The sequence below is a fragment of the Suncus etruscus genome, chromosome X, assembly GCF_024139225.1.
Source record: "Suncus etruscus isolate mSunEtr1 chromosome X, mSunEtr1.pri.cur, whole genome shotgun sequence".
NCBI lineage: Eukaryota > Metazoa > Chordata > Mammalia > Eulipotyphla > Soricidae > Suncus > Suncus etruscus.
This window is the reverse complement of record NC_064868.1, coordinates 94,491,655-94,562,804: the sequence shown is the minus strand read 5'-3', so window position 1 is coordinate 94,562,804 and position 71,150 is coordinate 94,491,655. Positions and strand designations below refer to the sequence as shown.

At 48.9% G+C, this 71,150-nt stretch overlaps 1 protein-coding gene and 1 pseudogene across 1 annotated transcript; one reads left to right on the top strand and one right to left on the bottom strand.

The window, feature by feature from the left end:
* Positions 1-20,828: 20,828 nt before the first annotated feature.
* Positions 20,829-70,627, top strand: MECP2 (methyl-CpG binding protein 2). Its single transcript, XM_049767051.1, has 3 exons — positions 20,829-20,957; positions 68,897-69,223; positions 69,443-70,627. Exons 1-3 carry the CDS (start codon positions 20,893-20,895, stop codon positions 70,503-70,505), a joined length of 1,455 nt encoding a protein of 484 aa, XP_049623008.1. The 5' UTR covers positions 20,829-20,892; the 3' UTR covers positions 70,506-70,627.
* LOC126000375 (uncharacterized) lies at positions 65,335-65,431 on the bottom strand (annotated as a pseudogene).
* Positions 70,628-71,150: the final 523 nt, after the last annotated feature.

The window sequence follows — 71,150 nt, the reverse complement described above, 5'->3', positions numbered from 1 at the left end:
CCAATGGTCTGCGGGACAGTGAACTGGCCCCCTGTTTAAAAAGTTTGAGGATCCCTAGTTTAGTTCATCGAGTAGAGGACAACGTGCCCCAGCGGGCTTGAGTGGGGTCCAAAAGCATTCATCAAGGAATTGGGGGCTAATGTCATTTGAAAAAGGACCAAGGCTGGGGGGGTCTGGGGGGAAGTACCTTCCAGCAGGTGGACCCTGTCTGCTGAGATGCACTATGCCCCAAAGCTCCAGGGCCAGGCATCATGGGCTGTTCCTTAGCTAAGCCCTGGAAATACTCATAAGAGCATCAAGTGCAGAAAAGGCTCCTGGAGCTCCGTAACTGTTGACATTTGGCCTGAGAGCAATGTGCCTTTCCATGTCCTTTCTCCTGTAACTTAGCAACCAGGACATCATGGCAATTAAAGAAAAACAAACCCACTTTCCCATCTTCTCCCTCCATCAACTTTGTTTGGAGAGGAAGGTTAGTAAGGAATCGGGCTGGTCAGCCTCACCTCATTATTTATACACATTTTATTCTTTCTTATTGGAGTATAATAACACCCATTATAGATTTGGCTGCTTACCTTTTCTCTCGCCTTTTTTTTTTGGTTTTTACAAATAACCTTTGTACACAGGGAAACCATGATATAATATTGTCCAAACTAGGTGAATCTGGGGGAGGGTGGATTGGTTTGTTTGCTTTGGGGTGCACACCCCATGGTTTGAGGGCTGCTTCCAGCTTGGTGTTCCTGAGTTGCTGCTGGCAGTGTTGCAGGGAGGCAGTGTGATGCTGGGAGTGTACATAGGCCTATAATTTGCAAAACATGTGCAATGGATTGAGTCCTCTCTGCAGCCCTCCCAGTCCACTTCATTTTGTTTGTTTGTTTTTTTGTTTGTTTTGGGACCACACCCAGGGGCACTCAGGGGTTACTCCTGACTCTGCGCTCAGAAATCGATCCTGGCAGACTAGGGAGACCATATGGGATGCCGGAATCAAACTGGGGTTCATCCTGGGTTGGCTGTGTGCAAGGCAAGTGCCCTACCACTGTGCTATTGCTCTGGCCCCTGGCCCCTTCATTTGTGTTGATTTCCAAATAAGTCCACCCAGAGACAGACCCACATGGAATATGGTACAGAGACTTCTTCGAGAAAAACAATCCCACCCTATCATAAAATGTCTAGTTATTTAGGCAAGGAAAAGAAATCACCCAGAGTGGACAAAAACAACACAAGCCAGCAAAAGGTTCTTCTTACTGTGATTATTGTGATGATCACATTTTCTCCTTGTTATTTGGGGCTGAGTTTGAGGATGGAATCCAGGGCTGGCTTTGAAGCCTTTTTCTCTCTCCGCATGCTCAGTTTACACTGCACAGCCTCTGTCCCTCTCCTCTTCCTCCAGAGCGGCCCACAGTCCTCCTGTGACCTGGCCAGGTCCTCAATGTTCCCATGACCATCTTGGAAATCAGCACCAAGGGTGGCTACTGGGATTCTCAGGGCCATGGGAGGCATGAGAGCTGGTCCTTGGCTCTGTTCATTTCCTCCAGAAGCAGAATAGAAGAAAGCAGGGGCATAGTTGAATTCTCATTCTCAGCAAGCAGACAACAATCAGAGGGATATGGTCATAGTCATAAAGACTTTCTGGGATGCTGCTGGCTCACTCAGCAGCCAGGAACTCAAAAAGAGGTGGGGCTCCACACTGCCCTACTCGCCCTATAAGATTCAGCCCCTGTGCCCAGGCTCGAGGGGCCCCTGCCCCATTTCCAGCTTAGTCCTAGTAGGTGGGGGCTTTAGAGCTAAGGGACAAATACAATTGGAAACAGGAGCCAGAGAGAGCACAGCAGGGAGGGCATTTTCCTGACATTTCCCTGACCAGGATTCCATACCCTGACTCTCATAAGGTCCCCCGAATACTGCTAGTAGGAATTCCTAAGGGCAGAGCCAGGAATAACCCTGAGCATTGCTGGGTGTGGCTAAAAAACCAAAAATGGAAAAAGATTCCATAAAACAGGAGGAACCAGTTCTGCCAGCTCAGTATAGTGTAAAGAGAGAGGCCCACACAGAGCAAGTGGGCACATTCTGCTGCCCACAGTTTGGAGGAGCGGGCCCAACTGCTTCACAGCAAAACCAAGTGCAGTTTCTCACCTGAAAGGTCAGCAGAAATGATTAGTGTGACCAGGACCCCCTGTGCAAGAGAGACCCATGACCATTTGCAGGAGGCAGGAGGGGCATGCACGCTGGGGAGACCTCCTGAAGTGTGCTCACAGCTGTGTCAGCAGCGAAGCAGCGAGCAAGGCAGCGGGTGCTAAGGAACAAGGTGTCTTGGCTTTGTGTAATGGGTTAAAGCAAGCTGGTCCCCCAGAGCAACATTTGCTATGTCTTTCCAAACTGTGTGAGTTAAGCCTGGGTCATGTTAACCAGACACATGTCCAGGAAATGCCACATCATGAAGAATCTTGGTGAGAGATAATGAGTGTGAGCTCTGAGCGTCACTCAGAAATGCAGAGCCGCAAAGTCCAGGTTTTGTCTCCCAGAAAGGGCCTGCTGACAACGGGAGAAATGTTGCTCTCTTAAGTTAGGAGGCAAGTGCTCCTGGTGCTGAGTGGAGATCGGCATCCTTCCCACCTTGGACACAGATCTAAAGCATTTCCAGTGATGCTAGGGTAGTGACTGTGGTGCTAGAGGGCTTGGAAAGCAGAGGACAAAGCAGAGCATACAGCAGGGCAGGTCTCTCATTCTGACAAAGCCCAGGATGGAGACAGGAGCTGCCAGGCTCTCCGCACCACCTCCTATGTGGAAAAAGAGCATTGTCAGGGCATAGAGACGTTTCCCAGGCTCTTCTCATGAAGCCCGGCAGGCCCAAAGTTGAAATAAAAATTCCTAGAAAAAGAAATGTCCCCATGGGCCAGAGCAATAGCACAGCAGTAGGGCGTTTGCCTTGGACGTGGGTAATCTGGCATAGACCTGGGCTTGATTCCCGGCATCGCATATGGTCCCCAAGCCTGCCAGGAGCAATTTCTGTGCACAGAGCCAAGAGTAACCCCTTAGTGCTGCCAGGTGTGGCCCAAAAACCAAAAACGAAAAAAAAGGAAAAAGGTCCCTATTATTGACTCAAGAAAAAGCAGAAACAGTAAATAGTCATGTGCCCATAAAATATTCTGCAATGGGGGCTGAAGCAACAGTACTGTAGGGAAGGTGCTTGTGTTGCATGAAATTGACCTAAGTCTGATCCCTGGAACCCCATGTGGTCCCCCCAAACCTGCTGATAATGATCCCTAAGCTCAGAGGTAGGAGTCACCCCTGAGTACTACTGGATATGGCTCGAAAACCAAAATGGAAGGGAGGAAGGGAGGAAGGAAGGAAGGAAGGAAGGAAGGAAGGAAGGAAGGAAGGAAGGAAGGAAGGAAGGAAGGAAGGAAGGAAGGGAGGGAGGGAGGGAGGGAGGGAGGGAGGGAGGGAGGGAGGGAGGGAGGGAGGAAGGAAGGAAGGAAGGGAGGAAGGGAGGGAGGGAGGGAGGGAGGGAGGGAGGGAGGGAGGGAGGGAGGAAGGAAGGAAGGACAGGAGGGAGGAAGGAAGGACAGGAGGGAGGGATGGAGGAAGGGATGGAAGGAGGGAGAAAGGAAGGAAGGAAGGAGCCAGAGAGGTAGTACAGGCGTTAACATACATGTCTTGCATTCCAGTGGCCCAGGCCCAGGCCCTGGCACCACATACATACATATATATATACACATACACAGGCCTCACTGAGTTAACTTCTGAGCACAAGGCCAAGAATATACCCTGAGCACTAAATGAACCAAAACATTAAATAGAGAAAAAGAGAGGCTAGAGAGATAGCACATTTGTAGGGCGTTTGCCTTGCATGTGGCTGACGCAGAACAAACCTGGGTTCAATCTCCAGTGTCTCATATGGTCCTCCAAGCCAGGAGTGATTTCTGAGTGCATAGCCAGGAGTAACCCCTGAGTGTCACCGGGTGTGGCGCAAAAACTAAAAAGAGAGAGAGAGAGAAAGAGCAGATGAAAAGATGAACACGGGCCCAGAGAGATAGCACAGCAGCGTTTGCCTTGCAAACAGCCGATCCAGGACCAAAGGTGGTTGGTTCGAATCCCGGTGTCCCATATGGTCCTCCGTGCCTTCCAGGAGCTATTTCTGAGCAGACAGCCAGGAGTAACCCCTGAGCATCACCGGGTGTGGCCCAAAAACCAAAAGAAAAAAGAAAAAAAAGAAAAGATGAACACAGCACTGCCATTCCTCATCAGCATTGTCCTCATGGTCAGTGCCTAAGAAAAGAAAAAGAAAGAAGAGATAAAGGCAAGGAAAGAAGGTGTATGCCATTCATGGTGTTTTAATGTGAGTTATAAAATGCCAAAGAATCTGGAATAAAATTATTAGTTACTAAGAGTGTTTGACAAGATTCCTGGATACAAAATCTGCACTAAAATTGTTTGTATTCCTACAACATCCAACAGTTCAGAAACTAATCTACCATTTGCAATAGCATTTTTAAAAACACAAAGAACTAAAAATACATTTGCAAAGGACTTACAGAGCTTTCTGGGGGGATTGGCATCACTTGGTTTTTTTGGCCACACCCAGTGACGCTCAGAGGTTACTCCTGGCTATGTGCTTAGAAATCGCTCCTGGCTTGGGGGACCATATGAGATGCTGGAGATTGAATGGGATGCTGGGGGATTGAATCCCGGTTCATCCTAGATTAGCTCTGGCCCCAGCATCACTTTTCTTAAAATTAGGGATACCTGCTACAGGAAAGACCTCTATTTGCCTTTAACTCAGGGCTTGGTATCTAATGCTGGCCACAGTCTCCATGCTACTGCCCAGACCACCACCTCACAGCTTCTCTCATTTGTGCCAATACAGAAAGCAAAAGCATTCTGGAAAGGTGAAGGATAAAGCTCTCTCTCTCTCTCTCTCTCTCTCTCTCTCTCACACACACACACACACACACACACACACACACACACACACACTCATAGAAGCTGCATCATTCCAGGGCTCTGGAAGATAGCCCAGTGTACTTTGGAGACAGAATGGACTAGATATCACTGAAAGAGCCCCGTTGATATTTCAGCCCATGCCAGCATCCACAGCCGTCAGAAATGAAGGAACCTTTCAGTGCATGTGTCCAGACAACTGTCACGAAAGACAAGAACAAAGACACCACTGTGCCTTCAACGGAGATCACAGCTTCCCAGGTCAGGATTTTGTTCTGTCCCCAGCACCCAGAAAGCCTAACTGTGGCTCTAGCTTATACTATATGCAAGAAGCAGAGTCCTGGAGCTTAGAAGCCTGAATATCAGGAACAAAACTACCTTGTCCTTGGGCTCCATATATGAGAATGACTTCATGATGGAAGGAAGGGAAGGAGGGAGGGAGCGGGGCAGGAAAGAAGGAAGGAGGAAAGGAAGGAAGGAAAGAAGGAAGGAAAGAAGGAAGGAAGGAATCTCTGAGCACAAGGAAAAATCAAAACAGGTAAACATGGCAACCAAGTCTTCGAAATAACCAGAAACCCTATATAGGCCCTGGGCTGCATAAAAGCAAAAGTTCAATCTTGTGAACCAGCCATGATCTTATGAACTCTGCTGAGCACTTGGGCACACGCTGGAGCCTGTCCCTGCAGTACTGACAAACATCAGCATCAGAGGAACAGAACCTCACAGGGAGCATCAGGGAAGGCGTGAGCCTTGCATATGGCTGGCCCAGGTTCAATACAGGCATCTCATATGTTCCCATGAATCCCACCAGGAGTGATCCTTGAGTGCAGAGCTGGAGTAGCCCCTGAGTACCAGCCAGCTGTGCCTAAATGCCCCTCCCTCAAAACACCACTGTATATGGTCCCTGAGGCACATTCAAAGGACACCTGGGCACAGATCCAGGAATAGCCTCTGAGCATCACCTGGTGTGTTCCCTAAAGCCCAAAACAAAACAACAAGAAACAACAAAAGTAGGAGGGAAAACAAATCAGCGTGTCCTAAAGAGAACGAACAAGAAGCCATGAAGAGAGGAATTATCTCTCCCCAGTCACATGGGTCTTGGAGAGCACGGAAGAACTCGCTGTCTACTAGTAAGAGATGTGATCCAGTGTGCCCAGAAACCTGAGGAAGCAGTCTCTAAATTCAGGTCACTCACAAGGACCTGGAGAGTAGAAACTATCCCATGATAAAACTTGGGAACTGAAACAGTGAAGAAATTGTACAAGCTGCTTTTCCCTCCTGATTCTGGGGGGAAAGACCCAGAAGAGCAAGTGTATTTCGGCAATGTGTCTACTTAGTTAACTGGCACTAAGGATGACAATAACCAGGAATCTGGGCAGCATAGCCCTTGTGGTGCTCACCTTTCACAGAAGACAAAAGCTAACAACCTTCTAGAATTTGTAACATTGAGGAGACTTGGGTCCCCAGAAGAGAGGTAGAACCAAGACAGTATGGGGGGCAACTGCTCTTTGAGGGCTAGTGTTAGGAGAGCCGCTGGAAGCCCGCGACATTGGCATAATCGATTCCAATTTCCTTGGCAGCATACGCCAAGATCATTTTCTCCAAATTTTTCACTGGAACCAGAAAACATTCATTCTCTGTGGTGTACACAGCTTGATGCATATTTAGGAAAGCAACATCACGGATTAGCATTTCAGCCAATTTTATTGTAAATACTTCCAGCCTTTTCTGGATGCAATGACATTTTCCCATTCTCAGAAACCCACTTCTGTAGAGGAAGAGATTATTAGCCTTCCAGGTGCAGCCAATCCTTGGAGGTGGGTGGCTCTGATATGCAAACGAGCCCATTTTTCTCTGGTCCCTTCGACCCAGGAGTACCTGGGTTACCACCACTACCCCACCCCACCCCCACCAGGCTCCAGGCTTAGTGACCCCCAAGGGGCCTGAAGCCCACTGGGCTCATTCCAGCTTACCCGTCCTAGGCTGTTGACCATGCTTACCATGTCTCTTCTTATGGACCCCAAAGAAGGCAGGACCCAAACCCCAAACGCTGGTACTCTCCCCTCACCCCAGCCTCCTGCCTTCCTTGGTACTTCCTCCTGTGGCCCTGCCTATGGGTGTGCGTCTCCCTCAGCCCCTCCCACCGTATCTTCCTGTGACCACAGCTAATGAGAAGCTGAGTGAAGAACATGAAACCCCAATTGCACTCCTTCTCTTGGGGCCCAGTTAATAATCTTCAGATAGTATCAGTGCTGTTCCTGTTCAATGATACATGCAAACTCCAGCCACTGCCCTGAACCATTCACCTGAACTTGCACGTCCATGGGACAAGCCAGCAAGCCTGGGCTGGCTGTGGCAGGCCCAGAGGGACTCAGCCAAGGACTGCATCGGTCACTGAGCCTGCTGAAATCACTGCATTCTGGAAGCGAGTGATAATATGAAAGACAGTGCTAGAAGCCGAAGTACAGCCCACACAGAGCATGATGCATTGCAGTGGAGGCATCTTCTCACAAAGAGCCAGGCAATGATGAGCTGGGCTTCATGTGACATGGCCAGGAATGTCCAAAAATAGAGACATTAAGAGTCGATCCATCGAGGAAGGAGGGAGAAAAGGTGGGAGAAAGGTTAAGTTGCCTACTTTCCTGATCTTTCCACAAAAAAAGTGCCCTGATCACTATATATCATCAGGTGTTGTCAATATGTAGGCAAGGTTTGAAGCTAATGCTTAAAGGTACAAACAAAACCCCAGAACACAGCCAAGTGACAATGTAAAGAGAGGATTAAGGAACAGCTATGGGGAAGGAGGGCAGTGACTAGGAGGCTGGGATTTAATCAGCTTCTGGCACTCTTCATGGCGACTACAGGACACTGCTCTGTTCCATAACTTTCCTGGGTCCTGAGTGGCACTGGGGGAACACTGCTATGGGAGGCAGAGGAACCATCTTATGTGGCTGAACCGAGGCCCCGTTGGTTGCTGTGAACATGTCAGTGAACGCACCAACTCCCATCATTTACTGACCTGTGAGCAGAGGACAGAATTCTAATTAATCTCCAGTTTACTTTTCCCTCCATTTAGCCCAAAACACATTAACTCACATGACCCCTTGCTGCATAATGAGATGCTAATGACAATGCAACAAACAGATAATTTTCATGCTACCCATCCCCGTAGGTTCTTTCCCCTTACTGAACTCACTTCTTCCAAACCATTACCCAAAAGCCTGCTTGCATGATCCTCCATGGAAAATACCAACACCCATGGTGCAAGTGTATACTGTTGATTTATTGGGTCCTTTTGCTTTGGCAACTCAGCTTTGGATTTGAATTGGACATCAAGGTAAGCACCTGTGCTCCACTGAGGCAATCTAACTGACCGTTCTTCCTTCCCTCCTTCCTTCCTTCCCTCCCTCCCTTCCTCCCTTTCTTCCTTCATTTTCTTCATTTTCTTCCTTCCCTCCCTTCCTTCCTTCTCTCCTTCCTTCCTTCCCTCCTTCCTTCTCTCCTTCCTTCTCTCCTTCCTTCCCTCCTTCCTTCTCTCCTTCCTTCCTTCCCTCCTTCCTTTCCTTCCTTCCTTCCTTCCTTCCTTCCTCCCTCCCTCCCTCCCTCCCTCCCTCCCTCCCTCCCTCCCTCCCTTCCTCTTCCTTCCTTCCTTCCTTCCTTCCTTCCTTCCTTCCTTCCTTCCTTCCTTCCTTCCTTCCTTCCTTCCTTCCTTCCTTCCTTCCTTCCTTCTTTCCTGATGCTTAGGATCTGCCCTTGGTTTGGTACTTGATTACTATGTGTTGTGCCAGGAATCAAGCCCAGGGCAGACGCTTGCAGAGCTTGGGCTCCAGCCCATGGCGCCATCTTCTGGGCCTTTGAAATCCCCTCCCTCTTCTCTGCTTCTAAATTCTCTAGGAGTTTCCCTGGCATATCACTCTGGGTTCAGGTCTCTCTGACATCTCTTTGGGAACCTGAAAGAATCAACTCTCTCTCATCCTATTACGGGTTTGACTTTGGGAACAGGGCTCCCTTCCCAGACTGGAAAAAGCAAATAGGCCCTGGTATGGCCATTCTGTAGGGGCTTGTTGGGGGACTGCCCTCACCAAGTACTGACTCTCGGGGGCACACCCTTTGTCTGATCCTCCTTCTTTCCTTCCTAGAGGAAGGAAAGCATGGTGGCCTTCTAGGTCCTCTTGAATCCCATATCCCATGTCTCTTCTGCATAGAGTGACAGTGGTTTTCTGCCCACACTCACCCCTAAGTGGCCACACAGCTTCCCTTATCTTGCCAGCAGTCTTACTGAATTATTTCCTATGGTTGAGTGGAAGTGATTTCTGTGGTCTTTCAAGGACCCAAAAGAACCAGCTGTCCCTTAGTGATCCCAGAGAGGGCTGGTACATGCTAGGCAGAAAGGATCATTGAGAAATTTGAAAGATCGGAAAAGAAAACCCAACTCTACCTTTAGAATAGTGAATCCCTTTCAAAATCTTCAATCAGTAAAAAAAAGGAAACACAAAAATTGCAGACTATTTAGAAAACAGGAGTGATGAGAAATGAGAACAAAAAGTACTGAGTTAGGCCAGATGCTGAGTAGCTTCACAACTGCCACCTCCATGGGTGTTGAGGGGACAGTCACCAAAATGGCTCCGTGTGTTCCTTTTGACTCACATCCCATGTCCAGGGGAGCCCAAATGTCAGCAGAAGTGGCCATAGACCCAGGGCCTTCTTCTTCTCCTGTCCATGATCGCCATCTTAGTAATATTCCTTCAGTCAGCACTGACCTGGGCCACTGGCCCTCTCTGATGAGCACTCAGGGTCCCCCATACCCACTCCAAGCTTCTCTTTTTAGAATGGGGGTGAGCGGGGCATGTCCCAATGTCATGTTCAAAACACATTGTCCTTGGGAGATAGTACAGTGGGGAGAGCACTTGCCTTGCACACAGCTGCCCTGGCTTGATCTCTAGTACCCTGTACGGTCCCCAAAGCATCACCAGGAGTGATCTGCAACATAGAATCAGGAGGAAACCACGAGCACAGTCTGGTGTGTCCCCAAATACCACAGAAGAATATTGTTCTTAGGGACACAGGAAAACACAGCCCTGTCCTAGTTAAACTTAAAGAGCTTCACAGTTTGGAGTGTGGCTCTCCAGGAAAAGGATGTGCAACGTGTGTAAGAGGTTTGGTGTGCAAGCCCTGGCACCCCCTTCCAAAGTAGCCTCTCAGTATGTTTATCCAATCTGAGAACATTGTGAGATCCCAGGTCTGCTGAGTTCACTTTCAGCCCAGAAATGCACATGAAGTGCAAGAAAATCTCACCTAGTTCCTTGTCAACTCTAAATGTCGAAAAGGAAAATGTCACTGTATGTTATTTAGGTAAGATTTTCCTCAGGCCAAAATGATAGTACAGCAGAGAGGGTACATACAGCTGATCTACATTCAATGCCTGTCACCCAAGATGACCCCTGAGAACTTTCAGAAGTAAAGACCTAAGCACTGCCATCACAGAATGTTGTCCAAAAACAAAAAAAGGGGGGCCGGAGAGATAGCATGGAGGTAAGGCGTTTGCCTTTCATGCAGGAGGTCATCAGTTCGAATCCTGGCACCCCATATGATCCCCCGTGCCTGCCAGGAGCAATTTCTGAGCCTGGAGCCAGGAATAACCCCTGAGCACTGCCGGGTGTGACCCAAAAACCACAAAAAAAAAAAAAGAATTTTTGTTTGGTTTTGGTTTGGGGGCCACACCTAACAGTAGTGAAGGCTTACTCTTGGCTCTGTGTGCAGGAGTCACTCCTGGCTGTGCTGGGGGGCCATAGATGGTATCAGGGATGGAATCCAATTTGGCTGTATGCAAGGCCAGCCCATTGTACTGTCTCCCCAGCAAATGGTATTAATATATTATCAAGGAAGGCCAGATAAATCTGACACATACAGGATCACAATTCCTTCTTCTTCTTCTTTTTTTTTTTTTTTTTGGTTTTTGGGTCACAGCCGGCAGTGCTCAGGGGTTACTCCTGGCTCCATGCTCAGAAATCGCTCCTGGCAGGCATGGGGGACCATATGGGATGCTGGGATTTGAATCACTGTCCTTCTGCATGAAAGGCAAACACCTTCCCTCCATGCTATCTCTCCTGCCCCCACAATTCCTTCTTACTAGTTTAATTCAAAGACCCCTGGGTCATTTGGCAAGAGAATTTTCCAACCCCCAAGGTCCAAGGAATTTTACTTCTTTCCACCAACCATTAGTGACATAATACCTTGTATTTGCTTGTTATGTTGATCACCAACTTCTGGTCACATTCTTTTACTATCTTTTTCCTAGTTTCTTCTTTATTCCCCTATATTCTGTTTTGTTTTTGAGCCATACCTGGTGTTGCTCCTGGTTTTGCATCCACGATTCACTCCTGGCAGTGCTTGGGGGATTGTATGGGATTCTGGGGATCGAACCAGATTCGTGGAGTGCAAAGCAAGTGCTCTGGCCCCATTTTCTTATATTCTTATATAAATCATTCATCATTCTGCCCAAATTTCTTCAGCTTTCCTAACATATTTACTTTAGGTACTCACACTTCTGGGGCTGCAGCTATAGGACAGTGGGTAAAACATTTGACTTGTACATTGCCGTCCTGGGGTACAATCCCTGGCACCCCATCTGGTACTCCAAGCCCACTTGGAGTGAGTCTGAACCTAGAGTCAGGACTAAACCCTGAGCACTGCCTGTGTGCCTCATAAAACTAAAAACTAAAAACAAATGAACAAAAAAATCTTCATGTTTAGGGACAATTCTTCGAGTCCTCTGCCCCAGAACCTGCCGATGCCAGAGTGATTGACTGCTATGAGGACATCTGCCCAATTGGCGGCCTTGCAACTTCCCGTTACTGCTCTCCTGGATTCCATTCACTGCTTTGGAGATCCCACATCTTCATTTTTCTTGGCTTACTAACTTCTTTTGCTGGAGAACATCCTCAAGCAGCTTCCTAAGCAAATATAGTTGAAAGGTAATTTTTCTGAGCTCTCACACTTCCCTCCTATTGTCATACTTGATAGGAATTTTGGCTGGTGTTGAATTTTTAAATACCAATTATTTTATTTGGGCATTATGAATTCATTGCTTCATTATCCTTTTTAATACTGATTCATAATGAACAGACCCTTCTTAGCAGAAGATAAGAGGATAGTAGTAGGCACATGAAAAAGTGCCTACTTTTTCAGCATCTCTTATGTGGGAAATACAAAATAAGACAACAATGAGAGATCATCTCACACCAGAAAGGATGGCACCGATCAAAAATAGTAGGAACAATCTGGGCCAGTAGGGAGGTGACCAACGAAAAAGAAACTCTCATCCACTACTGGTGGGAATGCTGTCTGGTGCAACTCCCATGGAAAATGGTATGGAGAGTTCTCAGAAAACTTAGGATGGAACTGCATGTGACCCAGAAATTCCATTTTTGGTATCAACCCCTGGGCTTTAAAACATTCACTCTGAAGGATAGATGCACACCATTATCCATTGCCTCAATGAGTACAATAGCCAAGATATGGAATCAACTTAGGTGACCAAGTACAGACCCATGAATTATGGAGATGTGGTCCATATACACAATGAAATGCTAGGCAGCTGCGAGGCACGAGGACATCGTACAATTTTCTGCAACCTGTTTGGAATTAGAAGATATGTTGAGTGAAGGAAGTGGGAAGAAAGACAAGCACAGGATGACCTCACTTAGCTGTGGTACATGGAAGAACTGGATAATGGGGCGGCAGCTGGGCCCCACGGGACCCTGTGAGCCTTTCAGCATCGGGCCCTGGCAGCCTTGGGGATCTGTAGCCTACAGCCCAAGAAACCTTGGGCCTCTTGGGCTTTGGCACTGGATGAGGAAATGTCATATAGTAAAGGGGGAAGCCTAAATCACCTTTGGCCCTTGAGCTTAGGGAGGAGAAGGCAGAGAAAGGAAGAAATAGAGGCAGGAAAGAAATAGATGAGAAAGGGAAGTAATGAGGAACAGGGGTCAGGGTTTCCATTATACTGGTGATGAAGGAGAGCTACCCCCCAAGCAGAGTCAACAACACTGAAAACAGGAGATTGCTAAACTTTGTAACGTGCCTGTCAAGGTGGCAGGCAGGAGGGGGTGGGGGGTAAGGGGACATGATGAGGATGTCGCAGTGTGGGAACACTGGTCAAGGGAGTTGACACTGGTGGTAGGATTGGTGTTGAAATATTATATGCCTAAAACTCAACTATCGGGGCCGGGAAGGTGGCGCTAGAGGTAAGGTGTCTGCCTTGCAAGCGCTAGCGTAGGACGGACCGCAGTTCGATCCCCCGTTGTCCCATATGGTTCCCCCAAGCCAGGGGCGATTTCTGAGTACATAGCCAGGAGTAACCCCTGAGCATCAAACGGGTGTGGCCCAAAAACCAAAAAAAAAAAAAAAACAAAAAACAAACAAACAAAAAAACTCAACTATCAATAACTTTGTAAATTATGGTTCTTTAAGTAAATAAAGCAATTTCACTACTGGTTCCCAGTATTTTCTTTTTTTTTAATTTTTTTATTTTGAATTATGAGAACAAAAGATGCAAAGAAAGAGGACAAGGTAAAGTTACAGTGGAAGGACAATCACCCATAACCTAATTCTCAGAAGTCCCCTTGCTGATATCTTAACTTTGAACTTTCAGCCAAAGAACGTTAAGATAAATAAAACAGAATCCATGTACAATTACTTTCCCAGTATTTTCTATTGTCCATTATTTATATTTATTCTTATTGCCAGTCCTTTTTCTTGTCTTTTCCTTTCATGCATTGTTGTTTAGGGTCTGGGGAGACAGCTCAAAGGATGGATTTCATGCCTAGCACATGCTTGGTACCCCATGCCCTTCAAGCACTGTCAGGTGTACCACAATTGACACCCACTATCACTGGGCAGATCCTGGAAAAAAATAACATTTGTCTCAGTGTTTTGTTCACTTTCTGAGAAATTTGTTTTCCAGTACAATATTTCTTTTTTTTCTTTTTTTTTTTGTTTTTGTTTTTGGGTCACACCCAGCATCGCTCAGGGGTTACTCTTGGCTCTATGTTCAGAAATCACTCCTGGTAGGCACGGGGGACCATGTGGGATGCCAGGATTCGAACCACCGTCCTTCTGCATGAAAGGCAAGCACCTTACCTCCATACTATCTCTCCGGTCCCTCCAGTACAATATTTCTATTGAAAACACATTTTTTTAATTTTGGGGTCACATCCCTCAGTGCTTAGGTCTGTGCTGAAGAAATATCTCTGTAGTGCCAGGAATGGAGCCCATGGCTCCTACATGCCAAGTAGCACTCCAGTCCTTCATGCCATATCTATGTCCTTCCAAGGGGAATTTTAGCTTTAATAATATCCTTTGCATTGATAAGAAACTTCCCTTGTTTGCTATTCATTTTATTGTCCATTTAGCACTTGTTTGGTGGAAATACTATTTCTCTTCAGATTTCTCTTTGGAGGAGGAGGGTGTTGGATCACACCCAGAGGTGCTCAGGGCTTACTCCTGACTCTTTGATCAGTTACCAGCCTTGGTGGTGCTTGGGGGACCATATTTGGTGTCAGTGACCTGCAAGAAAAGAGCCTTAATCCACACAGTAGCTCTCTGGCCCTCCTTCCTGTTTAGGAATATGCTAAGGAAACCATCTTTTTCAGATGTTTCCTCTGTTTTTGAAGATTCTCTGAGTTCACTTTACCCTACAGGTTATATATACTCGACTGTATAGAGTTCTTTGTTTTATGGATCACTTTTTTATTTGTTTATTTATTTTTGGTTTTGAGGGCCATATCTGGAGGCACTCAGCAATTACTCCTGGCTCTGCACTCAGAAATCGCTCCAGGAAGGCTCAGGGGACCATATGGAATACTGGGAACTGAACCCAGGTCCATCCTGGGTCGGCCGAACACAAGGAAATCACCCTGCTGCTGTGCTATAGCTCCAGCCCCTATGGCTCATTCTTGGCTGTGCATGGGGCTTACTCCTGGCTCCGTGTTCAAGGATGACTCCTAGCGGGGCTCAGGGGATCCTATAATGTGACACTATAGGGTGCCAGGGATCAAACTTGGGTCAGTGGTGTGCAAGGCAAGAGCCTTCCTCCCATGCTATACCTGAGTCCTTCCCATAACTAACTGTATAACTATAGCCTTCTTCACATCTCTCTGCTCCTGACTGCTTGCTTCAGATTTCATTTCCAGGGCTGGCTAACTAGTATGGGTTTCATCTGTTTTAGGGCAAAACAGTCTGTTTCCCTGCTAGAACTTCTTGGTGTGGGGCAGGAATAGAACTCACACCTAGCAAATGCTAGAAGGAGGAGACAACGTTTTGGAGTGCCAGCCTCCCTGCTGAAAGCCCTAGTTCTTTACAGATATTTCCTACCATTTCTTTTGGGAACTGCCAGGTGTTTTCCCTGCAGGCCTGTGCCAGCTGTCAACTCAGTCACCTGTTGGTGCAATGGAGGTTCCAACTTGGTCCTAGGGTCCTCACTTAATCCATAGGCTCCCCATTCCATTCCTTTCATTGCCTTCCATGACATGCCTACTGATTCTCGGCCTGCTGGTGCCCTGCCAGGCTCACTCAGCCCAGCCTTGCCATCTGCCTATCACATTCACCACCACTAATTCCATCTGTTACCCACAAATTTCAATGACCTGAGCATTGAGGAAAAGCTCCACCCAGTCTGCACTGCCATAGGTTCCTTACTTTTGCTCCTTACCCTTTTTCCAGCCCTTGTTTTTGTGTGATCCATGTGAATTTTGGGGGGGTTTTGGGCCACACCCGGCAGTGCTCATGGGTTACTCCTGGCTATCTGCTCAGAAGTAGCTCCTGGTAGGCATGGGGGACCATATGGGACACCGTTATTTGAACCAACCACCTTAGGTCCTGGATCCGCTGCTTGCAAGGCAAACTTGGCTGTGCTATCTTTCTGGCCCGATCCATGTGAATTTGATGGGGTGCAGTCATCACTTCTCTGGGTTTCTATTATCTCATCCATATGACTAAAGCGACCAATTTCTCCAGATGACCACTTTCCACGGACTCATAAATAACTCTATGTTGATCATTTCTGAAATGTTAGTTTCTGTCTCCTCATTAACCAGTGAGTTATGAAGTTGGCTTTAAAACTTCCAGGAGAGAATTATTGCTGGTTTACTTATCCTTTTGTTCCGAAGTTTCATTTTGCTGTGTTGTTGTCAATGGCTGTGAACTCCACTAGTTCGACATTTTGGAATTTACTGAGTGTTTTTTGATGGATGCAATTCATAAACAGCTTTAGGAAGCATTCTACAAGTGTTTGAAGAAAATTTGTCTTTTTAACCTTTTGTGATTGCATCTGGGCTGTTAGCTCAGAATGTTTGGATGCTTTGACCCTTCTTGTTTTACATTGCTGTTTTCAATTTGCTTTTCCAATCCCATTTTCCCTATCACTTGAAGGGATTTTTAAATGCAATAGAATCCTGCACTCTGTCATTATGACAAAACCCTCCGCATTGCTGCTTTTCTGACAGTTACTAAATTATATTTTCTTTTTAAAGCTCTTCCACAAGCCCATTTCCACTTTCATTTTATTTTATTTGGGGAGCCCAGGTAGCACTACCAGCTGCTCAGATCCAGCAGTGCTACGAGGACCACACACAGAAATTCCTGGGCAGGTCCACTGTTGCCTGAAACCATCCCTAAAGTATCCCAGATCCATTCTAAAGTGTTCCAACTGTAAGTCTATAAGGAAATACCTTAATCTCTAATAGGTATTTTTCTACTTTTCAATGTCAAGAGGGAATTTTTTAAGAGGGAATTTTTTTTGTTTGCTTTTGGGTTACACCCGAGAGTGGTCAGGGGTTACTCCAGGCTCTACGCTCAGAAATCACTTCTGGCCGGCTCAGGGGACCATATGGGATGCCGGGATTCGAACCACCGTCCTTCTGCATGCAAGGCAAACATCCTATCTCCATGCTATCTCTCCAACCCCTCAATAGGGAAATTTTATCTAGTTAATCTCAGCAGGTCCAATCAGGTATTTAGCAAGACCCTTTTCGCTGGTTTCTCTTCAAAAATATCTTCTGGAGTTGGAGTGGTGGTGCAGCGGCAGGGTGTTTACCTGGCTTGCACGCGGCTGACTTAGGACGGACGTCAGTTCGATCCCCCGGCATCCCATAAGGTCCCCCAAGCCAGGATCGATTTCTGAGCGCACAGCCAGGAGTAACCCCTGAGCGTCACCGGGTGTGGCCCCCACCAAAAAAAAATCTTCTAATCTTTGGACATTTACTTTTTCTTTGGGGGGCGCCAATTTGGATCACAGTTGTTGGTGCTCAGAGCTTACTCTTGGCTCTTCACTAAAGGATCATTCCTGGTGGATTTGGAGAATCATATGGAGTGCTGGAAAAGGAATTTGGGTCAGTTGTGTGCACAATAAGCATCCTCCTTGCTGTGCTATGGCTCCAGCAGCTGACATTCTTCCAGATCTAGTGTAAACCTGGAAAAGTCCACTGACACTACTGGGTTTCAACATAATAAATAATATTTAGATGAATTTATGTGAAATTGGCACCATGAACTTCATGGACTCTTTTCTTCTGGGGTTATGGTACTATTTAAAAGGGAGTTTGGGCAATGCTCGAGGTTACTCCTGGCTCTGAGCTCAGAAATCACACCTGGAGAGATTGGGATGAGATGCTGAGGATCAAAAATCAGGTAGGCCTTGTGCAAGGCCAGTACCCTCTCCTCTGTTCTATTGCTCCTATTTCAAAATTGGATGCTTTTTGTTTGTTTGTTTGTTTGTTTTGGGGTGACACCCCACAGCACTCAGGGGTCACTCCTGGTTCTATGCTCAGAAATTGCCCCTGGCAGGCTCAGGGGACCACATGGGATGCTGAGAATCCAACCAAGGTCATCCTGGGTTGGCCACACAAGGCAAATGCTGTACCACTGTGCTATGTCTTCGGCACAAGATTGGATTTTTTTTTGTTTGTTTTTTGGGTCACACCTGGCAGCGCTCAGGGGTTACTCCTAGCTCTATGCTCAGAAATTGCTCCTGGCAGGCTCGAGGGACCATATGGGATGCTGGGATTCGGACCACCGTCCTTTTGCATGCAAGGCAAATGCCCTACCTCCATGCTATCTCTCCGGCCCAAGATCGGATATTCTTTTAGGTGTCCTCCCCACTGGTGTTGAGGGAGGGACCATTCCTGGTCATGCTCTATCTGGTGGTGTTAGCTTGGGGACTACCAGGGTCATCCCTCTGGTGCTCAGGGCATGAGGGCTTGTATATCCAGTGGTGCTCAGGAGACGTTGACAAGTGTCAAGGAAGGAACTCAGAGCCTCAGATCTGCCAGATACTGCTCTAGCACTTGTACTCTACTTGGCCCCTAGAGGGCTGGCATTTCCTGGCTTTTCAGAGGGTGGCTTTTCATGCTTGAGGGCTACACCAGTTATGCGCTCAGTGTTCATACCTAGCAGTTACCAGGGGTCCACATATTGATGGGGATCAAGCCCAGGCCTCATGCTTGCAAAGCCTGGCTTGGTCCACCGAACCCTTTAGTTTAGTCAGTTTCTCCTCACCTTACTGTTCTCATATGGTTTCTAAGCTTTACTGCGGCTTCTTTGGCTGCTGTTCTAGCAGCAGAAATGGGTCTCCAACTCATTTCAACTTGTTCATGTAATCAGCAAGTTTAATGGGGCCAAACTGAGATTGTGTTGTGTTAAGTATATGGAGGCTTTCATAATATTCTCTTCAATATTTGTTTCCCTGCCTACTTTCCCACCTACGACCCCCAGGTGGGGGCACTGTTCAGATCTGAATAAAAGGTGATGAGCTGGGAAGTCAGGGTCCTTTTGGGCAGTCGGCTGTTGGGCTCTTGGTTTGTGGAGCTGCTGGTAGGCTGACAAAAGATTCTGCTTCCAACCTTCTCGCCTTTTTACCTTCCTGTCTCTGTGGATTATTTGCTATGGATAGATATTACCAGGATCACTTCCCCCGCCCTGGGGGATAGGGGAATAAAAATCACCTTCCCCTTTTGGTACCTCTTTGGGGATCAAGCCCCAACCAATCTAGGAGAAAATGTCATGCTTCAGTGTTGGTTTTGTTTGTTTGTTTGTTTGTTTTGTATGGGGGCCACACCTGGATGCCCAGGTGCTCCAAGTGAGAAGGCCCTCCAGATAGTTCTCAAGGAATCCAAACATGCCATGTCAGGCTCAAACCCAGATCTGCGTGCAAGATCTGCTGCAGTCTACTGAGTGCTTTCTCTGACCCTACATGTGGCGTTTCACACATGTGCCTACAAAAATGCACCTTTCCTATACTTTTCTCCATCACTGACTTTCCGTCCTTGAGAGCTACACCTGGTTGTTCAGTCCAAAGACTCAGGAACCATCTTTATTCCTTCTCTTTCCCTCTACCTTATGGCCAATCCATACTGTTCCTTTATGTTGAAATGAGAAAAGTTCGTGTGAATGACACAACTTCCCAGAATCTGTACTACACCGTTGATCCCCACTCTCCGTCCTCTGCGAGGACCTCCTCCTTGGCATCTTGCCCCCTTTGTGCCCCACACTGCACCTACTATGTTCAGATCATAGTGCCACCCCCAGTGCCAAACCCTCTGAGGTCTTCTCATTTCAGAAAGAGCTCAGGTTCCACGAGTGACCCCAGCTGCCTCTTCCCCTATGGGGCCCCCAGTCCCCAGCTGCACATGCTTCCATGTCGTCCCCACCCCCGCCAAATGCCAGGTATGGCTTTTCCTCATCGCCCCTGAATTCACCTGGAATATTCTTTGACAAGACAGTCAGATACGGTGATGGATGGAAAGTGAAAACTGGCGACTGTCTACATGGCACATGAGTGAGTTGGCTGTCTCTCTCCCCAGTCGTGCACACCCGAAACCTGGAAGAGTGCCTGGAACATAGCAGCACTTCAGAAGGGACTCGGAGGGGTTGTGAGCCAAACCTGAGCTGGGTTTCTGGTGAAATCGAGCTAGCCCAGAAGCACTGACTATGACTGGAATCAGCAAGGTTGACTTTATACTAAACTATTCCGCCCTAAATATGCCGTTGGCTAAAACTTTCCCCTTACATTGAAGTATTTTTCCAAAACGGTATTTCTGGATACCAGCTCCCCTAACAGCTCTTCATGGAAATTTTCCATCTTACTTCCAGGTGGAGCCAAGTGTTTGGTTCTGTGCCACAGGTCCCATTCATCCATCCCTACACCAAACCATCCCGAGTAGAGATGACAGGGCTCTCTCCTCTCCTGGGCACTCACCGCAACAAAGTTTCCCGAAGGTCAGGCTGTGATTTATTGTGAGTTTAGTCCCTGCCCCTCTGAGTCGGTTTCATTGATATAAATTTACCCCGCAGATCTCTTAAACTAGGTCCCTGACCTGGGACCTAGGACTGGAAACTTGGTGGCTTCGACCACCAAGTAGTGGCTGACAACTTTGTTGCTTCGAGCGAGGGTGGTGAGAGGGCCCCGAAGCAGATGCAGGTGCAAGGCTTCTATTGCAGTGGTGGACAGAACCTGAGACTCGGGAAAGTGTCACACCCTGGAGCCCCGAGCCCAGGCCTTCTCTGGCCCCAGCCTTGCTAGGGCCCATTAATCCTGAACATTCAAATGTCGCCCACTATCCCTACCCCTCGAGCCCAGCCACCTCTTTTCTCCAAATGACAGCTGACAGCAGCCAATTGGCGGCCCTGGGGAGGGATCCGCCCCCTTTTCCCGGGCTGGAATGGACACACACTGCTGCCAATTGGCGGCGTCGCCGCCGAGGTACCGCCTCACCGCCACGGTTCGAGCCAATGGGGGGCAGATGAGAGGGTGCCGGGGTGGGGCGCGGGCGCGCAGGTGCAGCAGCGCACAAGCCGGCAGGGAGGGCGGGGTGCGACGTCGGCCGTGCGGGGTCTCGGCGTCGGCGTCGCGCGCGCTCCCTCCTCTCTGAGAGGGCTGTGGTAAAAGCCGTCCGGAAAATGGCCGCCGCCGCCGCCGCTGCCGCGCCGAGCGGAGGAGGAGGAGGAGGCGAGGAGGAGAGACTGTGAGTGGGACCCCGGCGGGGGGCGGGGGCCAGGGGCGGGACGTGGCGCGCCGACCCGGCAGGCGGATGGCGTCCCTCCTCTTTACCCGGCCTGGCTCGCAGTCCTCGCATCGGGGGACCGGCCCCAGCCCGGCCTGCCCCCCGGCCGCCCCCCGCCTGGCTGGCCAGCGCCTCTCAGCCGCCTCGGCGCGGGCTCGGCGACGGCGGCTCGAGCTTCGGCCGGCGGGAGCCACTCGCGTCGTGCCCTTCCCGGGGCTCGGGGCCCGCGGCCCGGCCTCTCCCGGGCTCGCGCGCCCCCCGCGCCCGGCCGGCGCCCCCCCGCGGCGCGTGCGCAGTCAGCCGCCCGGCGGAGAGTGCGCCACAAGGGCTCGTGCGCGCTCCCCGCTCCGCCGTGCTCCCCTCCTCCCCGTCCCGGACTTTCGCCCCCCCACCCAGGTCACTGCCGGCCGCTCCGCCGTCCCTCGGGCAGGAAGCCGGACGGACGGGGGCACTGGAGCCGCCCACGTCCCCTGCGGGCCGGGGACCGGTGTTCGCCACTCCTCCAGAACTGGCGCTTTGAGCACCCGTCACCTGCCCGGGGGGCCCGATCCCTGTGTGTCCAGCAGCACCTGAGGCTGGGCGCGGGGGCAGGTGCCCCTTGGGTCCAGCAGGCTGGGTCGCGGGGCCAGGAGCGCCCTCCCATCTCCCCCCCCCTTTCGCCGGCGAGCCTCCAGTTACATAAGTGCAGCGGGACCTCATTGGTAACGGGCTCCCCCATGGCCCTGATCGAGCCCTGCTCCAGAGGACCAGTATTGGTCGGCGTCCCCCCACCCCCACCCCACCCCCGTCTTCCTCTCTTGTACTGGGCCTGGCCAGTTCTCGCTCCAAGTTGGTTCGCTGGGGAGTTTGGCGATGACTGATTGATTGATCCAAGCAGAAACTCAGGTGACTTTGGTACTGTGGCAATGTTGCTGGGGCGGGTGTGAAAGGCATCAAGTCACCATGAACAGTCTTAGTCTTCTTCAAACACTGCCCTCTCAGAGGGCACCGTGTGTGACATTGCCCCTGGGCTGAGGGCACCAGTGGGAGCAGGAGCAGGGGCAGAGGGGCTGGCCAAGGTAGGGACTGTCTTCATCACTAGATAGATTCCTGACTCATGCTCAAGCAGATGTGCCACTGCTCCTGCTCCCAGGAACAGGAAGGGGCTCCGCAGAGCCAGTCACCCGAGTATCTCCGCCATGTGGGAACAGTACCCCAAATTGTGAGATAGTAGGATGCCAATCGGGTAGCTGGTGACCATGGAGCCGAGCCCTCGTGTGTGCCGTGTGATGTTGAGTGCCTTCCACTTGGGAGGACTCTCACAAGTTTGAGGTGTTGCATTAAGCCGAGAAAAATGAAGCTGACTGAGGCTTTGCTAGGAAAATTCCCAGGTAGCAGACCATTATCACTCAAGAGGGGAAATTTGGGTTTCATGGCTGGAATTTTCATCCAAATTGCAACTAACAGACAAGACTGAGCCAACCAATTGGATCTTTTGAAATAGTGATGAATTGGTCTTCAAAACAAACGGGCCCAACCTTTTTTTAAATACTAAGTCTTTGGGAATTTGCATAGAAGGGAGCAAGTTGATTTGTGGACTTTTTTAGTACTTCTTTCTCAAATCCAAGCTAGGAAGCCTAGGAAATACTCTTTTATTTCCTTACCCTGATGTGTCAGAACATTCACTGGCAGTCTGCTTTATAAAATAAGTCGCCACTAGCACCCTTTCAGGGTTTGTCTGTCCAGAGGCTGATGATCACTTGGGGTACGTTCCCATCCGCGCAAACACACACAAACCTTCCTTGATGAAGATTCTAAGGTTTGTACGTCATAGCCTGACGATTAACAGACCCGGTTCGCTTTGTCTTGCGTGGTGAGCAGGGTGTTTGCCTTGGGGGGGCCTCCAGTTAGCAGATTCTTCTATCCCTGGGCCATTACGCCCTCGTTCCTTTCTCTGGGCCCCTGTGGCATCTGTTGTCAGTGGATGCTAACAGCTTGAAAGTCCCTTGTATGAGTTTCTTGCTATAACATGCCTATTCCGCCATCCAGTTGTGCTGTTCATGTTCCTGTATTGGAGAGCTAGCATACAATTTTCTGTTCAGTTTGCATTTACCAGACAGAGTCATAATTTCTCTAGCCAGACCGAGGTGGGTGGGAAGCAGTTCATATGGTGTGAAAGGAAAACAGCCTCTCACAGTCCAGTGTGAAGTTGTTCAGTCACCCCATTCCACCCTACCCTTTATCCTTTCTCTTCTTCCAATGGAGAGTGGCCCCCCAACCTGGCAAGATTGCCTCTTTAACCTAGAGTACAGACGGAGGTCAACTCTTTAAGGATTAGAACTGCTTTTGGACACTGAAGGATTTGCATGATAAACTTGTCCTGCCACCCACTGTCTTCAAAGAGAAACAGGTGATTGTACTCCCAGCTTCCTGGGGCCCTGTCTGAAGAGGGGCAAGTGACCTAGCCTGCCTTCAACCAGGCTCCTTTGTGTGTTGGTACCTGGGTCCAGTGGCACTCCTGCTGGGCAGGATCTTGGTCAGTTGCTCCAGTCCTAGCCCTTCCTAGTTGGGCTTTGCTGCCATTATCTGTTCTAACCCACTATGTGTCTCCTCTCTTTCAGCTTTTCCTCCGAAATTGCACACCATTGCTTAAACACTTTCTTCCTTTACTTGGGTGATAGGTATGGAATGGAGGATGAGTGGGGTGATTATGCCCACACTAAGCAAAGCCTGGGGCGTGTGGCTATGATGCTTTGTCTGCCCTGCAGCTCTCTCTGCTTTACCAGGCTCCTATTTCACACTTGGTTGTTTTGGTTTTTGGATCATACCAGGTGGGGCTTGGGGGACAATGTGGCACGGAATGGATCCTGGGCCTCCTGCATACCAACAGAGTCTACCCTCCAGCCCATTGAGCTCTCTCTTTTTCTCCTTCTCTGTCTCTGTTTTGTTAAAGAACTTTACAGGTTATAGACCTGGAAGGTCCAAGTTTCGTATTTCAAGTAAGGAAAAAAGTTGCTATGAGAAGTTATAACTTTCCTAGGGCCTGGAGCTATAGCACAGCAGTAGGATGTTTGCCTTGCATGTGGCTGACCCAGGACGGACCTTGGTTCAATCGCCCAAGCCAGGAGCAATTTCTGAGCTCATAGCCCAGAGTAACCCCTGAGTGTCACTGGGTGTAGCCCAAAAACCAAAAAAAAAAGAAGTTATAACTTTCCTAGCTGGAATAATCCTCTGGGGGATTCTACCAGAAGGAACTCAGGGCTCCCTGGCTGTTCCCAGTTATATTCATCCAAGTACTGGGCCCAGCAGTGCTCACTACCCCCCATGTGCTTGATATTTTGCTAAGTGAGTAATGTTATCTGACTTCTTGGATCAGGAAGCATCAGTGCTGGATTTGGGAAGGAGTTACCAGCTTTTATTCCATAGATAAAGCCCTGGCTGCTGTCCTGGTGGTTCTGGACTAACTGGGAAAAGCTTGCTGTGTATCCTTCCTGGAATCCACAGCCCAAAGGTGTGGGGCTGGTCTCTGTACACTCCAAGTTTTGTGTCTTTGCTAGAGTAAAGGACAAGGCAGTTAACAATATAATGATGGTTATCTTAGTGCTGCAAAAATGGATTGGCCAAAGTCAGGTCAGGGGAGCATTTGGAGCCCACAGAGGCCATCAGAGCAGATATGTGTTTGACGCAGGGTCTTGAAAAGAGGAAACTGCCTGGTGTGCTGTGGAAGATGCCCATGCTACCTTTCATGGCACCTGCTTTCCACGGGGGCTGCTGTTGCTTCTCAAGTTTGAGCTTGTTTGCGTGGTGGCACAGCTGCTGGATGCCGTGGTGATTCTGCAGGTTCTCTCCCGCACTGCTTCTGGATGGTTAGGTACACAAAGTCCTCAGCAGGGAGCACCACTCATGGAGTTCTGCGGAGTGATAGCGTGTCACTTTGAGGTGACCAGACTGATGATGGCATGGATCTGAACATTCAGGGCTTCCCATCACTGGCACCAGCCCGTGTGGGTTTTTTTTTGTTTCTAGCTCAGTGGCCAGGATACAGCATCACCTGGTCTATATGTTTATCTGCAGCGTGTCCTGAATCACCCTGGGAAAGAGGTTGTGCTGCACTATGGGCACTTTCAACTTACGATTTTCTTTGTTTTAGGCTCCATAAAAATACAGACTCAGCAGTTCCTGCTTTGATGTGACATGTGACTCCCCAGAATACATCTTGCTTCTGTAGACCAGCCCCAACCAGGATTCCATGGTAGCTGGGATGTTAGGGCTCAGGTAAGTAACCTTCCTTTTTTTTTTTTTAGTATATGTCCTGGTTTGGCCATCTGTTTTTAAAAAAAAAAAAGAAAAAGAAAAAGGAGAAAAACACATACTACTCTTGGACAGTCCAAAAGTACCCCAAAGACTAAAGATATAACTGTGCCAAACTGTGCCATATAATAAAAAAAAGTCACTTCCCTGAGCCCTGAAAGGTCAGTCTGGGTAGGGTTACTTGGTAGCTGCAGTAAGGCCCATGGCGGGCATCAGATTCGAGCCAGAACTGGTGACCTGCAACTTCAATTGGCCTGGAAGCAGCTCCACTGCCTCCTCGTGGTCATGGCTGGGGCCTAGTGGTTTTCGGTGCAGTGCTTGATTGGTTTTGGTGTGGGGCAGAGCACTTACTGGGCAGCATCTAGGAACTGGGATAGTGAGTGCACCTGCAGCATGGGAACTGGTGTGTGGGCCTCCGGTGCAGGTACAGGGACCCCAGCTGCTCCTGGAGGGTCCAGGAATGGAGAATGCTTTTGTAAATCCTGGGGGACCAAGCCATATCAGGCATCCTGGACCCCATATTTAGTGCCTTGAGCCCCCTAGAGTGGACTTGAACATGGCAAAAATGAGTGGTTTCTTAATCGTCAGCTGCTATGTCTCAGTATTTCAAGTTCTCTTAAAAATCAGAGCCCCGCCATACTTGATGTTTTGACTCCTGGATTTCACATTCTGTGTGTGATACGGCAGATGTTCTCATCAAACTTTTTCATTTCTGTTCCTCAGGGAGAAAGTGGACTTATCCTTTGTTGGCCTTGTGATGCCACTTGACACCCCCACTCCTAAAGAGCACTTGGTTGTGTCTCTCTAGAGGTCCCTGGCCCCTAAATCGAAGGCTTTCTGAGTTTCCCAGACAGAAAGCTGCTTCGTGGATGCTGGTAGCAGCAAGGTTTGGGTGGAGGAGGAGAGGAGGTACAGCAGGAAGTAGGGAGCATCGTACTGCCCCCACATCCCCAATTTGGTTCCAATCAGGATCCTGTGACTCGAGCTGTCATTCCTCCTGATTGGGCCCTGCCGACAGGACATTCTTTGTGTGCCACGTGTTGGTGCTGGTGGGAGTTGTGTGGCTGGCGCTTTGTGTATTGTCTCAGGAACAGTGCAGGCTCCACGTAATATGGGCAGGAATAGGTTTCTTCCGGTAGATGTCAGGCTGGGGCGGGGGTGTTTTTTAAGAGTCTTTTCTCAGCTTACTCATGAACCTTATAAAGCAGCCAGTGCTGACTCTGTGCATATTTTCCTGAGAAATGGAGAAAGGAAGAGATATCTTTTTTAAAAATCTCTGTGTTATGAATGGAAAGACCCGTCCGTTTGAGCTCCAAGGAACTTTCAAGGGAATACTCACAGGACAGAACTCTTCGGTAGATAAGAACTTGATATCTTATTTTTCTTCTTTATGAGAAATTATACCAAGAACACCTGCTTTGTATTAAAATTCAAGCCATTTAAAATTATACAAGTGGAAAAAAAAGCTGCTTGCTCTCTGTGCTCCCACTCCCCCAAATACCCACTGTTAATAGCATAGATCATTCAGAAGCATCAGCTGCCCGCAGGGTAAGTGTCTCTCTGCCTTCCGTCTCTTCAGTAGTGTGTGGCCTGCTGCACCCTGTTTGCCCAGCGTGTCACTAGTAAAACTACACTGGGCTTGAGCTGCCTCACATGCAGCCGAGGGAAGACTGGTGCTCCCGAGGCGCTTGGCTGGCTTCTGCCCCACCGCCTTTCTCTAGAGAAACCCTTCCCAAATTTATACTTGTCCGTCCATCTGTCCTTTTCTTCCTTCCTTCCTGCCTGCCTTCCTTTTCACTTTTTACTTTATTTCATTTTCACTTTTCTTTCTTTCTCTATTTCTCACTTTCCTTTCTCTTTATGTTCTTTTTTGCCTTCCTCCTTTCTTCCTTCCTTTCTTTCCATCCCTCCCTCCCCACACCCAGTGATGCTCAGAGCTAGCCCTGTTACTCCTGTCAGTGCCTGCAGGAAACATAGGGGATGCCAGGGATCCAACAGAGCGGGTCGGGGGGCACATGCAAGACAAGCTCTCTACTCACGGTACTGCTGCCACAGACTCATACTTGTCTATTCAGTCTGCATCTGGGTGTTTTTTTTACTGCCATTTGCATTTGGTCTTGAAGATGCTGGTTGGAACTGTACCTTTACTCTCCCATCAAAATATTCTGCACTCTCTTCTCTTCTGTTGTGGTGGGAATTGAACCCAGATCACGTAACTATAAGGCTTGCTCTTTACTGTTGAGCCATGACCCAGCACCAGTTGTCCCCTTACACATCTTTTTATTTTAATTTTGTTTTGTTTTTGTTTTTGTTTTTGAGTCACACCCAGCAACACTCGGGGGTCACTCCTGGCTCTGCGCTCAGAAATCGCCCCTGGCAGGCTCAGGGGACCATTTGGGATGCCAGGTATCGAACCACCTTGGTCCTGGGTTGGCCTCGTGCAAGGCAAATGCCCTACCCATGTGTTCTCACTGACCCCCTTACACATCTTTTTAAGCTGAGTTGGAAGAACTCAGGATCTGTTCAGGCATTTTTGTAATACAAAGATTTTCCCACTTGGTCATTTTTCTTTTGATTCTGCTTGCCATTTTGATTCATAAAGTTTCCATTCGGATTTTGGAATTTGCTCTTAGAAAGTCTTAGTCTAAGAATACCTAGATATTTATTCACCTATATTTCCTTTCTTCCTTTAAACCTTGAGGGGGTGCTGTATTCATAAATATGTACTCGACATACACTAAAGCTCTCCTAGGCAGCTCTCTCCCTAGAATATCTAGTTTGTGTGGAACTATGCTTTGGGGTGAGCTCTGGAGCCCACTTAGCCCGTTGTGTGCTGGCCTTTTGGGGAAGCACTCATCTACTCTTGACCTTTAGCTTACTCCAACTTTAAGTGAACAAAGTACCTCTTCTTTTTTCTTTCGGAATTTTTCCTTTGCCAGGCTCGATGGCAGGCCTGTCAGCAACTAATCATTTATTTATTCACCCAACAAATATTTCAGTCTTTGCTTGGAGTAGGGCAGGCAGCGGTCTGGTGGTACAGCAGCAGTGCTTGTCCTGAGGACTCAGGAAAGAGTGAGTTTGCACCAAACTGTCTTTCAGATCAGCTCCGGGTGGCTCTGGAGCATTGCGCATATGCACGCATGCTTGTGTGTTTTCATGCCTACATGTAAGGCAGAGCTCTCGTGTAGACTGCAACATAAGCCTCATTTGTTTTCTCTCTCATGTAATTGCAGGCTGATTTTTGTCTTGAATTATGATGAGGGTTTTTTTTTTTTTTTTGCTGTTAAAACAGTTCTGTATTCAGCTAGCTTTGCTGATAAAATTAAAGGTTGTATATTGGGGGCCGGAGAGATAGCATGGAGGTAGTGAGTTTGCCTCTCATGTAGAAGGATAGTAGTTTGAATTCCGGCATCCCATATGGTCCCCCATGCCTGCCAGGGGTGATTCCTGAGCATAGAGCCAGGAGTAACCCCTGAGTGCTGGTGGGTGTGACCCAAAAACCAAAAAAAAAAAAAGTTATATTTTGATAAAAATGGTAATTTTCTTCTATGATGATTTTGAAGCTTTTCTGTAAGAGCTGATCAAAATAAAGACAGGAAGCCAGAGCAGTGCCACAGCAGTAGGGCATTTGCCTTGCACTTGGCTGACCTAAGATATACCAAGGTTCAATCCCCCAGCGTCCCATATGGTCCCCCAAGCCAAGAGCGATTTCTGAGCTCATAGCCAGTAGTAATCCCTGATCATCTCTGGGCGTGGCCCCAAAACAATAACAAACAAAATAAATAAAGACAAGCTTTTGGTGAATATGTTTTAGGGAAACAAGTATAATTTTTGCAGCATGCATCATTTAAATCAAATAACCTCAAAAGTGGAGTGGAATTCGCATTTGGATAGAAAATATCTTTTATTTAAAGAAGGGATAGATAGAAATGACACATGACTCAGGAAGACTCTTATTGTTGGTATTTCACTGTTCTGGCCTCTGTTTTTAATCATCATCTGTGAATAACTTGGTGGCTGGTCCAGAATGATGGAGGCACTGTCAGAAGTTACTCCCCAGCACCCTCTTCCAGGAAGGCAGCATCTTTACTACTTTTTTGTGCTTTATTATATGTGCACTATGTATTGAGATTATTTTACTTAGGGTGAAATCTGGGATGTTGGGTCATCATGCAGTCCCGCGGCATTAAGTCTGCATTCTGACCGCCTCTCTCTAGGCAAAGCTGAAGCCAACTCCCATTAGCCAGCCACTAATTCCCTTGCCTGCCGCTGCTCCTTGCCTGTCCCCCTGCAGTGGTCTATTCTCCAGGTCTCTGGAGTCTGTGTCTTTCTGAGTGTCAATGTACTTTATTCTGTGCCTGTACACAAACAAGGTTGCATGTGTTGACACATGCAGCCTGACACTGTGCTCATTTTGAAGCTTGTTTTTATTTTTTATTTTTAGTTTTTACTTAACTGTGTCTTAAAGAGTATTTTGTGTTATTAGTCTTGCCAATGGGTTCACCCTCCACTGGCACAAGTAATATAATTTGTGGGGCCAGAACGATAGTATAGTGGGTAGGGTGTTTGCTTTGCAGGCAACTGACCTGGGTTTGATTTTTGGCACTACCAGGTAATTCCTGAGTGTAGAGCCACGAGTAACCTCTCAGTATCACTGGATGTATTCCAAAAAAAGTATATGTACTTTATTAAGTAAATAAATTCTTTTATTTATTTTTAAAATTTTTTTTACTTTTAATTATGAGAACAAAGATGCAAAGAAAGAGGACAAGGTAAAGTTACAGTGGAAGGACAATCACCCATAACATAATTATCAGAATTATTAAGGGAATTTATAATTCCCTTGCTGATATCTTAACTTTGAACTTTCAGCCAAAGAACATTAAGATAAATAAAACAGCCTATGATACAATAGGCTGTGCCCTACCTGCTGTACTGTCATTCTTTCCCCCAGCAAATAAATTTTTTTGAAAAGAGTTACTATAAATTTTTTAAGCAATTCTGCTGTTGAGTCTTTTTAGAGAATTGTTTTAGGGCTATATGCTTACTCTGTGGTGCCAGGGATCCAACTCAGGTTGGCTGCATGCAAAGCAAGTACCCTACCCACAATACTCTCTCTCAGCACTGTTAATGAGCATTGATGTTTCCTATGCATTTTACTTCATCAATGATGTTGCAATTGCTCTTACATAGACTGTTTCACTGTTTCTACTCATGGCCAGGTTTATGAGAAATTCTTAGAGCTGGGATTTGCTTGGGTCAGAGACAAATAATGCAGAATCAAAGGTGACCTTTAACTGCAGTGGTAAAGTAATTAATTGAGCACTATTTGTAGAGACCAGAGAACTATTTGTTAGGCTAGAAGGCCCTAGTTTTCAGCAGTTAGTACTCAAAAGCAAAACTTTTCAGAACCTCAGTTTACTCCAATGTGACTTTGTATGAGCAGAGCCTGACAGACCAACTATAGCCCCTTGTCACTTTTCAGTTTGAAGATGACCAGGCACCTTTGCTCAAGTGCCGCTCTGTGGTGCTCAGGGGCTCCAGGGATGCTTCAGACCCCAGAACCACATGGGGTGCTCCATGTTCTTGCTGACATCCCCTGCTACAGCTGCAGGTCCAAATGGGGTCCTGGACCTGGTCCACAGGGACACTGAGCCACAGTGCTAGTTACCTTTGGAAGAGGTGTCACCATTCTGGGGGACTTCCCTCTGGGCAGATGCTCCAGGAAGTTCCGGGACAGCAAGGCCTGCTTGGAGAGGATATAGCTCAAAAACTTCACCACTGGCTTCAGCTACCCTGGTCCACACAGCACCAGGTGCTGACCCTGCTTGGCTCTTTGAGGACGGAAGCCCCACAGGGAGCAGCATGGTATGGGAATATGCCCCAGATTGGACCTAGAGGTGTGGGCTTGGGGAGGACACTTGTTTACCAGTCACTCTGGTCCCTCACCCTATAGGAGGAGAGCAGTGGGGTGGGCCCCTGAAAGCTGAATTGGGCCACAGAAGGCACATGTCTTTGGCCCCCAGGCCTCTGTTCTAGGGGCCATGTGTTCCCACTGACTTTTTGCGTTCATTAGCTGCTGCCCTCCAACTCCCAGTCTGTTCAGTTTTTTGGGTTTGGGGGCAGGTTTTGGACTTTTGAAGTTGGTGACCAAAGCCTACTTGGGGTTGTTTCTGCCAAGACTTTCCAGGCACAGTGACTGTGTGCTCCCCTCAAGCTGACCACCGAGGACCTCCCTGCCAGACCACTGCTGGCTCCAGCTTGGTCAGCGGCCACCTGGCCTTCTTTTCCCCACTGTCTCTGCTTGAGAGCCACCAACTCCTCGTCCCTTGCATTTCGCAGTTTGCCCTGGTCATGTCAACCGTGACCAGGAACTTGGATGTGACAGCTCTGGCAAAGTTGCCATGGTTCACATTTGTTGCTGGCCTTCCCTTTGAAGCCAGTCCCCCCCAAACATGAACATGACCATCTCTGCCAGCTGGATGCTCTGCTGCACTTCCTGAGGGACTGGGTGTGACTGAAGCTGGACTTGGGGTCCCTCTCTGATGTGCTCCCTACACCTTCACTCCATCTGGTCTCTTTTGTGTCGAAACATCTTGATGGCAGAAACCTCCCCAGTGCCCTGGAGAGGATGGAATTCCCAGAAATGCTGATTGGCATCTGCTTGATGCTGATCTCGTTTGGTCCCATTAATACAAGGCAAAGATTTTGACTTCTGGTACCGGAGCAATAGCACAGTGGTAGGGAGTTTGCCTTGCATGCGGCTGACCCAGGACGGACCTGGGTTTGATCCCCGGTGTCCCATATGGTCCCCCAAGCCAAGAGCGACTTCTGAGCACATAGCCAGGAGAAAACTTTGGGCATCACTGGGTATGGCCAAAGATCAAAACAAAACAGGGGCTGGAGAGATAGCATGGAGGTAAGCCGTTTGCCTTGCAATCAGAAGGATGGTGGTTCAAATCCCGGCATCCCATATGGTTCCCTGAGCCTGCCAACAGCAATTTCTGAGCTTCGAGCCAGGAGTAACTCCTGAGCGCTGCCAAGTGTGACCCAAAAACCAAAACCAAAACAAAACAAAAATACGGATTTTGACTTCGGTTTGTGAAAGCTTTCACCCAAAAAACGCATCCATTCTCTCAACTTATTATAGGGCAGTCCTGAGGTGTTATCTTTAGATTTGAAAGGCACCAAAGCAGTCTTTTGAAATATGCACACATCCCTTGTCCATATCCCCTTTGCCAACTCCACAAAACAAACACACGGAGAACACTTTGAAACACAAGCTTTTGTTGTGTGGGAATGGTTTGGAGGAGATGGAAGCACTTGGGTTTCTCTGGGGTGTCTAGTGGTGTTTAAGTTTTGACATTACCTTTGGTTAAATTGTATTTTAAATGTCTATGCATTTGTAAGATATACATTTCTGTGTGTTTCTGGGTTTTGTGTTTTTGTAAACAACAGAAGGTATTAGTCCATGTTAAGTACTAATTTGCTCTAATATTTTCAGCTGTTTGGGGAATTACACTTGGCAAAAAAAAATAGACAAACGTCTACAGTTGTGACAGTTTGTGTCTTTGTTCCTTTATCTCCAGAATAAATTCTAGTAAAATTTCCCTTAGTCTTATAGTCTTCATAATACTTAAGCAATTAGGAAGGTTGAAAGATTTGTTTAAGCCATATCACCCTATAAAAATACTAATGTCTCGAGCTTGAGCCATTGTATCATGACTAGGCCATTTTCCTTGCATACAGCCCACCTGGTTTTGGTGCCCATTAGCACCCCATATGGTTCCCCAAGACTGCCAGGAGTTACCAGAATAGAGAGCCTGAGCAGAGAACCAGGAGTAAGCCCTGAGCACTGATGGGTGTGGCCCAAAAACAAACCCCCAAAAGTATAATCACCTGTTATAAATTCTTGTGCAGAATTTCTCAGAAATTTTTTGTTTCTTTTTTTTTTTTGGCTTTTGGGCCACACCCAGCGGTGCTCAGGGGTTACTCCTGGCTGTCTGCTCAGAAATAGCTCCTAGCAGGCACGGGGGACCATATGGGACACCGGGATTCGAACCAACCACCTTTTGGTCCTGGATCGGCTGCTTGCAAGGCAAACACCGCTGTGCTATCTCTCTGGGCCCTTTCTGACTGTTTCAATCAGACAAAACCCTTGCATTTAGTGAGCTCTTTATTTTTTTATTCATACAAGTAAACTTTACTCAAACTTTTTACTTTATTTATTTATTTATTTATTTTTGGTTTTTGGGTCACACCCAGCAGCGCTCAGGGGCCACTTCCTGGCTCCATGCTCAGAAATCACTCCTAGCAGGCTGGGGGGACCATATGGGTGCCAGGATTCAAACCAATGACCTTCTGCATGAAAGGCAAATGCCTTACCTCCATGCTATCTCTCCGGCCCCTACTCAAACTTTTTTAATGGAAGGACAGTTCACTGTCCCTCAGACCATTGGAGGGCCGGACTATTAGTAAAAACAAAAACTATGAACAAATTCCTATGCACACTGCATATATCTTATTTTGAAGTGAAGAAAAAGAACGAGAACAAATACAATATGTGGCCTGCGGGCCATAGTTTGAGGACCACTGATAGTAAAGCATGTCTAGTCAGGTTCGGATATGGGTACAGAGATCATCTAGAGGAGGGGAGCACTGTTTAAAGGTGGGAATTTTGGCAGGAAAACCCGATACTCCGCTCAGTATGCACTCTGCTCCTGGTAGTTCAGATTCCCTCTAGTGGGGACATGGAATGGCTAGGGGTGCTCGGAGCACTTGGGACACTGCCCCTGGAAACAGAAGCTGCTTTCCTCTGGGGGTTGCAGAGACTTGGAAATACCGTTTGCATTCATGACTGCTGCAAGCTCTGGGTAGTTAGTAGAGCTATCCCTAAATCATCCCTAGATTCAGTGCTTACTAAGGGGCACATAGGACTCAAGTTTCTGCTCTTGATGTATGTTGTTAAGCAGTTTCATGCAGCTGATGTGTAGAACACATTCCTGTGCAGCATTCTCAACTGTTTTCTGAGGGAGGGATCCAGATGGCCCAAAGGGTCCTCAACAGAAGAAATCTGAGAACCCCTGTTCCATTCATGAGGCCATGGTAGGAGGGAAAGAACAGGCAGTACTTGACAGTGGCTGGTCAGCTTGCGGGGAGGGGTTGCCCTAGGGCCCAGAGGCAGCAGAGGGGGACTAGGGACAGGATAGCTGAGTTCCAGCTGCTACCCACGCGCTGAGTGTGTTACAGAGAACTAGGCTATGGCGACTACAGCTGAGGCTGTTGAAGAGATTTAATTTCATGGAAGTGACTTGATCAATGATTGCCTGAGTTTTCCCTTTACTGTTAGAGGTTTTTATTTTATTTTGGGGGGACTTCATCTGGTGGTATGCAGGAACCATGCCCAGTGATGCTTGGTAGGACCATGTGTTCCCAGGGATCAAACCTGGGATGCAAAGCCTATGTTCTAGCCCTCCCCAACCTTGTAGCATTTTGTTTTGTTTTCCAGTGCAGGGTGTATGGCCTTTAGTGGAGTGAATGCTTAGTCCCGTATTTCCCAGATGGTGCCATTTGGGGTTGGTGGCATCAGCTAGTCTCCTTATCGGTGCTGTCAGAGTCCCAGGATTCCTTTTCTTTACTTAATATGAAAAGGACTTGATTGTACTTGTGATGATAACAATAAGGTCAGTTCTATGAAAGACAATTTTGAGGAAAAAAGAAGAATAAGGACTGCCCCGTGAATCTCTGCCCACTAGGTAGTGACCATATGGCACTTTATGGATAGCTGTGCTTGATTTAATGAGGGCCATTTCCATCTGCATCCAGTTCCCCCATTAGTGTTTCTGCTTGAACTTTCCAAATTTCCCCCAGAACTGGCTGTCACCTGTCGGGTCAGCATCTTGTCCCATGATTCTCTTGTCAGCAGATATCTGTTCAGTTCCCCATGCACCTTGGTCTTGCCAGCCTCCAATCTAATCTTTTTTTTTATCATAACCAAGATCCCATGGATATTCTAAAGAGTACCTGGGTGAAAGCGCTCACAGTATGAGACCAAGAGGTAGGACTATGAAGGAAAGGGAAGGGTCCAAGGAAGGAAGCAAGGTGGGAAAGGGACCGTAGGAATAAAGAACAAGGTTACAAAACAATCTGAGCCCCCCAAAAGTGCTGGGCAGCATGTTGAAGAGCTACACTAGAGCAAACCCCGTTCCCATCTCTCTTGCTCAGCCCCAGGTTGCCTCAGGTGGAGGAACACTTAGCCACCTTCCTCCCTGGCAGTCCCAAGGCCTTACCAGCTCCTTGACAGTGGGTCCTGACTGTTACCAGCATGGTGAGATTATTCCAGAACATGCTCAGCTGGATTTCCAGAGGCTCCATGGAGCCTGGGACTGTAGCTCTGGACAGGTAAATCATTGTGTCCCTAGAGAGGGAATTACGATGGGGGACTAAGGAGGTATGAACTGGCATGGGCAGGCACCCTACTAAGCAGGGCAGCCATCAGGAGTGACTGGAACAAGGTCTGGGTGCTGGCCACAGGGTTCCAATGAGAATACACAGGAGAAAACACCAAGGGTTCGGCACTGAGGATTGGTGCTTGGTGTTTGGGTTCTTTGGTGCTGGGTATCAAACCCAGAGCCTCACACACTCCTTGCATGTATTCTGCCACTGAGTCACATGTAGAGCCACATCCCCAGCCTGAGTTTAGAGTTTGTATCCAAATATTACAGCCACTTTATTCCAACATAATCATCCACACTCAAAGGGTCACGGCTAAAAGAACAGTTCTCCTGGTGGACAGGGGATTGTTTTTATTATTAGTCTTCATTTGGTTTGGTTTGGTTTGGTTTGGGGATCACACCTGGCAGTGCTCAGTGGTTACTCCTAGCTCTGTACTTAGGAATCACTCCTGATAGAGCTCTAGAGACCCTATGGGATGCCGGAGATCAGATCGAACCAAGGTCAGCCCCCCTGTACCATTGCTCCAGACCCTTTTAACGTTCTTTATAATTGGAGGACCTCATACCTAGTGGTACTTGTTGCAAGTCAGCCCCTGAAGAGGTTGACTGATGGAGGGATGGAAGATGAGGTCTTTCCCCTCCAGCTCGGAGCACACATCTGCCACCCTGTCTAGCTGACGGTTCTGAGGTGAAATGGCGTGTAAACAGCTCACAGACAGTCAGGATTATGAAAATATTAGCTTTATTCGGTGGACAAGACTGAAGTCCAAAGACTCAGCATAAGTTTCAGCCAAAAGCCTCTGGCCTTCCACAGGCCCTTGTTTTTATCCCCCAGAATCAGGTACCACCCTAGGGTGGGGGCAGAATGCCAGGTCACACCCTAGGGTAGGGCACAATCACCGATCAGGGTAGGGTCAGTAACATAATAATCCCCTAAAATATTTACATACACAACAGTACTCGGGAGCCCTTCTCAGAGATTCAGATACCATGTGGTGTCAGGAATTGAAGCTGGGCCTTCAATCTTCAAATCATGTGCTTCCACCCTTTGAGCCAAGTCCTGGCCCAAGAGGAACTAATGGGAAGGATAGGGATTCAAGGTACATGTGCTTGGGACCTGTAGGTGCTTGTTCCATTGAGCAGCTTCTGTATTTTGTCCCTCAGAAGCTGTCTTGTCTCCTTGTTTGTTCTGCCCTGTGGCCAGGTCCAAGTGCTTAGCCCCAGTGGACTCCTGGAGCTGGGCAGACTGCAGGAATTCTCTCTTCTCTTCTGGTCTTATTCCCGGTTCCATGCTTGAGGGTGATACCTAGCAATGCTAGGAGACTGTGCAGTACCTGGATGGAACCAGGCTCAGCTGCATGCCAGGTGAGGCGAGTGCCTTAACCCACTTCTGTCTTTCCAGCCCCAGGAATCAGCAGATTAATACCCTGAGGACTTTGGCCTGCCACTGCTCCGTGTCTTTAATAACAGTCTCGCATCTTGTGGCTTCCTCTTGGCCAGGCTCTTCTGCCCTCACCTTTGCCTACTGGCCTTAAGGTGATGCAGAGTTGCCTCCGGGATCAGGTTTCCCAGACCTCTATCTTGTGCTTGATTCACTCTTTATTTCGGGAATATTTGAAACTGTCCAGAATCTGGGAGGAGTGATAGCACAGCCATAGGGTGTTTGCCTTGACGTGACCTACCTGAGAAGGACCTAGGTTCATTCCCCGAATCCCACATGATCCCCCTAGCCAGTCAGAAGCAATTTCTGAGCACATAGCCAGGAGTAGCCCCTGAGCCCCTGAGAACCACTAAGAGTAGCCCAAAAACTTAATGAATAAATGGTTTTGTTTTTTGTTTGTTTGTTGGTGGGTTTTTTGTTTTTTTTTTGTTTGTTTTGTTTTGCTTTTTGGGCCACACCCGGTGACTCTCAGGGATTACTCCTGGCCATGTACTCAGAAATCGCTCCTTGCTTGGGGGACCATATGGGACTCCAGGGGATCGAACTGTGGTCCATCCTAGGTTAGCCGCATGCAAGGCAAATGCCCTACTGCTTGTGCCACTGCTCCGGCCTCAATAAATAAGTGTTTTTTAAAAAGAAACTGTTCAGAATAACTGGAACTTTGTAAATGACTTGCATGTCTAGGGCAGGAAAGTCCAGTGGCCCCCAATGTGACATCACTATGCTGTTATCTCTGATCCCTGCAGTTCCTTTCCTTTCTTCCTCATTCCTGGCTTCTCCAAGGACCCTTCTATCAGTCTGCAGGGCTTTCCTGAGCTACTTATCAGGTCCAGAGGGAGGCTTTGGGGGTGCATTCGGATTGGCGCTGAGATGGGAGAAGCCCGTGGGATAGAAGGTGTTCAAAGCTACTTGCACTTGGCTTTTGTGTTTCATGCTGCCAGAAGCAGCAGCTGCTGCATGTATGAAGTGCCTTTTCTCAGGCCTTCCTGGGGACTGAGCTTGTGGAAGCTTCCTAACGGGCCATCCATGCTGACTTTGGGAGCTGGGCCGCCTACTCTTTCTCATCTGGACCAGGTTTTCCATCTTTCTGTTAGTGGCCTCAGTACTCTTGCAAAAGTGTGTGAAGGATTTTCCTTCACCCCTCACTGGAGGTCGTCATCCAAACAAGTTGGTCTGTTGAAAGTCTTGAAACATGAGGCCGGAGCGATAGCACAGAGGTAAAGTGTTTGCCTTGCGCCTTGCACACGGCCAACACAGGACAGACCGAGGTTCAAATCCTGGCATTCCATATGGTCCCCTGAGCCTGCTAGGAGCAACTTCTGAGTACAGAGCCAGGAGTAACCCCTGAGCATCACTGGGTATGTCCCCCCTCAAAAAAAGATGTTAACTTTGTTCTATTTTCTCTTTGGGAGATTTCTATGACCTAATTCTGGACTTCCTACATTGGTTCTCTGTCTTCCTCTCCTGTCATATTTTCCACTTAGTATTTTCCTCTGATTTCAGAAAATCTCCTAGACTCTTTCCCCTTTTTTGTGGGGGAGGCATGAACCACACCCCAATGGTGCTCAGGTACCATTCATAGTGGTGCTAAGGATACTGGTTTCAGTGTTGGGATTGAACCCGTTCAGGCATGTGCAAGACAAGTGCCTTAACTTGTGTTAAGTGTGTTAATGTGTTGTCTTTTTAGACCCTATAATCTTTATACATTTTGTTAAATTCCTTATTTCAGCTAAATATTTTCTCTGATTTTCTGTGTTGCCTCTGTGTACTGCCTAGATTCAACAGTTGTCAACATTTGGACGTATTTCCTTAGTTGGTATAGATAAGCACATTTATATGCCTTTTGCTGACCATCGGGAAGGAATTTGCAGATTCAGTGACTTTTCCCCTGATTGTTAAAATCCATGTAAAGAAAAAGAAGTGGTGATTCTCTCATCCTGTCAGATCGCCTTTCTCACTTCTTTCCCCCATGTTTCTCTGCCAGTTTCTTTGGGGAGAACTATTGTTTTGAGCTGGGAGAGACACACCTGCAGGTTTTCAGAGGCTGCTTTGGGCAGTACTGGGGTGTGGGTATATAGTGTCAGGTATCAACCCAGGACCTCCTGCACAGTGTGTCCCCTAGCCCAGCCCCTTGCATTCTTTCTCCAGTCCCTCCTTTTTTCCCTTCTAGGGGATTGTTGCTTCATCTCCACCCTCCCTGTGACATTATTGCATTTTAGAAACAGCCAGCCCAGGGATCTTAGAGAATTTCACTTTTTTTAGAATGTCACATTTTAAAGGCATCTCTTCACATTTATCCTTCTCCTGTATTTAAATTTTCCCCCAAATCTCCCTTATACTAATAGGAAATGAGAGGTTCCTTCTGCAAGCTTGCTTAGGTAAACATTTTGGGCAAGAATATTTTGTATTAGCATGAGATCAGGAGGAGTGTGCTGGCTGCTTTTGCTGTGGTTCCCGATGTCATGTTTTACTACTTTGTTGAAGGAAGTGACTGCCAAAGCTCCCCAATGTAGCTGGGCTCTTTTCCGGTTGTAATTGATAGTAATCTGTGGTGTGAGGCTTTGGCACCAGACAGGATCCTGTTGCCCAGAGCCATTCACCTCATCATTCTAGCTTTCATTGATGAGCCCGCCTTGGTTCTGCCTCATTTTCCTGCATTGACCTTGCTCTGGAAAGTACTAGTCTTGCTCCTTAGTCAAGGCAGGACTCCGTTCTTCCTCAAAATACAACAAGATGGTAAGCTAAACTCCACAATGTAAAGTCAAGGAACAGTCCCGCCCATTGATAACAACAGATTGGCTATTAAATTTGCTCTCTCAGGTCAGTTTTATTTAAAAAACAGTTTTTCAGTTCAGCTTTAGTCACTGTTTCTTTCGTTGTTTGGGAGCCATACTTGGTGGTGCTCAGGTATCACTGGTGGGGTTCCAGGAACCATGTATGGTGCTGGGGATTGAACCTGGGTAGGCTGTAAGCCAAGTGTCCTCCCTTGTAGTATCTGTGCAGCCCCCCTCCTTATTTTTTGACAGAATTCTTTTGGATTTGATTGCTGAGAACCCTCATGCTGGCACTGTGTCCTGGCACCCCCTCATTCATTACTCTTTTGGCAAGCCCTGCTTTCTGGCACAAGACATCTCATCCTAACCTGTGCTTTGGCGGTCCCAGAGTTGAGAGCAGAGGATCTGGTTCTTTTTAGTGGGAAATGTCATGTGGAATCTAAACTTGGGCTCCTTGATGTTCCCATTCTTGCTGGGGTGATGTTATAAGTAGGCCCTTTCGGGGGCCAAGGCTGCAAATATGTGGGGGAAATCTACTCACAAATATGGAATCATAGCATTGATGGCAGTTTAACATTAGAATTTGTCTTGAAATTAGCCTTCTTTCATTTTCTTAAACTGAACATGTCTATTCCTAATTATTAGCATAATAATAATTCAGTGAAAACACTGAATCTGGGTCTCTTTCATCCTTAGCTTATGAAGGACATGAGATCAAGAATCCTGTGTTCCCAAGTCATCTAGGGGGTTGGCTTCTGCTGGTAGTGAGGTGGCTCATTTTCTTCTATTCCTTTTGCAGAGAACAGTAAAAACCCTGGACTATGGTAGACAAAAATTGTGCCAAGACACTGTAACATGATTAAAGCCACCAGAAACCTGAGGGCCATTGAGACCAGAAGGCAGTGCTCACTTTGTGCCTGAGGGCTTGTTCCTGTCAGGGGCAGCTTCCTACCATCAGGACAGCCAGACAGTAAGGGCGGAACACCTGACTTGTAGGTAGCTATAGATCAAGTCCAGCCAAGGCCAAGTGTTCAGAGTGCTTCCTATCTAGTTGCAGGGCTCAGGAGTTTCAGTGTAGCCAAGGCAATACGTTCTCAGATGTAAAGGCAACAGGCTCCTTTGATTTCAGAGGCTGTCGGGCTGCAGTGGTCCTGGTGGGGTTCAAGAGTGAGAAGATCCCCAGCTTCCACCCCAGCCCTCATGTCTGTCCCTAGTGAATGTTTGCTTTGGGCTGGAGGTGCCCCTCACAACTCTGTGGAGCAATTGGGTGGATGGGTGGGCACGAGAAGACTCGTCAAGGCTGTGTACAAGCCAGGGGGTAGGCTGGTCCTGCATACCCACTTAGGTCACCCGCCTCCCCCCAGAGAAAAGGAGCTCAGTGGTGACCTACTCTGGCTGACTCAGAGAGAAGTGCTGCAAGTATCTGCTTGAACTATGCCATCCCACGTCCTGCATAGGAGAGAAGATGCACTGAACAAAAGACCAGATCTTAGTGATTAGTGCCAGAGCTCATGGACTGGATCACAGATGAGAAAGAAGCATGGATCTTCCCCCCCAATGAGCTAGGGGATCTCTCTAGCCAGGACCAAAGCATATGTTGCTGTTCTGGTAGCTGTTCCCACTGAGTGATCGATCAGTAAGGCAGAGGCTCTGCTGGGGTCAGTTTTGTTGAAGATGTGGGAGTAGAATGCACGTATGATAGGGCCCCAACTTCTTTGCTCTTTACTTTCTGTAACTCTGCATATATTGCAGTCTAGCTCCAGGCTGAAGAAGCCAAGCCATTTTCAGGAAAAATAAAGTAGTCGTAAAATTTTTCCAACTTTTCCATATAAGAAAATAGACAAGTACCTTTTATTTATTTACTTTGGGGGTGGTTGTGCCCACTCAGTGGTGCCTGGTTGTTACTCCTGGCTCTGCACTCAGAAATTACTCCTGGCAGGCTCGGGGACCCTATAGAAAGCTGGGAATTGAACCCAGGTCAGACGCATGCAAGGCAAATGCTCTGGCCCTGAAAGTACTTTTTTTTAAGTCTGTGACTGGAGATAGTTCTAAAGTGCTAACATTTCATAAAATTATTTACCAATTCTAAGATCTCTGTATACTATGGTATATTATCAAAACATCTTTTCCAGACACATGCAAGATATTAACATGAGATTTATTGGAGTTGGAACAACAGTACAGTGGGTAGGGCACTTGCCGTGCGTACAACAAACCTGAGTTTGATGCCTGGCACCCCCCAACCTGCCAGGAGCAATTTCTGAGTGCAGAGCCTGGAGTAATCCCTGAGCATCGCTGGGTGTGGCCCAAAAAATTAAATAAAATAAAAATTTTAAAAATATGAGTTTGATTTTCTTTTTCAAACAATTGCCTTTCTCTTTCTTTTTTTTAAGTCTCTCTCTTTTTTTGATTTTTGGGTCACATCTGGCAGCGCTCAGGGGTTCCTCCTGGCTCTATGCTCAGAAATCTCTCCTGACAGGCTCTGGGGACCCTATGGGATGCTGGGATTCGAACCACCACCTTACCTCCATGCTATCTCGCCAGCCCCAGACAATTGCCTTTCTACTCTTATTAAAGTCAACTTTTGTGGGGCCGAAGAGATAGCATGGAGGTAGGGCATTTGCCTTGCATGCAGAAGGACGGTGGTTCAAATCCCAGCATCCCATAGGGTCCACCAAGCCTGCCAGGAGCAATTTCTGAGTGTAGAGCCAGGAGGAACCTGGGTGTGACCAAAAACAAAACAAAACAAAAAGTCAACTTTTGTAAGTCAAATATACAAATGTAGAAAAAAAGTCCATTTTCAAGGATCACTCACAATTATATTGAGTGTTAGTTGATTTTGAGGCTAGAGCAATAGTACAGTAGGCAGGACACAAGCCTTGCACATGGCCAACCCAGGTTTGATCCCTGGCATCCCATGGATGTACCCCAAGCACCACCAGGAATAATTCCTGAGTTACAGAGCCAAAAGTAACCCATGAGTATCACCGGATGTGATACTCAACCACACCCTACTCCCAAAATAGAATATTATTATCTTTGTGTTTGGTGCCAGTAGTTGAACCCAGAAATGTGAAACATATGCTCTATACCTGAACTATATACCCAGCTCCAAAATATTTTATTTATGGGCTGAAGAGAGAATAGGAGGTAGGGCGCTTGCCTTTCACTTAGCCAACCTGAGTTTGTTATCCCTGGAACCCCATATAGTTAGTTCTCCAAGCACTGCCAGGAGTAAGCCATTGCCAGGTGTTGCCCAAAATGCAAAATAAAATTATTTGGAGTGCTCATATGCTTTGTGAGTGCCTGGTGCCTGAGAACAAGTCCCCTACATGTCCTCTCTTATAATATGTACTTGCATACTTTAACACTGGGGTGTGTGCTGCAGTGAAGCCTGCATTCCATTCTCATGCTTGCTCGCTCTCTCCCTTTCTCCCTCCCTCTCTCCTCCTCTCCTCAGAACTTCCAAATAAAACCTGGTTTTAGGGGCCAGAGAGATAGCACAGCGGTAGGGTGTTTGCCTTGTACACGGCTGATCCAGGACGGATGGTGGTTCAAATCTCGGCATCCCATATGGTTCCCAGAGTCTGCCAGGAGCTATTTCTGATCGCAGAGCCAGAAGTAACCCCTGAGCACTGCCAGGAGTGGCCCAAAAACAAAACCAAAAATAAACTGGTTTTACTTTCTAAAAACTAATTATTTAGTAGTAATTAGTTGGTACATACCTGGCAGTGCCTGGGTTACTCCCAGCTCAATACTCAGAGCCAGTCCTGGTCGTACTGAGATTGAACCTGGGCCTCATGGAGCAAAGTATGTGTTTCAGCCCATTGGTCCACCTCCGTCGAAGACATGAAATGGTCAGCTTTCAAAGTCTCAGTCCGGTACCTCAACAGCATATTAAGTGGATGTGTATTTGTCAACAGTAAAAATGTTTTGGTTTTAGAAGACTAAGAATGTTTCTGTTGACGATAAATTTGAGCTTGCTTTCTTTTCCCTCTTGATCACACCCTTGCTTACATGCATGTTCCTAAAATTCGTTCTGCACGCTGGCCAGCCTCCAAGTGCTGTAGAAAAGGATTGGAGTGCATGCCTGCCCTGCACAGGCTCTAGTTTCCAGTCCTGGGGGGCCCCCAGGACCAATAGGAGAAGGGCAGGATTTGCCCAGGTGCCCCCGGATGTGGGCCTGCTGTGGGAAAACTGGCTGATTCCAGGGCAAGGGTAAAACTGCAGGGAAGATTGTTCTGAGGGTTAACTGTTCTGAGTCTAACTACAGGTCTGAGAAGCCGGCTACTAAGTGTGTTGGAAGTTTGGAACAACAGTGTGAAAGAGAAGAGAGAGCACAGTGACCCCTGTGAGGCTTCATCTTTATCAGAAAACCTGCAGATTATGCATTTTTTTCAAGATGACACACAGGCTTCCTGATTTGGCCTTGGTGTCCACTTTCTGGAAGTCTTGAGCCTCCCTGAAAATGTGCCTTGAAGGGCCCAGAGAGATAGCACAGCGGCGTTTGCCTTGCAAGCAGCCGATCCAGGACCAAATGTGGTTGGTTCAAATCCCGGTGTCCCATATGGTCCCCTGTGCCTGCCAGGAGCTATTTCTGAGCAGATAGCCAGGAGTAACCCCTGAGCACTGCTGGGTGTGGCCCAAAAACCAAAAAAAAACAAAAAAAAACAAAAAAAATGTGCCTTGAAATGAACAGTCGGAAAGTATCTCTCCTGGGTGGTCCAGTGGTCTCCCTTGGCCCTGGGGAAATTGCTGGAGCAGTTAACCAGGAATGATTAACTTTATGTGAAGCCTCTCTGGTATGAAGTAACTGCTCTGGAGACATTTTAGTGCCCAATTTGAAAGAGGAAGTCGAAATGATATAGCTTTGGATTAGAATCACCTTGTATATTTTGAGTTGGGGTTAAATTTGGAATACAAAGCTAATATAAAATGGAACTAAGCTTCTTGATTTACAGAGGTGATCAAAAGACAGGGTGATACCATATAAGTCTTTAGCTTATAAACTCTACATGTAGTTTTTTTATATTCTAAAATTTATAATTAAATTATTTTTATGCCATGCAATTTTCTTTCAGAATCAAATTATTCACATTTTTCCTCAGGAAAAGTGACAGGCCATTTGAGTATAAAGAAAATAGGTTGAAAATCAAAGGGTGCAAAAAATGTACCATGCTGACAGTAAGCATAGGAAGCTGAGGTAGCAATACTCTAGAAATAAAGACAACTCCCAACCTAGAGCCAAAGACTTGCCCTTGATGATGCTTAGAGGACCTCTCACTTGGAAGACATCAACATGTGTGCTGCAGAGAACAGAGAGGGAAAGGGGGGCAGCTTTAGTGAAGTTGAAAATTCCAGGGACTGGAGAGATATAGCATGGAGATAAGGCATTTGCCTTTCATGCAGGACGGTGGTTCGAATCCCAGCATCCCATATGGTCCCCTGTGCCTGCCAGGGGCAATTTCTGAGCATAGAGTAGCCCCTGAGCGCTGCTGGGTGTGACCCAAAAACAAAAAATAATTCCAGAGTGGGGACTGGTGAGAGTACAGCAGACTTGGTCCTCTACACCTCCTATCCCCAAACACAGCCAGGTGAGATCCAAAAAAGAAAAGCCTTGGTTCTGTCATCAGACATGGCTGTTTGATGCCCTTCTCACAATAACTGACAGACCTAGATAAATTGGATAAAGATGTGGAGAACCAAATGTTCCCAGCCCCCTGACCTAGTCAACATTTATAGATTAAGACACTCAACAGCTGCAGAACATTCTTTTTGCAGATGTACAAGTGTATGTTATTCAGTAACATGCCATTTGCTGTATCATCAAACAAGTTGTAGCATATTTCAGAAGCTTGGAATCCTACAGATTTGTTCTCTGATCCAAACGGAGCTAAATTAGAAATCATGGCAAGCAAGGCGGGAAGGAAGATGATAAAGGGAAGTGATGGAGAACAGAGGCCTGGGTCTCGCTTATACTGGGGGGTGAGGACAGTGGTCTAGCTCTATACCCAAAACACAGACTCAGAAACCCTGAAAACAGGAGATGGCAGCTGAGTGCACCCAACGGGAATGTGCCTGCCAAGGGGGCATTGGGGGCGGAGTCTGGGAGCCTTGGGGGTGGGACTGGTGTTGAAAACTATCAATAACTTTGTAAACCATAGTTTTTTAAATAATACAAAAGTTTTTTTTTAATGACATGGTCAGGGGCCAGAGAGATAGCACAGTAGAAAGGTGTTTGCCTTGCATGAAGCCAAGCAGGACTGGCGGTGGTTTGAATCCCGGCATCCCATATGGTACCCTGAGCCTGCCAGGGCCAATTTTCTGAGTGCAGAGCCAGGAGTAAACCCTGAGCACAGCCGGGTGTGACCCAAAACCCCCCAAAATTAATAATAATAATAAAAAATTAAAACATAGAGGCAGGAGCAATAGCACAGCGGTAAGACATTTTCCTGGCACACGGCCAGCACAGGATGGACCCCGGTTCAAATTTCAGCATCCCATATGGTTTCTGAGCCTGTCAGGAGTGACTTCTGAGCACAGAGCTTGGAGTAACCCCTAAACGCCACCGGATGTGGTCCAAAAACAAACCAATAAAATTACATGGTCAGGGCCAGAGCAATAGCACAGCAGGTTGGATGTTTTCCTTGTACACAGCCAACCTGGGACCAAGCCAGGTTTGATCCCTGACATGCCATATGGTCCCCCAAGCCTACCAGGAGCGATTCCTGAGCACAGAGCCAGGACTAGTACGAGTGCTTCCAGGTATGACCCAAAAACCCAAATAAAAGATCTAGGGGGTAGAACCCCAGATATTTAATAAAAGAAGCAGTTTTGGGGCCGGAGTAGTGGCACAAGCAGTAGAGCATTTGCCTTGCTACACGCTAACCTAGGATGGACCACAGTTCGATCCCCTGGTGTCCCATATGGTCCCCCAAGCCAGGAGTGATTTCTGAGTGCATAGCCAGGAGTAACCCCTGAGCGTCACCAGGTGTGGCCCAAAAACCAAAAATAAAAATAAAAAGAGCAGTTTTAAATCACCCATGGAGGGGCTGGAGAAATAGCATGGAGGTAAAGTAAAGGCCTTGCATGCAGGAGGTCAGTGGTTCAAATCCTGGCATCCCATATGGTCCCCTGAGCCTGCCAGGAGCAATTTCTGAGCATGGAGCCAGAAGTAATCCCTGAGTGCTTCGGGGTGTGACCCAAAAACAAACAAACAAAAAAATCACCCATGGATCAAATAAATCACAAGAAGGATTAGAAAGTATTTCAAGCAATAATGATTTATAATGAAAATAAAACAATTAAAATTTATAGGATTCAGCTAAGGAAATACTTGGAGGAGTGCATTTATTTGAGGCCTGAAAGTATAGCACTTGCATGCAGCTGACCTGGGTTCAATGCCCAACACCCATATGGTCCTCCAAGCCCTTCAGGTAATAATCTTTCATTGCTGAGTCAAGAGTAAGCACTGGACACCGCTAGGTATGCCCCCAAACAAGCATTTATTTGGGGGAAAATATAAAATTAATTAGCTTTCTACCTTAAGAACAAAGTAAGTCCAATTTGAGTAGAAGAAAGGAAGTGACCGCAAGGTAAGAGCAGAAATCTAAAAGATAGAAAACTGAGTCCAGAGAAAATTTGCAAGGGAAGTGGCCAGGGCTGGAGCTTTTATGAGCTTTCACTTTCTATTTTAGAGGGCCCCCTCCCCCCTCTGCTACTGCCCTGAGCAACTTCAAGCACAAAGGGTATGGCCCCTGGTTCCCAAGCACTTCCAGGAGGGACCCTGGAGCACTGTGCCAGTAGTAGCTCCTGAGCATTGTGGCCTGGAAACCAGAGAAGTCAGTTGGAATGGAGAGGCTGTACCTTTGGTTGGTAAACGGGTACTTGCCTGGTTGACTCTGAGTTGGAGCACCAGCAGAAGTACACATTAGAGGAAAGCTTGTTAGCATGTTAATGACCAGCATTAGACATGAATGGGCATGTCACTGACACCATTTGTAATGCTAAAAATATAATGGAATGTGGGGCCAGGACACTTGCCTGCTGATGACTCAGATTCAATCCCTGGCACCCAATATGGTCCCCCAAGCCTGCCAGGAGTGATCCCTGAGCATGGAGTCAGGAGTAAGCCCTGAACACCACTTAGTGTGGCCTGCCCCCAATCCAAATGCATATTTATATAAGTGTTGGTCAGTGGTAGGGCATTTGCCTTACCTATCCAAGATGGATGATGGTTTGAATCCTGGCATCCCATGTGGTCCCCTGTGCCTGCCAGGAGCAACTTCTGAGTGCAGAGCCAAGAGTAGCACCTGAGCACCGCCAGGTATGGCCCAAACCCTCCCCCCCAAAAAAGTGTTAGTATTATAACTACTATTGACAACCTGGATGAGAAGGAAAATTTCCAGAGGCTGGAAAGAGTATAGCAGGTAGGGTATTTGCAGTCTGGCACATGACTGACCTTTGGTTCCCTGAATCCCACACTTAAGCGCCTCCAGGAGTCTGCTGAATACAGAGCCAGGAGCTCTTGTTTGTATTTTTGGTTTGGAAACATACCCGGTGGTGTTCAGGGACTGCTCTTGACTCCTTGCTTATAGGACCATGCAGTGCTGGAGCTTAAATCCGAGCTACATACCTATGCACTCAGCCTGGTGAGCTCTCTCCAAGTTAAGGACTATCTTATCTTCTCATGTTCATGAGTGTTGAGAATGCAGAGTAGGTCGCTGGTTTTAGGAGCTCATCATTAACGATGCAGGATCCAAAGACGAAAGCAGCAGAGTTCTAATCAGGGGGTCTCTGGAATTGGGTTGGCATGCAGGTTCTGTGTTGGGCTGGTAAGAGACTTGCTTGGTGACTTGACTCAAGCCAAGCCTTTTGAAGCTACCAGGCCCTGATATTCAGACCCCAGTCCTGTGTGTTTCTTGCGTTGCAGTTCTCTGTGGCAGAAGCTCCAGCTCCCTGCAGTGCTCCTCCAGCCTGGTCACTTGTGCATTTCCCAAAGGAACTTTAAAGAAAAATACAGACAGTTGGACACTTACTATTCATGCAGCCAACCCAGGTTCCATCCTTAGTACCACCTACTGACCCCCAGCACTGCCTTTACTGACCTATTCCCCCCAAAAAAGATTGGTCTAAGGATAGTTCCCATTTAAAACAAACATATTTACTAACAATTCGAGTGCTCAATGAAAGGACTTGGATGAAACAATAAAAAATTGTAGTCTAGGGGCTGGAGAGGTGGCGCTAGAGGTAAGTGCTAGCCTTGGACAGACCACAGTTCAATCCCCTGACGTGGGCCCGGAGAGATAGCACAGCGGTGTTTGCCTTGCAAGCAGCTGATCCAGGACCAAAGGTGGTTGGTTCGAATCCTGGTATGGTCCCCCGTGCCTGCCAGGAGCTATTTCTGAGCAGACAGCCAGGAGTAACCCCTGAGCACTGCCGGGTGTGACCCAAAAACTAAAAAAAAAAAAAAAAAAAATCCCCTGACTTCCCATATGGTCCCCCAAACCAGAGGCAATTTCTGAGTGCATAGCCAGGAGTAACCCCTGAGCATCAAACGAGTGTGGACCAAAAAGAACAACCAAAAAAATTGTAGTCTAGTGGCCCAAGAGTATAGCAATAAATGTTTTGCGTTGAAAGTAGCCACCCCAAGTTTGATCCTTGACCACAGAGCCAGGAGGCTCTGAGCATAGCTGGGTTCAGAGCCCAGTTCAGAGCAATAGCCTAATCTTCATAAAACATTCACAAATAAAATCCATTGGTAGGAAAGAAGGCAGTCCAACCAAAGGACACAACCCAGGAACACAAATGTGGCTTAGCAGGCTAGAGAGTGCAGTGGGGCGAGCACTTGCCTTTCACAGGACTGACCTGGACTTAAACTTAGCCCTGAGAACTTTCAATTTTGGCCCACAAACCAGAAACTAGTTTAACATTCAGAAATCAATGGAGGGACTGAAGCGATAGAATAGCGGCAGGGTATTTGCCTTGCACCAGTCAAGCTGGGACAGACCTGGGTTCAGTTCCTAGCATCCCATTTGGTCCCCCGAGCCTTCCAGGAATGATTTCTGAGTACAGAGCCAGGAGTAACCATTGAGCACTGCTGGTTGTGACCTAACCCACCCCACCCCCCAAAATTAATGGAATTCATTGTATTAAGAGACTTAAAAATCCGGGGCCAGAGAGGTAGTGTGGAGGTAGGGCATTTGCCTTGCATGTATAAGGACAGTGGTTCGAATCTCGGTATCCCATATGGTCCCCCGAGCCTGCCAGGAGCGATTTTTGAGCATAGACCCAGGAGGAACACCTGAGCGCTGCCAGATGTGATCCAAAAATCAAAAAAAGAGAGACTTAAAAATTCACAGTGATCATGAGCCAGAGTGACAGCACAGCACAGAGGGGGTTTGGGTTGCCTTGCACATGGCAGACCCGGGTTTGATCTCCAGTATCCCATATGGTTCCTTGAGCACTACTAGGTATGACCTCCCCCCAAAAAAACTTTTAAAAATGCACATTGATCTCAATAAAGATAAGAATAAGCATTTGGTAAAAAAAAAAATTAAGTGTCCAAAATAATGAAAACCTGGCAATTTAGGAATAGAATTCCTGATTCCTATTCTGAACAAGTGCATATATGAAACAACAACAATGAAATACTGAACATTCCCTCTTAAGATTCTGAAAAAGGCAATGATACCACTTAATAATTTTAGTCAGCACTAAACAGTTAAAACTGAAGAGATTGCTGAATGGTCAAAGGAAACAGATATACTGTGTTCATAGATTAAAAGACCAATATGTCTGGGGCCGGCGAGGTGGCGCTAGAGGTAAGGTGTCTGCCTTGCTAGCGCTAGCCAAGGAAAGGACCACGGTTCGATCCCCCGGTGTCCCATATGGTCCACCCAAGCCAGGGGCAATTTCTGAGCATGTAGCCAGGAGTAACCCCTGAGCATCTAACGGGTGTGGCCCGAAAAACCAAAAAAAAAAAAAAAGACTAATATGTCTTTCCAATGTCAACTCCCATATCATGCTGTAGAATAACTCTAATTCCACTTGGAACCACCAAAGATTGCACTGAGAGCTTCACACATGTAAAGCAGGTACTTAGCTGCTGGTGCCTGTCCCCAACTTTAGGTCTTTTTGGTACTTTTGAAGCTACACCTGGCATTGTACAGGGATCACTCTTGTCAGGGCTTAGGGAACCCTATGGGATGTTCGGGATCAAACCCAGGTCTCCCCACGTTCAAGGCAAGCACAGCAGTAAGGACGGATCCCAATTCGAATACTGGCATCCCATATGGTCCCCTAAGCCTGCCAGGAGCGACTTCTGAGCACAGAGCCAGGAGTAACCCCTGAGCACTGCTGGGTGTGACCCAAAGACAAAAAAAATTATGGGACCAAAGCGATAGTACTGTGGGTTGGGCATTTGCCTTGCACCATCCATAAGGTACCCATAAGGAGCCCACCCATAAGGTACCCCCAAGCCTGCCAAGAGTAACAAAGAGCCAGAAACCAAAAGAAGAAGAAGAAATTATAGGGGCAGAAAGGACAAGACTGACAGTACTTGCCTTGTATGCTTTTACCCCAGTTTGATCTCCAGCTCCACTTATGGGACCCTGTGCACTACTAAGGGTCCCTTTCCAGTAGTGCTCCAGTGGGGGCCTGGTTTAGGATCCCTCATGGAGCTATGCTACCTGCAGTGTCATGGACTAGACTCAGCATATGCTCTACCACTTGAGCTATCTCCTGTCATCCAGGCTGCTTTATGGGGAGGAGTTGGCCACACCCAACAGTGCTCAAGGCCTAATCCTAGCTCTGTGCTCAGGAATCATACCTGGTGAATTTGGGGGACCATCTGTGGTAGCAGGGATTGAATCTGGGTTGGCCACAAACATAGCAAGGAACTTCATCTGACTATGTAAATTTCTCCGCCACCCTCCTGCAACCTCAGACCTTCCAGGCCATAGGGACTGTGGGAGCCGGGCCTACCTGAGAAAGGCCTCACTATCCCCACACCAACTCTAGGACTCTTTTTTTTTTTTTTTGGTTTTTGGGCCACACCCAGCAGTGCTCAGGGGTTACTCCTGGCTGTCTGCTCAGAAATAGCTCCTGGCAGGCACGGGGGACCATATGGGACACCGGGATTCGAACCAACCACCTTTGGTCCTGGATCGGCTGCTTGCAAGGCAAACACTGCTGTGCTATCTCTCCGGGAAGGGCTCTTTAAATTAAAACAACAATGGGCTGTCATTCTAGTACTCAGACAGTGGTTTTTAAGACATGGACAGGCTGATTCTAAAATGTGTGCAAGTACAGTCACTAAGACTGTCTTTCACTATTGTGAGAATAAACAGTTCACTGGAGTCAATGAGCAAGCCCAGAAACCCAAATTTGTGTTTGGTTTTGTGTGTACATTGCTTTTGATTGAACCCAGGCCTTCCTAGGTACATACTTTGGACTGTACCACTGACCTACATCCTTGATCTGGTTAATGGATTTATAACATTGTGTCAGAGCACTTGAGTAGGAGAAAAAAAGGGATTTTGCGACATGTTGTCTGGGTTAATAGCAAATGCTGCTCATCTCAGAAAGAAATTACCCTTATCTGGACCCATAAGGAGTTTCTAAGCCACTGTGGGATGGTGCCACCAAAGTGTACAGAAACCCAGTTTGTTAGCAGGGCCCTGGGCCCCCTGCAAGCTAGAAAATTCTCCCCGTCTCCTCTTAGCTCCCAGTGTTCTGCACTGCAGGTGTGGAAAGCCAGGACTGCCTTCATCATGTGTTCTCCGGGCCTTGTGATAGGGCCCGAGATGAACTGGACCAGGACTCACCTTTACTTTTCCCTGTGTAGGACCTCATCTTGGGTGCTAGGGTCAGGACTTAAAGATCCCTATTTTAAGGAAGATCTGATTTAACCCATCACATTATCTCACACCACACATGAAAATTTAAGATGAGTTATTGATAGAAACATCGTTTGGTTAGGTTTGGTTTGATTTTGGGGCCACAGCCTGTGGTTCTCAGTGGTTACTTCTGGCTCTGTGCTCAGAAATCGCTCCTGGCAGGACCTGGGTACCAAATGGGCCGCTGGGGCTCAAACCTGGGTCCATCCTAGATCGGCAACATGCAAGGCAAATGCCCTACCACTATCACTCTGCCCCCTATTGATAGAAACATTGTAAAAGCTAAAAATATGAATCAGCTTCTAGAAAAAAATACAGGAGATCTTCACAACCTAAAGATACCTGGTAGAAAGCAATAACTATTAAAGGAAAAATGAATAAATAGGACTTCATTAAATTTTAAAACCTTTGTTCTTCAAAAAACACCACTAAGGGAGCCAGCGAATGAACTCAATGGCCTCAGTGCTGTGTATGCAGGAGACCAGGTCCCAGCAGAGCCCTTAGTTTCTCAGGCCCCAAACCTTAATAAATAAATAAATAAATAAATAAATAAATAAACCCAAAGATACCTTTAAGAAAATGGCGGGACAAGCTAGTGAGAAAAAGAGTTTAAGACAAGTCTGAGAAAAATTGTCATATACCTGAAGAGTTCTTATATCCAGACTGTATAAAATTTCTATAATCCAGTAACCAAGGGTAAAATGTTTTTAATAGGTACTTTATGAAGAAAAGCATCTGAATGATGACCCATGAGACCATGCTCCTTGTTCTTTGTCAGGGAACTGCAAATCAAGCTACAATGAACCCCCAACCCCCACTAGAATGGCCCACACTAAAAACAGAGGCCACCAAATGTGATTAGTGGTGGGCAGGAGCTTTCTAGGGCCTCACTGATGGCTCTAGCTTGATCTGTTTGACCTACACTGATGCACACATTTGACAAAACTCATCCAAGACTACAAGATTGTGTTTCACTGGATGGAAACTTCACTTTTCAAAAGAAGGGGGCAGGGAGCACTGGGACAGCTCAGGAGGGTACTTACCTTGCTGCAGCCATTCCGAAGTTGATCCACAGCATATATATGCTGCCAGGAACAATCCCTTAGCACAAATCCAGGAGTAGGCCCTGAGCACCACTGGGTGTGACTCCAAACTCCAAACTAAAAATTAAATGAGAGCTAGTTTTTAACTCTAGTTACATTGCTACAGTGTTGGGGTAGGTATGAGGTGTTCTGGGGCCAGAGCGATAGCACAGCGGTAGGGTGTTTGCCTTGCACATAGCCGACCCCGATGGACCTTGGTCCAATTCCTAGCAACCCATATGGTCCCCCTGCCAGGGGCAATTTCTGAGTGCAAAGCCAGGAGTAACCCCAAGCGCTTCCAGGTGTGACCCCTAAAAATAAACAAAAAGAGGTATCAGAAATAAGATGACTGCTGGATGATGGCAGCAACAGTAGAATCCGGAAGTTGAATCTGGGGTGTTCTTTCTGAAGTTTAAGGCTTTAATAATAAAGTATAAGCAATTCTGTGTGGTCAGATTTGCTCTACAGTTCGATTTTGTTTGTTTTCGGTTTTGTGACCTACTCCCCATTTTTGTTGGGGGAGTGTTTTGGCCACATCCATGTGCTTAGGACTGACTCTGCTTAGGAATCAGTCATGATGGCGCTCTAGAGACCATATGTGGTTCCAGGGATCGAACATGAGTTGACTGTGTACAAGGCCAGCACCCCACTCTACTATCCCTCTGCATTCCCATCTAGTTTGGGAATATAGTGTTAAATGATTCCAAAGTTAACCCTCATGTAATAATACTCCACTCAGCTTGTGTTTAGCTGTGATTGTAGAATAATAAAGAGATCTGACTGTAACAGTGATTCTTCTTTTCAATGCACATGTATGCATCCTTGATGCCTATGTAAATAATGCGGGTTTCTTTTTTTTGTTTGTTTGGTTTTGGTTTTTGGGCCACACCCGGCGATACTCAGGGGTTACTCCTGGCTGTCTGCTCAGAAATAGCTCCTGGCAGGCACAGGGGACCATATGGGACACCAGGATTCGAACCAACCACCTTTGGTCCTGGGTCGGCTGCTTGCAAGGCAATCGCCGCTGTGCTATCTCTCCGGGCCCCAATGCGGGTTTCTTATTCACACTTGCTCTTTCACTGTTTGCAGAAATGGAATTTGATATGTATTGAATCTAGTAAAAGAGACCTAAATCAGGGCCAGGGCTCTAAAGTTAAGAGCAAAAGAACCGGGCCCGGAGAGATAGCACAGCGGCGTTTGCCTTGCAAGCAGCCGATCCAGGACCAAAGGTGGTTGGTTCGAATCCCGGTGTCCCATATGGTCCCCGGTGCCTGCTAGGAGCTATTTCTGAGCAGACAGCCAGGAGTAACCCCTGAGCACTGCTGGGTGTGGCCCAAAAACCAAAAAAAAAAGAGCAAAAGAACCTCTCTGGCATGTGCGTGCATGCACACACATACCTGCACACACACACCCTCCTGCCCCTGTCCTGTTTCCACACACACACACATTCACCCTCCTGCCCCTGTACTGTGTACACACACACCCTCCTGTCCCTGTCTTGTGTGTGCACACATACCCTTCTATCCCTGTCCTGTGTCCCTGCCTATTTCTAAGTCTTTAATATCTTGTCTTTTTGACTGGATTTTTTTCTTTTTGGCCATATCCAGTGGCACTTGGGTTACTCCTAGCTTTGTGCTCAGAAATCGCTCCTGGCAGGCTGGGGGACCATATGGGATGCCAAGGATTGAACCCGGGTCAGTTGCATGCAAGGCAAATGCCCTACCAGCTGTATTATTGCTTTGGCCCTCTTTGGGTGTTTTTGTAAGCTTTCCTGGTTGTCGTAGCCAGAGTTTCTCTGAGAGTGATGACTGGCTTTTCTGGGGGGCATAATTGTTCTTTTCTGCATCTCTGTTCTCATCTCTCACTGCTGAGTGCTCCTCAGGATGAGGCCAGCGGGCCACCCCAGTGAGTTTGGAGAAAGGTTTCTGGCTGTGGACTAAGGGAGACTCTCCAGAAGACATGCCCACCCTCACGCCATGGATCAGCAGAAACCACAAAGGTTTGAGAGGCTCTGGCCATAGGAGTCTTTGAGGTCTTGTCATGGGAGGAAACAGCCCTTGCCATTTGTGTGTCACTGCGCCAGTGCTCTCACTGGCAGCTTGGATTGGAATCCAATGGTGAGTGCACATATGTGAGTCTGTTGATCTCTAAGAGTGTGGATGTTTTGGTAGGTTCGGTCTTATCTCTAGCAGAGAATTTTCCACTCAGGGCCAGAGTGCTCCACAGCACCCTCTATGGCCACGATGGAACCAATGGCACATGTGCCAGCAGTGGCACATGAAGGCCTTGCAGCTGGCATGCGGGAAGGTCCACAATTAAGATATGCGCTGCATGCCACATAGTTTTTAGATACTTAAATCTTGTTATTAAGGTTTAATTGACTTGCTGGCACTTTTGAGGAAATTCTTTGGTTTTGTGCAGCAGTTTGGGCACTCGGGCTCAAAAAGGTTAGTCATCACTGCTCTATGGTCCCCTGAGCACTGCCAGGAGTGCTTTCTGAAAGGCTTGGGCACCGCTTCTTTGAACACTTTGGCTGTGGCGAGGCCCAGAGAGATAGATGGAGGTGGGTGGCAAGGAGGGCAGGGATGGAGCTGGGGACCCTCACCCCACCCTTTTCCACTGGGGGCTTCTTCTGGCCTGGCTGTCAGGGGCTTCTTTATGTCTGTCCTCTGGGAAGCCTGCCAGAGTCTTATCTGTAAAGACCCTTCATTCCATTACCTCAGGGCTCATTCAGTGCTGCTGTAGCCTGAGGCTCCTGCTGCCAACTCCTGGACCTGGACTGGGCACATGAGTGCCCTGATCACTCATCACATTCTGCCTGGCCTGTGCCTTTCTCAGCCTCTATTCTCAGTACCCAGTCTCGCCCCCCCCCAAGCCTCGTCATCTACCCCACTGCCACCACCAGTTCCTGTTCATCACAGGCAGCTTGTCTCGGCCCATGTGCAGTGTCTCTCCCCTGCTAGTGTCCACGCTCTCCTCATCTCCTCCCGTTCTCCAGGACCTATAATCGTGTGTTCCTGAGTGGGCAGAGGGCAGGATTGATGGACAGGACTGTCAATGCAGCCTTGTACTGCCACTTTGTTATGGGTCAGAGACACTGGTTGGAGTGCCACCCCTCTCACTGCAGGCTCTTTCACAGAGCTGTTTTCCTGGTGAGACCAGGGCCTAGTCTCTGGGTAGAAAGGTACGGAGGGTTTGCCTCACTGCAGATGAGGTTGCTGACATCCCTCTAATGCAGTTGAAATAACACCCATATGGCCCCCTCCTTGAAACGTGTAAGGGGGTCACTTTTTACAAGCCCCCTTTGAAGGCAGCTTTGCAGAAGGAGAAAATGGATTGCCAAGGCCATCTGTGTCTCCGCAGCCTGTAGCTTCATGTTTGTGTCCCAACATCTGTATTTTGCCAACAGAGGTACTGTGCACAGGCTGGGGATAGCGCTGTGCTGTTCCACCTGCCTGCATGGACTTGGTAAGCCAGTGTGTTGCTCATAGTGCCGGGGTGCATGTCAGCCCAGAACTCTTGCACTTCTGCAGCTTCCCATGCCTGGCAGTCACTCGGCCTACAGGGAACTGTTTGCTTGCTGCCCTTTTCTACACTGTGGCCCCTTCTCCTGTTTCATTCCTGGCACCCCTGATCTGCCAGCTGCCCCCCCTAGTCTTGTGACATCCTCTCTATGTACAAGACTTACACTTGTGCCCCTCAGGCAGGCCCCTGGCCCCTGGCTAGGAACCACTGGTCAGGCTCAATGTGTTCTTATTAATGGAACCTTCACGTCTGAGCAACTCCTCGGATGTTCTGGTGTTGTTCTGGTCGGATTCTGTACCCCCTCTCCAGGGAAGAGGAAAGTGCTGTGTTGTTGGAGGGGCTGCTGTGGTGTGGTGCTAATTGTTTTCTTTTATATTTTCTATTTTTGTGGTAAGGCGGGGTGGCTTTGAGTGGTGAATGCCAAGAGCTTATCACATAGAAGGCATATGTGGTATCCTGAGTACATTCTGAATTATCTGGGTTTATTTTTATCTCCAGAATTCACTTATAAACAATTCCGAGACTGTCTTTGGGCAACAAAAATAGGCACTTGGAATTCATTTTGCCATTTTCGATACCTTGAGTTCTGATGCTTGTGAAAAAGCCATGGACTTGGTTAATGTCACATGCCATAGTGTTTTATTTCCCATGTTTTGGTTTCTAAGTTTTCCTACCTCTTTTTTGCTTAGGGGTCCCACTCAGCAGTGATCAGAACCAACTAATTCCTGTCTCTGTGCTCAGGGATCACTCGTGGTGGTGCTCAGAGTACCCTCTGTAGTGCCAAAGCTTGAGCCTGAGTCGGCCTCGAGCCCGCACCTTCCCTGCTGCCCTGTCTCTCTGGTCTCTATGGATTCCTGTTCCAGTGTCACAGCACAGGTGCCAGAAGTGAGCAGGGTCGAGGCCCCCTGGTGTGGTGTCACCAGCCTCTGGGGCCTGTGGCACAGGGCAGCAGCTGCAGCTCGAGCCTTTCTGGGCAGGTGGGAAGGTGGGAGGGCACGGGGGCCGGGCCAGCAGCACGTCACTGGTTTCCATTTCCCTCCGTCTCTGCGTGGGGACACAGCACTCCAGCCGTTTGCTCAGGGCGCAGCAGGGCCAGGGCTGGAATCTCCCCTTGGTCTGCCCTTTGGGATGCAGGATCCGGAGATGTCTGGAGCCAGAGCAGAGTGAGCAGTCCCCTTGCCTCTTCCCCAGCCCCAGGTTTAGAGCCAGGAAACAGCTGTTGGTAGTAGAGGCAGCGTCTAAACTAGAGGCTAATGGGGAGCCTGGGTGCTGGGGGTGCAGTAGAGAGGGTCAGTGCTGAGGAGACCCACGCTCAGCTATTCCTGCCCTTCCCTCCAACACCCCAGATGACACCCATGGCTTGATGTTGCCAGAATGCACCCCGCAGGGGTGGGGGACCTCTTTCTCTGATCTTTTGGGCTGCATTGGGCAGTGCTTTGCTGGAGCTGTGCCCGGCAGGCTGGGAAGTTGGGGCTACTCCTTGATCAGACATGTCTCCCTGGCTGGCCCAAGGGACTTAGGGATCCCTCGGGGCTAAGTCAGATTTCTTCTCCCCCACACAGCCACCAGACCTGGCATGTTGCTGATCCCCCGAGGAGCGCAGGACACAGGGATTGTGTGGTACATGGCAGGGGCTGAGCATTTTCTCCCTGCAGTGCAAACTACCAGATCACAAAGTAGTCTCTTTCTCTTTCTCTTTCACTCCCCTCCCTCTCTTTCTCTCTCCCCCTCACCCATTGTCTCTCTTCTCTCTCTCCTCTCTCTCCACTTTCTTTCCTCTCTCTCTCAGTGCCCCGGGCATCACCCAGCCTTGCCTGCGTGGGTCACAGTAAGGAACAGAAGAGGGACAAGAAGTTCCTCAGGGATGCAGGTGGCTGCCCGTGGTGATCAAAGAGGGCCAAGGTGCACTCAGACATCCAGGCACTTTTGCTGGCCTGTGCTACGTGGATGGTCAGACATGACTCGGGCCCAGAGCTGTGCCTCCTCTGTAAGGACGAGGGTGGTGGTGGTGGTTGGCAACCCAAACCAGAAACCAAACCAAGAAAGAAAGGGCCCTGAGGTCCCTTACACCCCTCAGGGAGCAGCTGCTATTGGGCACGTGCCTCCGAGGGGCTCCGTGCGTGGACACATACTTGAGAACCTATTTTTATTTCCCGGCACCTGCTTGGTGGGGGTCACCCTGGCTTCTGTAGCTGTGGATTAGTGGCCTGCTACTTCTTCCCTTTCCAGCCTCCACTGTGGTTGTTGGTGTCTTCATTCTCCACAGCCCTTTCTTCCCTAGTAGAGTTTGGTCATTTTCTTTTTTTTTTTTTTTTTTTTTTTTTTGTGGTTTTTGGGTCACACCCGGCAGTGCTCAGGGGTTATTCCTGGCTCCAGGCTCAGAAATTGCTCCTGGCAGGCACGGGAGGACCATATATGGGACGCCGGGATTCGAACCGATGACCTCCTGCATGAGAGGCAAACGCCTTACCTCCATGCTATCTCTCCGGCCCCGAGTTTGGTCATTTTCATTCATCATTCAAGGGCGAGTTTCTGAGCCTGCTTGCACTGGTCTCTGTTGATCCTTTGAATTTATTGGGGGTACAGCCTCTGTCTTTCCTTTTATCGCATCTTACCTGGTGGCCTCAGCTTGTCTCCTGGCCTCCTTTGCAAACATCAGCATTTCTTTCTTTTTTTTTTTTTTTTTTTTTTTTGGTTTTTGGATCACACCTGGTGACACTCAGGGGTTACTCCTGGCTATGCGCTCAGAAGTCGCTCCTGGCGTGGGGGACCATATGGGACAACGGGGGATTGAACCTCGGTCCATCCAAGGCTAGCACAGGCAAGGCAGTCACCTTACTTCTAGCACCACCGCCCGGCCCTTACAAACATCAGCATTTCAAGCTGCCCTGAGAACAATTTCCGCTGCTCCTAGCAACTTTGATGTGTAGAACCGCCACTTTGGCTCAGCCCAAAGGTATTTTCCCTCTCCTTTCTGACTTTGTCTTTACTCCTTGGATTATTCACCAACAGTTCATGTTACACTCCCAGACCCTTGGCTTGGTGCACTTAGCCTGTAAAGCACATTGAGCAAGACACACTGCTCCATTGCTGGGAGAGCTTGGGTCCTGTTCTTGGCCATGGGGCCATTGGGGGACTTTGTTGGTTCTGCTTCAGGATGGACTTTCAGGCCTTGTTTTCCCTTTCAGAAGGATTTTCTCCTGGCAAGTCAGACCTCATGGCATGACGAAGTGACCAAGTCTGGAGTGGCTTTGACTCTGGGTTCTATGTGTTCTGCCTCTTTTTGGGCCAGCCCTGTCAGCAGCACCTTGTACATTCCTTGTTGGGGGCTCAGTGGCCTCTTGGCAATAGCACATGGCTGCATTTTGAAAGCTCTATTTGTTCTTTTATCCCTTTGATTTCCCACGCTTTCTTTCTGTTTTCACTCTCTCCTTTTGTGCCTGTTCTTGGCTGCAGCTTAATCTGTATTTTACTGTTGATTTGTGATTATGGTACCATGGAGCATAGGACATAGCATCTTCATTTTCTTTCTTTTTTTTTTTCCTTTCGTTTTTTTTGGGCCACACCCAGTGACGCGTACAGGTTACTCCTGGCTATGCGCTCAGAATTCACTCCTGGCTTGGGGGACCTATGGGATGCCAGAGGTCAAACTGAGGTCCGTCCTGGATCAGCCACATGCAAGGCAAACGCCCTACCACTGTGCTTTCACTCCGGCCCTCATTTTCTTTTTTCATTTTGGTTTTTTGGGGCCACACTCATCTATGCTTAATGCTTACTTCTTGCTCCGGGGACCATAGGATATGCTGGGATGGAATCATGTTGGCTGCCTGCAAGGCAGTGCCCTCTCTGCTGTGTTGTCGCTCCAACACCATCTCCTTTCTGAGGTCTCAGAGTAATGACATTGCCTCTGTCCCAACTGCTTTGTGGATGGAGTTGGTGTCTGAGAGACACAAGCACCATGCCCTGCCTTGTTCCCTTCTGGAACTTAAGACATGCTGCCAGTAGGACCTGGGGTGCTTTATTCAATCCTGAGGCCTTGGCAGACAGCAGGCGCCTTGCCTTTCCGTCCCAATTGTTGAGTTCTGCTTCTGAGCACCAGGGCCGACTCTGGACTTCTCTCCAGAGCGGGCCCCAGGACTGTGGCTTCCGTCGCTTCTGGCATGGCACTCAGGGCCCTGCATGTACTGGGCTCCTCTGTACTCTGAGTGTGGCAGTAAGGGACACCACTTTATTGTGCCAAATACAGTTTGATGGCTAATACCCAGAGTCTGCTCTCACAGCCTCATGCTCTCGGGGGAGCAGTTTATCCGAGGGCCCAGGTGCATATCTTCAGGCCAGCAACAGTAAAGATAAGCAGGATCTGGGGTGGACCCGGTTTTCATGCAAAGCACCCCAGATTCTTTCTAGAGTCCACCAGGAGTGCAAATCCCAGAGTAAACCTTGACATCTTCCCCAAAGAACCAAGAAGGAGGACCATGCAGTTGGCTTCAGGCTAGAAAAAAAAGATTTGAGAGCTAGAGAGATAGGATAGCAGGAGGGTGTTAGGTTCGATCCCTGGCATCTGCATGAGTAACCCAAGCACCACCAAGTGTGGCCTCAAATCCAAAAAGAGGGAAAGGTATAGGCCTTTATGTGCATGTGCCCTTCTGGTAGATGGGAAAGGCCCTGTCCTGCCATCGCCCACAGCATTCTCTACCAGCTGCTTTCCCCCCTCCCCAGAGTCTAGGTGGTGTCCTCTGTGGCTTTCATGGCCTTATCTCCCACCACACCCTACATACCTACACCCACCTCTCTTGCAGGGTCAACCCACCCTCCTCCAACATCTGCCCTCCCCTCCAACCTGGTGCAAGCCATTCCTGAGCCCCCCTCAACACTGCTCTAACCTGCCACAGCTCTGCCTCTCCTCCCTTCCTCGTCCCTCCCTCTCATCTTTCCCTTCTCTCCATCTCTCCCTCCTTTCTCTCCCTCCCTCACTCTCCCATCCTTCCCTCCCTCTTCCTCTTCACTCCTAGGTCTTCAGCCTCTGTCTCTGCCTTCTCCTGGCCCTGCTCTCCATGGCTCTGACTCCTTGAGTTTCCTCCTCTGGTTCTGTTTGTAAGATTCACCTAGAGTTTCCTGACCAAAGTCCTTTTGGGGCCTCCCAACTCTGGCTGTGTGCTCTGCTGACTGCCAGAACTGCCTTCCCGCCTGTGCCTGACCTGTGCCTGGCCTGTGCCTGGCCCCTCCCTTCTCCACTGGTGCCAGGCAGTCAGGAAAGCTGTGGAAGGTAGGGGAGTGAGCAGCTGGCCTCGAAATTTAAAAAGACATCCTGGCCTCACCACTCAGCCTCCACTTGTTGCTATTGGGACACACATCACCTCCAGTTCCCAGCCAGACCATTTACAGGGTCTCCGTGGTGGGGGGGCACACATTACTCTGTCTCCTGTGGGGGCCTTCCTGGGGCCCACTTGTCACAAAGCACTAGATTGGGTGTCCTGCTTGCCAGCAGCCCCCAATCCTTTGCCCCATCTCCCTGACCGGAGATTCAGGACACTCGGGTCCGAGGATCTGCAAGGTGCAAGCCCTAATTGCTTGTGCCTCTAGAACTGGGCGCATCACCCTCACAAGTATCCTGCACCTCCACTGTGAGCCTGCCCAGGTGCATGTGTTTCAAGTTAGGGGATCTGAGTCAGGCTAGCAGGCAGGCCAGCTCAGTGAAGGGGGCATCCTGGTCTGCTCTGACTATCCGCAGTGCCGCCCAAGCCCCCTTTCTTAAGCAGGGCTCTCAGGCCTGCCTCATTCCCGACTGTACTCACTTCCCTTAGGCCCACGAACCATTTCTCAAGTGACTGGGACCTTGTTGGGATCAGGGCTCATCCTATGCCCCTCACTTGGGTGTGCTTCCCCACTGCCCCCAACTTGGAACTTGGTGTCTGTTCTGGTACCTTCCCTGCCGCCAATTCTAGGAACACTGTATGCTATCACAGCTGCACCCCATGTTCATTCCAGGTCAGCCTCCTTTATCTTTGCGGGCATCTTCTGTTCCCCTTGGGGGCATCCTGCCACGATGATGCCTCTGTCCCTCTTTCCCCACTTGTGCAGGGTTACAGCATGTGTGACTGTTTCTCCATGGCCACGTGTTCATAGGGTTGTGGGTCCCAGGCAATGTGACCTTCCATCAGCTGGGCCTTATCTGCAGATCAGGTGCCATCTGTTCTTCCTCATGGTACATGTGCTCTTCTTGCGGGTGATCCCTAACCTTTCCTGGCCACCTCCCTCCCTGCCTGTTCTCGTTTTTTGCCCATAATAGGTTTGTAGTTTGCTGTCCTTGGAGAGAGCCTGGACAACTGCACACAGCCTGATGAGATTTGGCCAGGGGTGTCCCACCTCGATTTTCCTGGGGACACTGAGTGGTTCCATTCTGAAAGATGGAGGCAGTACCCAACATCATTTGAATCCTCCTTTTTCAAGGCTCTTGTGACAACTGCCTCCCCAACCCTATGTGTGTTGCCTGTGGGTGCTCCCCAGCCTGGCTTCAGGGGCAGGACGAGGGCAGGTGATGAGTTTAACTTCGCCAGGCTGCCTGTGGTTGGGGTCTGTCATTTGAGGAATTCTTTCCTACCCTACCTTTGTTGGTCTCCTGTGGGGAGCTGGAACCCTTGAAGCACATTCCTAAGCAGAGCTGATAATGCAGGAGTCTTGGCCCTGCCTGCCCCCCCACATTTCTCACTCATCTCTTCCGCTTCAGCCAGCTCCAGACTTGAGGATGCCAGAGCAACTCTGGCCCTGTCACCCCATGGCTGTTGGTGGGCAGCGTGCTGCTGGCTCTTCCTCCTTCTCTGGCCCGCTTTGCCAGCAAACAGCTCCTTTATTCACCAGTGTGGGCTGCCCAGGGCAAGGCACACATGTCCCCAGGCCTGGTGTGCCCAGCATTTCAGTGGGCTGCGCTGGACACAGAAGGGATGAGCCCTGGAACAGTGCCCATCCTTGGGTCCTGGCTCTGCTTTCCCCACTATCCCCTCCACCACGCTCCTTGAGCTCCTCAAGCCTGTCGGCAAGGACAGTGCCTGATCAGGAAGGAGGACTCAGATGCCATTACCTCTAGACCTGCCTGTTCTTGCTCACCCCATTCTGAAAACTCACCCTGGTGCCCCGATTTACCCAAGGCACCAGCCTGGTCTCTGGTGCCCTGGTTCTCATGTGAAGCCAGGAAAACAGCCCTGGAGGTGTAACCTTCATGATACAGATAGACAGAAGATGGTGAGCGAGTACACGCCAGTACCCACCTGCCTCCCACTGTGGGAGTTTCTGCTTCCATCTCATGATGTCTCAACATTTTCTCTGTTTTGGCATTTGAGCCACACCAGGCAGTATTCAGGGCTGACTCCTGGCTCTGTACTCAGGGGTTCTGGGAACCATATGGGGTGTCACGAATTGAAACTGACTTGGTCGTGTGCAAGACACTTAGTGCTTGGCCCCAGGCACCAAAGGCAACACCATGATCAGTTGTACTAAGGGATCCCACCTCTGTGGCACTGACACCTATGGGCACAGATGCAAGGACAGAAGATATGGCCATGACCAGGCCTGCCAGTGTCTCCGCAGTTAATCAGTAGAGCAGAGCAGGGTGTCTCTTAGGGTACACTGGTATTCAGCCTTAAAAAGACAGGCTCCAGCAGAGTGAGGAGCAGCTGTGCAATTGGCATGCACTTATTTGGGGGATGGAAAATTCTAGAAGTAGAGTGATGGTGGATGGAGACATTGGGAAAGTAGTAAGTGCTGTGAAAGGTACTTTTTCGGTGCTGTGAAAGGTACTTTTTCGATGTCCATTTACCATAATAAAAGTCAGAAAGATCAAGTGCCCTCAGTTTATATCCAACAGTCTGCAGTGGGTTAAAGTCTGGGACTTCACTTCACGAATTTGCGTGTCATCCTTGCGCAGGGGCCATGCTAATCTTCTTCCAATTTTATTATGTGCTGCTGAAGCCAGCACGGGACTTCACTTCTTTTTTTTTTTTTTTTTGGTTTTTGGTTTTTTGGCCACACCCATTTGACACTCGGGTTACTCCTGGCTGTGCGCTCAGAAATTGCCCCTGGCTTGGGGGGACCATATGGGATGCCGGGGGATCAAACCGTGATCCGTCCTATGCTAGCGCTTGCAAGGCAGACACCTTACCTCTAGCGCCACATTCCCGGCTCTGGGACTTCACTTCTTAAGCAACATTTCTGTCATCTAGATCCTCAGAGATGGCATTCAGATCCCTTTGGTCCATTCTGGCACGTGCCAGGGCCACAGTGATAGTACAAGTGGGAAGTGCACTTGCCTTGCACATGGCCAACTCAGGTGTGATCCCCAGTACCCCATATGGTCCTCTGAGCCCACCAAGAGTGGTTACTGAGTGCAGAGTCAGTAGTAACCCCTAGGCTGTACCAGGTGTGACCACACACCACCCTCCTGCATGGTGGAGGGGAATTGGGGGGCTCAGCATTGAGGTGCGGTTCCTAGCCCTGAGTATGGGTTCACTCCTTCAAGTGTGAAGTACAGGATGGCCCAAGAACATGGCCTCCATACTAAAGGCTCTGCGGTCTGGCCCTGCAAGAATTTGTGGGCATGGCTTCACAAGCAGAGGAACAGGAGTAAAATGGGCAGGGCCGAGCTCAGGGCTCCCTTGGGGCTTCCTGTTGTGGTGTCTCTAGTGAGATTACATTCCCCACAGACATCCAGGTGGTGGCCCATGGCACAGTCCTTGGACAAGCCTCCCAGGAGCCTCCCTGGTTGGCCCACCCGGGCGTTTGTTTTCTAAGGGATACTTCCCAGCACTACTGGAGATCAAACTGGGGTCTCGTTAGAGCCTCCTGCATGCAAAGCAGATGCTCTTGCCCACTAGAGTATCTCCCTGGACCCCAGACCCCTTTTTCCTACACCTTTATGGGGGCTGTTTGGAACGTGGGTGCTGTTCCATTTTCCTGGTTGGTCCTCCTGAATCATGCAGTGACGCCATGACTCATAGTGCCTGAGAGGTGGTTAGCTAGGTTGAAGTGATCCCTAGAACCTGCATCCCAAATAAGCCTTAGAAGCACTGTGTATATGTGAGTGAGAGTGTGTGTGTGAGTGTATTTTTATGGGGGCATTGGTGCCTGCAGGCTGAAAGCAGAGAAGAGCTTCTGGCCGGTCACTGCCCTTTGCTAACCTGCTGGTGGTAAGCTCCATTTAATTTACTGCTTCCAAACAGGAGTTCTTGCATCTTCTCTAAACCAGGGGATTAAAACACACCAGGACCAGAGTGATAGCACAGCAGTAGGGCATTTGCCTTGCACGCGGCCAACCCAGGACGGACCTGGGGTTGATTCCCAGCATCCCATATGTTCCCCTGCGCCTGCCAGAAGCAATTTCTGAGTACAGAGTTGCAGGGTGTGGCCACAAAACAAACAAACCAAAAAAATATACCAAGTTCAGAACCAGACCACTGTAGCATTTGAGTTGAACCCCAATTGCTCTTTTGCTCCCCAGAGGCCACTGAGCTGCATTGCTGGTCCCAGTTGGTGCCAAAGCTAGTGTCCCCAGGCACAATGCTTGTAGCAAATATATGGAGCCCACTTCTGGAAGACCTAGAAGTGCCATTGAGGTGGGACTAGCCACAGGCTGACAGTCTGCCTGGGCACAGAGCTTGGAAAGGCACTGGGCTGCACTCAGGCCTATGGCGCATCCAGTTTCCCTGGAGCTCCCTCTGCGGGGGCTGTAGCTCAGCCTCTGCTGCAGTCAGTTCACCAGGCCACCCCACTTGTCCAGCCAGTTGCCCTGCCAGCTGCCTCTGCCATGGTCCCAGCTGTCTTTGAGCTACGTCCTGACAATGACACGGCACAGCGTTCACTCAAATGCAGATTTGCACCTCCCAGTTCGACCTAGCAACAGTGGCACTGAGTGTTTCTGTTACTCAAGAGCCTTTGCTGTGCTTTGCAGCTCCAGTGCAATAATGGGGCCAGCCTGGAAGGAATCCTGGGTTCTGTAAGCCACACATAAAATTGTGGAAGGGCCCAGCAGCTGACTTACAGCCTCTGTCATCCCAAAATCTCTGCTCTCTCACCATAAAAACACTCCAGTTTCAATAGCAGAAAGTGGAGCCCAGGGCAAGAACCCCTCGGCACTGACCATTTCCCCAGCCCCCAGCCCTGGTGCTACTGTGGTGACAGTGACATAATCTCCCTACCACTCGACAGGACCCTGTTGGCAGCCTTCCCAAGAGCACACCACGCAGCTGTGGCGATCCCACTTACTACCTAGGCCCCATTGCTCCCCTCCCACCAAGTCCGCAGCTCACTATGGCTTCATCCCAAGTGGCCCCAACCCTGTCTTTGGACCACTGCTGTGTGCAGAGTCTGCAATGAACCCTGCCACCTGTTGGTGGTGCCTAGGGAGGAGCTGGTTGCCCCTGGGTGCCCCTTGGGGGCCCATTGGGCTCTTTTCTCTCCTCCCTGCCTCCTATCCTCCCACATTTTTCCACCTTTCCCCTCCCCTTGTAGCTGCTATTGCAGTGCTACTCAGGCTGATCATTTGGCAAGGGGGGCCCCTGCACTCCCAGGGAAGAACTCCCCCCATCTCACTCATGTGTGTTCCTGAGTTTGCTGGTACAGGAAGGTTTAGGCTAGTACTGTACCTCATTCTCACCTAAATGAGGTTCATCTGACCCTCATTACTCCCCTCTGTAGCACCTTCCTGTCACCCTAGGAACCCTGGCCTCTTCGATGGCTTCCTTGGTGCCTGATGCTCCTAACTGGTACAGCTGGGTGGAGTTGACTGGTCTTTCCCACCCCCCTGCCAGCCTCTGCCATGCCTTTCTGGGGACAAAGTCAGTTGTGATTTGGGACCAAGGCACCAGCAGGCACTCTACTTCTGATCTCCCCAGTGGGGAGGAGTGTTCTGTTGACCTCCTTGACTCTGAACCCCTCATGAGCACACCTCTGTCAGAGAACCAAAGCTTCTGTCCCAGATGTGTCCTCTGTCCCTGTTGAGTAACCTAAGACTCAAAACTGTTCCCTTATGCCTCCATCGAAACCGGGGCTTGGTTGGTGCCTCCAGTTGGTCGTGTCTACCTTCTTGTCTATGTTTGGCATGTCTCCTGCGGACTCACCCACAGTGTGACCACTGCCTTCCTATGGAACAGCCTGAAAATATGCCCCCAGACAGATATGTAGCCTGCTCAGTCCTAGTCACATCTTCTCTGACAAGGTTGGGGAGTCAAAGGACTATTGGGGAAACCAAGGGAAGCACCTCTATCTGCCTGGCTCACGTCCTAACTGCACCCCCACCTCGTATCCTGTCTCCACCTCCCCATCTACCCATTGACATTCGCCCTTCTTTCTGCCTGAAGCCCTTGAGAAATCTGGGGCAGGGCCACCACCCCTTTTCTGCTGCTCTGTGTCCACTCTGGTACTTACATTGTCATTTAACACCCCAGGGAGGAAAAGTCCGAAGACCAGGATCTCCAGGGCCTCAAGGACAAGCCGCTGAAGTTGAAGAAGGTGAAGAAGGACAAGAAGGAGGACAGAGAGTGCAAGCATGAGACCCCACAGCCTCCAGCCCACCACTCTGCTGAGCCGCCCGAAGGCTCCGCAGCAGGGCCTGCTGTACCCGAGGCATCTGCATCCCCCAAGCAGCGGCGCTCCATCATTCGAGACCGGGGCCCCATGTATGATGACCCCACCCTGCCCGAGGGCTGGACCCGAAAGCTCAAGCAGAGAAAGTCGGGTCGTTCCGCTGGGAAGTATGATGTATATTTGATCAAGTAAGTAGGGGTACTGCTGACATGGAGGGCTGGGAACCCAGGGACTTTGCAGGTTCCCAGGGTGTAGTCCCTGATGAAGGGGGTTGGGTGGAGAGGTGGGTCCCCTGATAGGGCCTGGAGTCCAGAGCCCCCCACACACCAGACCTCTCTGCTCAGTCTCCTCCCCAGAGCCCCCAGGTTTCTTCTCACTGTGCTTTGTGTGTGCCTTTGTCCCCACAGCCCTCAGGGCAAAGCCTTCCGCTCCAAGGTGGAGTTGATCGCATACTTCGAAAAGGTAGGAGACACCTCCCTGGACCCTAACGACTTTGACTTCACGGTAACCGGAAGAGGAAGCCCCTCGCGGCGAGAGCAGAGACCACCGAAGAAGCCCAAGTCTCCTAAAACCCCCGGCACGGGCCGAGGTCGGGGCCGACCCAAAGGGAGTGGCAGTGCGAGGCCCAAGGCCTCAGCGTCTGAGGGTGTGCAGGTGAAAAGGGTCCTGGAGAAAAGCCCCGGGAAGCTGCTGGTCAAGATGCCTTTCCAAGCTGCGCCAGGGAGCAGGGCTGAAGCGGGGGGCGCTACCACATCGGCCCAGGTCATGGTGATCAAGCGGCCTGGCCGGAAGCGAAAGGCTGAGGCCGACCCACAGGCCATTCCCAAGAAACGGGGCCGCAAGCCGGGCAGTGTGGTGGCAGCAGCCGCTGCAGAGGCCAAGAAGAAGGCTGTGAAGGAACCATCCATCCGTTCCGTGCAGGAGACTGTGCTGCCCATCAAGAAGCGCAAGACCCGGGAGACAGTTAGCATCGAAGTGAAAGAGGTGGTGAAGCCGCTGCTGGTGTCCAGCCTGGGCGAGAAGAGCGGCAAGGGACTGAAGCCGTGCCGGAGCCCTGGGCGGAAAAGCAAGGAGGGTAGCCCCAAGGGCCGCACGGGTGCTGCCGCCTCACCCCCCAAGAAGGAACACCACCACCACCACCAGCACTCAGAGCCCCCCACAGCGCCTGCACCACTGCTCCCACCTCTACCCCCACCCCCACCCGAGCCGCAGAGCTCTGAGGACCCTGCCAGCCCCCCTGAGCCCCAGGACTTGAGCAGCAGCGTGTGCAAAGAAGAGATGCCTCGTGGAGGCTCGCTGGAGAGCGACGGCTGCCCCCAGGAGCCAGCTAAGACTCAGCCCGCGCTCGCCACGGCTGCCAAACACCGAGGGGACGGAGAGCGCAAAGACATTGTCTCATCGGCCATGCCGAGGCCAAACAGAGAAGAGCCTGTGGACAGCCGGACGCCCGTGACCGAGAGAGTGAGCTGACTTGGCCCAGGGCGGATTGCGCAGCCAACCACCGAGAGTAACGGCAGCTGTTGCCTCTTCTCCTTATGGGTAGGGCTCTGACAAAGCTTCCCAATTAACTGAAATAAAAAATATTTTTTTTTCTTTCAGTAAACTTAGAGTTTCGTGGCTTCAGCGTGGGATAGGTGGAGCATTGGGGATGTTTTTCTAACCGACAAGCACAGTCAGGTTGAAGACCTAACCAGGGCCAGACGTAGCTTTGCACTTTTCTAAACGAAGCTCCTTCAACAAGGCTTGCTGCGGATACTACTGACCAGACAAGCTGTTGCCCCGCACATCCCCACCCCACCCCTGTGCCCTTCATATTAGGGACCGATGGCAGTTGAGAGCACCCCTGACACAGCTCTGCTCACCCCGTCCCACTCCCCAACTCGCACCCCTCTTGATTGGGACAAGGAGGTGTGAGGTCACAGAGGTGGTGGAATTGTTTCCAGGAGACGCTCCAATCCCCAAACCACAAGGTGTTTCCCTGGCACTGGGAAGCTGCTCTGTCCCACTTAGGATAGGGGGTGGCTCACTTGGAGCTGCTGGAGGCCCTGAGCCAGGAGAGAGGAGGACTCAGGGCTGTCCTAGGGTGGCTCTAGAGAGGTGGCAGATGCCCCTGCA

Coding starts and splice junctions, on each gene's coding strand:
- MECP2 (XM_049767051.1), top strand. CDS start 20,893: ATGGCCGCCGCCGCCGCCGCTGCCGCGCCGAGCGGAGGAGGAGGAGGA. Junction 20,958..68,896: donor GGAGGCGAGGAGGAGAGACT/GTGAGTGGGACC, acceptor TTAACACCCCAG/GGAGGAAAAGTCCGAAGACC. Junction 69,224..69,442: donor TATGATGTATATTTGATCAA/GTAAGTAGGGGT, acceptor TTGTCCCCACAG/CCCTCAGGGCAAAGCCTTCC.